This window comes from Mauremys reevesii, linkage group 7, assembly GCF_016161935.1.
Source record: "Mauremys reevesii isolate NIE-2019 linkage group 7, ASM1616193v1, whole genome shotgun sequence".
NCBI lineage: Eukaryota > Metazoa > Chordata > Testudines > Geoemydidae > Mauremys > Mauremys reevesii.
In genome coordinates, this window is record NC_052629.1 from 110938203 (window position 1) to 110996174 (window position 57972).

At 43.1% G+C, this 57972-nt stretch overlaps 1 protein-coding gene across 1 annotated transcript; it reads right to left on the reverse strand.

Moving 5' to 3' along the window:
• Nucleotides 1–10462: 10462 nt before the first annotated feature.
• ARL8B (ADP ribosylation factor like GTPase 8B) lies at nt 10463–47825 on the reverse strand. Its single transcript, XM_039482073.1, has 7 exons — nt 47569–47825; nt 27228–27308; nt 24157–24230; nt 23587–23680; nt 15185–15252; nt 14834–14904; nt 10463–12462 (listed from the first exon to the last, which is right to left on the reverse strand). Exons 1-7 carry the CDS (start codon nt 47689–47691, stop codon nt 12413–12415), a joined length of 561 nt encoding a protein of 186 aa, XP_039338007.1. The 5' UTR covers nt 47692–47825; the 3' UTR covers nt 10463–12412.
• Nucleotides 47826–57972: the final 10147 nt, after the last annotated feature.

Genomic DNA, 57972 nt, shown 5'->3' on the forward strand with positions numbered 1-57972 from the left:
GCTAGCGGGGCCGGGGGATGCGCCGGGAGGGGAACCGGGCTCCCCCCGCGCGTGCTGGCCCCGCGCGCTGGAGAATTGCAGCCACTTTGCAAACTGTTCCCAAGCCTCGCTTCATCCTTCCTGCACGTGCAGCCAGCTCTGGGGGGCAGCCTGGCAGCAGCCCCACCGTGCAGAGCAGCGCAGCGCAGCCACCTCACTGCTCTACTGGGGCTCCTCGCTCTAGCTGGGGGCCGGGCTGCTGCCCACGGCGGGGGTAGATCGGGGGAGTTAGATTCTTGGTTTGTCTCCAGTAAGCAGCAGCGTCCAGGCTGGTTGTGAAGGTGCATCATGGCAAGTAGCTGTGAGCGCTGGGGTCGCTGGCCGGCTCGTGGTGGGCTCCTGACTACACGGCTGGGCCTCTTGCCAAGTTTGTTTCAAGGATGGAAGCTGTCTCCGGGTAAAAACCGCATCGATTTTGCAGGTGCAGTTAAGCCACAGTGCTGCAAGTTGCTATCATGCGACCGACTCCTGCTAGGTTCCTTAACTCCCAGAAAGGAGCGCGTCACAGTTTTTTAAGGAAGCCGCTAACCTGCCCACCTATCAAGGGGCTAAAGCAGGATAGATGATGCTCCCAGTGTGGAGGGTGGGATACTGAGTCTGGGGATTGGGAAGCCTTGTGGGGTAGAAGTTGCAGAGCAAGCCTGCCCCACACTCACCCTTGCAGCCACAACTCCTGCAGATGACATTGCCACATGACCCCACTGCATGGGGTCGCAGTCCCCCTCATTCGAATTTGGCCTGAGCACCTAAATTTGAGTGATCAGAGCTGCAACCTCAGGCAACAGCGGCAAGGGCACTATGCCTTCAATTAAGGAGCTGAGCTCCACCAGCCCCATAGGACAGGGCATTCTTCAATGTGGATGGGATTTTATAGGTGAAAGTGGGACAGTCATGCAAAACCAAGGGCTTTTGGGAGGTCTGTAGGCCACATCAAAAATCAGGCCTGAAGTCCAATAATACACATCATATAAAAGTTAGAGATAAGAAAGATGTTAGTTTATAGAGTCCAACATTTCTCTACAAATGCAGGATGTTTTTTTCCGGAGAGACAGCACTGTCAAATATTTAGACTATATTGCACTTGTCCTTGGACAAAAGGCTCACTAGAGAAGCAAAACAAAAACATAAAATATAATACACAGAGCCTGTTTTTAAATCCAGGTATGGAAAAATACTCCTGATTCTAATTATGTAACTTGTATTTAAATCTGCTATCCATTTACTCATTTTTAAGATAACCACTTTTTGTAGGAGCAATAAAAACATGACCTCATCAAGAGGTAACTAACAAATTGTCAGGTTTTTGGGATGGAATATCTTGAAATTAGATAAAAATGAGTCATATAAAACATGGCAAATGTGGGGAGAAATCAGTGTTGATCCAAAAAGAAAGGGAGAGGGGGAGAAACCAGAAAGGAAAACATTGCTCAGAAGACTCCAATTTTTAAAAATATAAACTATCTTCAAAATACCATCAAGTATGGTTCTGTCTGAAATTAATAAAATCAAGAATTTCAGATTTAAGCCTAAAATTCCATCCCTCACCAAGTTGGATGTGCCTAGGCTTCAAAACAATGGGTGCATTGGCATACAATTTATGTTGAAATGTACTACATAGGCACAAAAGAATAGGGTAAAGTTCTGCATTTTCTGCCATTTGGGTGTCTAATTTCAGGGTTTACATTTAAGTTTGAGCAGCAAACTCAGTTCCTTTAGTTAAAGCACAGATTACTACATAGCTTATTAATAGTGGCAGAATAGAACGGAAATTCACTTTTTTTTAAATTAGCGATAGCATCACTGTCAAGCACTCTTTTTGGGGCAACATTTGAACATCACTCTAGTTAGCTAGTGCTGAATGTGGTGGTCCATTTACTGAGTGATACCTCTCTCTTAGTGCACATCACATTTGCATTAAAAACTATACAAGGTTCCAGTTCATTTCTGGGTGAAATCAAAGGATGGGGATTTTGATCCACAGAACTCTATTGGTTTTTCAGTCCTGGATAGATTAAGGACTGTTTCACTTCCTCCAGCTCTCCCTCCCTCTCCCTCACCCCTTCCCCCTGCCTTACCTCAGCTGCTGAGGTCAGTTGGAATACTTCAGCTGACAGTTCACTGTCTCCTGCCCATCTAGTCAGATCTACAGCCATGGATCCTATTGCAGATTTATATAGTTTGAGGCTAGAAGTAGGGTGTTCCATTCTTGACTCCATTCTCTCTTTTGGTATAACAGAGAAGTATACTTGCTTCCAGAGCAAACTATTTACACGGGCACCACTGAGGAGGTCCTGGGGTTCTTTGCTTTAGTTAATATGGAATAGCTGCTATATGGTCTCATTTTTAATTTTTATGTTGTAAAGATCTCTAGAGGCTTGTGATAGGCACATCTAATAAATGAAGTAAGAAAATGAAATCCTGTTCAAGTCAAATAATAAAAGGGTAGTATATATTCTATTTTATATTAAGTTGCTTATGTTGGTTGGTTATTTGTGGGGGAGGGAGTACCCTTTTAAATGAGCTCATCTTTCACCCGCACTTATATATAAATGTTCAGTTTCCTTATCGCCTGGACTTCCTCATGGGTTGTTTTGATATCACTGCTATGTATATAAAAGGATGTGATCTGACCTGTACAAAATCATTCATTAGAAAACCCCAAATCATATTAAGCACACATGGTCTGAGGTTCTATTGCAAACTCCAAATTCAAGCAAAGTCCTTTGAAAGAATTCATAAGGTCCACAAACTTGGGCTAGTTTATTATTGTGCGACAATAATGTGCAATGTTCCTAGTGTTGAATGGCTCCTGCCTGAAACTACGTGAGAACTAATACTGTTGCCTGAGTTTCGCTTCGACTCTTCAAACCCCAAACTTTAGAGGGAGGGGAACTAACCCACATAGAAAATAAAGAACAGATTCAGCTGAACTTCTGGAATCTGAAACCACTCAGTTTCACACAGTGCTACAACGACCCTACACTTCATTTACATTATCTCTACGAAAAACACTCAGTTTGAATCAAAGCGCTCTCTCTCTCTGTAAGACAGTGACATCCCCATGTTGACTATGAATTATAGTCGTGATCCGGAACTGGTTCCACTGCCCCTTAAGGACTCCTGTATCTAGAGCTGGTGTGGGAGTTAGCCCTCACTGTGGATTGTGGGGTTATTTAAAAAAATTACAAATAACTTCAGTTTTACTTAAGAAACTGTGCAGATTATTTGGAATTTCCAGCTTTTGGACACAATAGCTTGGCTACATTTTCAAGATCAGGGTTCCATATTTAGGCTTTTGTAGGCTGAGAAGCATATGAAGGACATTGTGTACTGAAGGGAGGAAGCTAGGGAGTGCTGGGACTCATGGTAGGGTTTGCTATAGGTCTCGGCCTCGGGTAGTGACCCCTATTTAATGCTGCATAATTGTACAATGCTGTACTTTGGAGAAATACTTCTTTTCTGACCTTTGTAAACCATCTGTTTAGTCTCTGCAGCATGACATTTTATTACCTTGATTTTAGCATACATACTAACAACACTCCAATTGACTCCCCACAATTTCACTTGAACAAATGTAGAGGTTTTAAGGGATATTCTTTGATTTTTAAAGAATCACTGCAAGGTGTTACCAATAGGAAAATACGCTGGTTGAGTCCATCCCATCTGAATTTTATCAAAGGTGTTAAAAGCATATTATGTTCAGAATGTGAGTGGTGGTGGTTTGTGTATTTCTGACCATTTCCCCATGAAAATACACCTCTACCTCGATATAACACTGTCTTTGGGAGCCAAAAAAAATCTTACCGCGTTATAGGTGAAACTGTGTTATATTGAACTTGCTTTAATCCACGTGAGTGCACAGCCCCCCCCCCCCAGCACTGCTTTACCGCATTATATCCAAATTCATGTTTAGCAGATGGCATTATATCGAGGTAGCAGTATAGCTGCCTTGGAACACTCAGTTTTTTCAATTTAGAATGCAATTAATAATGCCTCAAAGAATTTCTATCACTTTTTTAATCTCAGAAGCACAGATCTTTGCAAAATATGTGCTTTTATACTGTGAGCTGTCACAGACTGTAACAATCATTTGACCCCATTTCCCGACCACTTCCAGCACAACTCCAACCATGCTCTGCATAATATCTCCAGCATGAAACTTGCAATTCTCTAATTAAAAATAAATTAGGTGAATTGATTCAGAAAGATAATGTGGTGTAAGGGGACAGTCAGGAACTCACCATTCTAATTCCATTTTTGCTACTCAATTCACTGTGCGTAACTGTGGGGATGGTTTATGTGAGGTGAATACTGGCCCATCAGGAACTGGAGTGAAAGTATCCTGTATGAAAACCTAGAGATTTCACTTTGGCCACATACATAGAATATGGAACATGCTGAACCTAGATCCCAGCTGTGATGTTTGGGAACATTCAGAATCAGATAACCTGTATAGATTGGGTCTTGAGAAGAGAAACATGTATAGTTTTAGGATTTTGTACACACATCTATCACCACAGTATCACACTTACCGTATAAAACATCTTCTACTGCACTTTTAATCACACGGTCTCAAAAAAAGAACAACAAACAGTATGCCTCAGGACCTGTGTAGATAATATCCAATTATGAAAAACTGAAAGCATCCCTTCCCTTTCTCACGTTACATGGTTAAGTGCGTGTATATTTTGTACTAATTTGCTTCAATCCTCTCCCCTTTATTGCCTTAAACACTCAAGTTTGGCTTTGAATACACACTAATTAAAATAGCTTACTGTTTTCCTGGTAATTTACTTGCTAAGTAAAGTGATCTATGAAATTCTCCCAGACAGAGATTTGAAAATGCATCAGGAGATAAAAAATGAGCAAGAAAGCTTATGATTCAAGGCTTAAGCTAACTGAAGAAACTTTGCCCTTCCAGATACCTATTTGCATCAAACACGGGGGTTTGTGGGGGGAGGGGGAGAGAAGAAGAGGAAGCAGCTCCTCTGGCCCTGAGGTCAGCGTGGAGGCACAAACCATTTCCCTCCAAAAGCAGTGAAATTTAAATTCCCACACACATCCCTGATCAAACACTAACCAAGAAATTGCTCTATTTTGACCCCGAGTTTACAGTCACTCTGATAGCTTGAGAGCTGAATTTTAAAAGCTACAGGGATGTTGCTACTATTGATTTCAGTGGTAATCACACCTATGAAACTGAGCTTGTAATAACCACGGCTTTGCTTCTGGGCCAATTTCCTTTTGTAAAGAATGCCACCAAACTTCAAAGTGATGAAATAAGAAGAGCTTATTCAGTGTAGCAAGCAGCAAGGTACTTCTCAATGACTAGCACACACTGTTCACCATATTGTACAAGGTATTTAAATATGTTTTGAAATCCAGTATATACAGAGGTCTAGTCTACAGTTTCTGCAATTTTCAATGGGATTTCCACCTACCCAACTACGGGCCAATAGACCAAAAGAAAAAGATGGATAGAGACAACTTGGAAATTAGTCATAGCCTCATTTGTCAATTTAATACTCATAACTATGATTTTTAACATTTAAAAACCAAGGCTTAATTACATCAGTATCTAGAAGGAGCTAGTTTTTTTATGCACATACACAAGACTTTATATATGAAAATGTATATGTCTATAACACACAAGTGATAGAAAAACACTAATACATTATTGAGCATTACCTGGTTTTCTCCATTTTACACATAGGGAGATTGAGCCGCAAGAATGAATAAGAAGGTTAAGTGACTTGCATAAGGTCACACAGCAAGTCAGTTTTAGAGCTGGAAACAGAAGCCATATCTCAACTTCCAGATCAGTGCTTTATATACTAGCTATAGCACCTGTTGCTTGCTACTGCACGAGGCATCCATAAAAGTATAGGGAGGAACTGGGAAGAACCCTAATATTTAGCTTACCTAGCACTTCCCATTATAGAAGATTCATGTGACCTTTTTTGCGAAGCACTAACACTTGCACTTGGAAATTCAACAGGGACAAAGCCCTCAGGCTGAGCTGCCTTTTCCTTGTCCCATGAAAATCCAAACAGGTTTATCTGAATTTCTTAATTAAAAGTCACCATTTTCCTTCTCACTTGAGGTGTTCTGGAACATTTTGGCTCCATAACATATGAACATTCGAAAGGGTCAGCCCCATGCTGCTGGCAAAGCAGCAGCAATAGCAGCATTGGGAACCCTGGGAACTGCTGGATCAGCTGTTAGTAGGGATACAAGAGAATGAAAGATGTGATAGAGGAAGGGAGGCAAGTCAAGCTGGGCTCTCCTGCCCATCCAACTACACCCCTCAGACCAGACACATGGTCCCACTATCCCATTCCTCCTCTTTGAGACAGCACATGGGGCAGAACCCCTCTGACTACCTTTTTCTGTTAAAATACTTAGAAAATTACATTTTAAAACCCTATGTTAACCTAACTATCTTTCTCTTGCAAAGTTAACCCTTCATAAAAGATAGAGGAAAATGTAAATTGGGCATTTCCTAACACCTAAATTCTGCCCACTTGCAATACACGTCATCCAGTGAATGGACTGGGGATAGGGAGCAGATTTTGAAATTTCAAATAGTGCATGAAAACATCTATTCTAAGAGCAGCCACACTACCACGTAGACTACTATGCACGAGTATTTTGTCCCTTTAAAAATAAGTATGCATATATCCACCCTTGCTGAGTGAATGTGTGCGTTTCCCACTTTTTAAGTGGCACATAAAAATCAAAAATGTATTACTAGGGCATATACTTATTACCCCTTGTCATCCTTAAGCTTAGGGCAGCATATAGTAACAAGTTACTATGCTTTAGCGAGGCCAATCAGTCTTCAACAAGCTAGCGTTTCAGGGACAAAAAGAAGTCAAATAGATGGATTTTTTCTGTTCAGTTTCTCACGTGATACACAGTTTTAAGTCAGCCAGTTAGTTAAAATTGCTTGCTTAAGAACTGGAACTTATATTCCTTACCACCTACATTTATATTTCTACTATTATCTTTTTAGGAGTTTGGGCTGAGTGCAAAGTAAAACAGAGCCAGTAGGGAGCAGAGTTGAGGCATGCCACATGGGAAGAAATGGTATTCTTATGCTAATTAGACAGTTTAAAAAAAATTGGCTAGAAATCAAATTGTACAACGCAATATGGGACAGCCACAGCAAATGGCCAAAATATTATAAGTTAGTGATCTAACAACCCAAAGATAGCAGTATTATCAACTTTGTTAAGGAAAAGAAGTCGTTTCAAATGTTGTAGTTTTTAGTATGATACAACATTCTGCTTCAGCCAGACAGAGTATTAAAGTGTGTATGTATAATCATTAAATCTGTAGGGAGAATTGCTGTGTGTATCTATTAGGATATATTCATTAAGGTTGACTGTGGGAACTATAAAGCACTTTTAATTTCATTCAGATGATCTACCAGCCCAGACAAGAGTTTTTCAAGCCAACAAATGTGGGAGATTCACACCTCTCAACCAGGAAATAATGAAAGCATGATTGATGCCCAACATTAATTAAATGCATAGTTATATCAGGAGTTTACTTCTGACTATTTTTTACCTCTAAGAGACCCAATTTTCTTAAAGGAATACTCAAATAGTAAGACCCAACACGTACATTTTGTTTAGAAAGGTTTCAGACCCTATGGCCTTAAAAAAAGCATTCAAAATATGGTATTACTTGTTTAAGTCACTGATAACTCAGTATAAAATTATCTTGAATGCTTCTGGATCAACATCCTAGCAGATAAAAGCAAAAAAGGGGCATTAGTTAGCATCTGCTCTAGACCATCAAATCACACTAGGGAACAGGATGACCATCTCCCATCACACCTATTTATAGCAAGTGGGAGAAAAAAACCTGTGCAACTATAGGGAACTTCAACTTGAGTGATGTACACTGGAGGTCGTATGCTGCCAGTACTAAAACATCCTTGGAATTTTCTAAATATTATAGTTGACAACTTCCTAACTCAAAAAAAAAATGTTGCATCCAACATCAGGGAATTCTGTATTAGACCTTGTCTTGACATATAAAGAGAAATTGGATCACAGAACTAAAAAATAGTAATGGTAGATAGAAATGATCACATTTGCAAACAGAATAAAGTCCAGACCAGTGCTCATATACTTGGTGATTTATAAGGGCTAATTTCACAAATCTAACAGCAATTATGAGACAATTCACATGGGAGGAAGAATATTATCAGAAACATGTGAATGGTAATTGGGAATTGTTTAAAGAACACTTTACTAGATGCCCAAAAAACCACAATCAAGAAGGCCGTACTGGATACAAAACCCGACCTGGGTTAGACATGAGACAGACAGAGACAGTATAAACAAATGGAAGAAAGGTGAAGTTCAAAGCCAGGAACTGAGGAAAATGTTTAAGGAAAGCAAAAGGGATACAAGGAGAAATCTATGGTCAGAACCCTGCAAATCCACAGATATCTGCTTTATGCCGTATAGGCGGACTATTTTTGCATCTTGAAGATTGGATGCAGATATAAAATTTGTATCCGCCCAGGGCTCTATCTATGGCCAGCAAAGTTAAAGGACAATAAAGAGTTTTTAAAGTATATAGGGAACAAAAATAATCCTAATTTTGTAATATAATACAAAAAAGGCAGAAGTGTTTAATAAATATTTGTTTTGTAACTGCAATAAGACCGAGGTAGCCATGTAACACTTGTTCCATTCCACTAGGACCTCAGGATGATGTTAAATAGCAGCTATTGAAGATAAACATTTTTAAAATCAGCAGGTTCAGATAACTTGCATCCAAGAGTTTTAAAAGGGCTGAGGAGCCCACTGGACCTTTAATGTTGATCATCAATAAATCTTGGCACACCAGGGAAGTTACAGAAGAAAGTTAATGTTGTGCAAATATTTAGAAGGGGTGAACGGGATGACCTGGGTAGTTATAGACCTGTCAATCCGACATCACTTCTGAACAAGATAATATAGCGCAGTAGTTCTCAAACTTTTGTACTGGTGACCCCTTTCGCATAGCAAACCTCTGAGTGTGCCCCCCCTTATAAACACTTTTATATATTTAACACCATTATGAATGCTGGAAGTAAAGTGGGGTTTAGGGTGGAGGCTAACAGCTCGCAACCCCCCCCGTGTAATAACCTTGCAACCTCCTGAGGGGTCCCACCCTAACCCTGATTATTAATTAAAGAGGGTAAACAATGCCAGTCAACATCAGTTTATGGAAAAATAGATCAAACTAATCTGATACTTTTTGATGAGATTACAAGTTTAGCTGATACAGATAATAGAATTGATGTAATATACTTAGAGTTCCATCCGGTATTTGACTTGGTACTGCATGACATTTTGATGAAAAAGACTAGAAAGACAAAATTAACATGGTACACAAACTGATTAAAAGCTGGCTAACTGATAGGTCTCAATATGTAAAGGGTGTGTTTCTAGTGGGGGGGGGGGGGGTTGCACAGGGATCAGTTCTTAGCCCTACACTATTTATTAATGACCTGGAAGAACAACAAAACAAAGTCAAAGTTTTTGCAGATGAGAAAAATTGGGGGAGTGGTAAATAATGAAGAGGACAGGTCACCAATACTGTGGCCAAAAGGGCTAATGCAATCCTTGGACGTCTACACCAGGGAATCTTGAATAGGAATAAAAAGGTTATTTTACCTTTGTATTTGGCACTAGTGCGTCTGCTGCTGGAAAACTATGTCCAGTTCTAGTGTACAATTCAAGGATGTTGATAAACTGAAGAGAGTTCAGAGAAGAGCCAGGAAAATGATTAAAGGACTGAAAACAAAACAGTCCTTACAGCGATAGTCAAGGAGCTCAATCTATTCAGCTTAACAAAGAGACTGTAAGGGCAACTGGATGACAGTTTAAGTATCTACATGAGGAACAAATGTTTAATAATGGGCTCTTCAGTCTAGCAGAGAAAGGTATAACACCATCCAATGGTTGGAAGTTGAAACTAGACAAAAATTTACACCTTATTTCCAGTCTGAATTTAACTGTGAGGGCAATTAACCACTGGAACAATTTACCCAAGGTCATGGTGGATTCTTCATCAGACAGTTTTTAAATCAACATTGGACATTATTCTCAGAGATATGCTCTAGGAATTATTTTGAGGAAGTTCTATGGCCTGCCCTGTGTTAGGTGGGTCAGACCAGATGATCACAACAGTCCATTCTGTTTTCTTCCAGAATCTAAGCATCCAGTTATGAGTTCTACGTGCAAAGAAGAGGCAAGTAGGGCAAGTTTCAGACTGAGCAGCCATTCCGTCCATGAAACACTGCATGTTGTCCAATCTCTCTTATAATTTGACTTCCTGTTTCACTTTAGAAGTCAGAATACAGTTAGTATTCGCCCATGGCCCATAGAAAGACATTAAGCCAGGAGGAGTCAGTAAGGTAAGTGTCAATACAACCCTCAAAATGTAAGTTTATTGAATAAAGCTGAAGAGCAGTAAACCAACAATATGCATCCATCTAAATAAAAAAATCACTTATTTACAAAGTTCAGTAATTATACAAGTTGTTCACATGCAGAGATTAATGCACAGGTTAACAGTTGGTAGTAGTGTTTGGATGCCATAAATTCTAAAAGCAGTCAAGTAGATACACACCAAACACATCAAGTTCAGCTATAGGCCAGTTAACTAAACAGTGACCTGGTCCCCACACAGAAAGATTCACACATTCTAGTTCTGTTTCCTTATTTTTAGGCACAAGCAAAGTTGCTAAATAAAGTAACTGTAGCAGTTCACGGTGAACTAGTGACTACAGCAGCAAGTTAATATACCCCTCTCTACAGCACCAACACTAGTCTGAGATTAATTGAAACCATGCTTCAGAGAATGAAAGGACAAACTAAAATACAAGCAGAGTTTATGAATGAAGACAACATGTAGTGTGTGCACAGTGCAGTAGTTGGTACAGAACAGTAAGGCCATAGCAATCTAAATTAAAACTCGTTTGTCTTAATTATGTGATGGACGAAAGTGTTCACAACTGAAGGTTCTGAAAGTGCACCATCTGAATCTATGTTTAGGTGCTGCTTAAAAGAATCACACACAGTGTGAGGCAACACAAGCAGGTGTATCATAGTTGTGTACATTACAGTGGGCTACATTAACATTACTATATGAACAAACCAGTCTTGACAAGTCTGTCCGTTTAAATATACTGAAGTCACTGAGAAAGTATAGCTACAAAGACATGTTACAATCTTTAGTTTATACATATTTCTCTATACTGTAGAAGCTAATCAAGAAACAGGATCAATTCATTGGCTCTCTTGTGCTTTGAGACAATAAAATATTTCAACTTACAACCTGTAGACTTTGCACATGATTACATTGAGAAAGCAGGCATGTCTAGAGTTGTCACAATAGCTAGATATTCCATAGCACCAAGTGAAACTGTGCCCAGCTATTCCATGAATAAAAGACACCGACTTGACAGTTACACAGGTGCAGTGCTGAAAGTCAATAGTATCACTGATTACCAAAATAAAGTTATTTGAGTATCATGCAGCAACTCAGATTTGTTCTGGTGTTTCAGACAAAGATCATTTAAAGCATCTGGAGATAGAAAAATGTATTTGTGAGCAAAGCAATGCTCTTAGCAATTTGTTTAGTCTTCTACAATACTCCAACTGTTGAAAGCTGTTAGTAAAATATTCCATTTCCATCCCCATAAAATGTTAAACAAAAAGGAAGATACAAGTAATGATCTGGACAAATACAAGGTTTGGCTTTTCTAATTCATCAGAAAAATGGTGTCTAAAAGTGACTACATAAAGTCCCATCTGTAGAATTAATGATGCTGACCTAGTGCTCCCATATGCAGACAGTTTCCATTTCTAAATCTTACAATATGCACCTCACATGCATTGAGAGATTAAAAATAAGTTAGCATCCCACATCACACTTAAAGGTTTTCTAAATGCCTTATATGGCACTAGAATCTTAATGCTGTGCAGTGTCAGCATCTTCAAGCCACTAAACGCTAGAAATAAAATATTTTAACATTCTGAAAAATCAAATATAAAAATCTGGCCCAGAAAGACCAGAACAGAAGTGTACTCTGATTTAATATGGTACAGATAATTTTTAAAAAGCCTCCAGCCACCCACACACTCTTTAGACGGCTGTAAAATAAACCTTTGTGCTGACTTTATCATGACAACTCTAGTTGATTTTGTGATAGGAACAGGAATATAGGTCTTCAGCAGTGCACATGAGAAATGAACTGAAAAAGGCCATTTCTTGGATACAAGAGGACTATTGAGTAGTAATTCATCATGGAGGGAGTGGACAATTCTGAGATTATGGCCAGCTGGGAGATTCCAGGAAGATTTCAGCTTCTTCTAGATTTTGAATGCTGAATAAGCCACTGAAGCGTGATATCTAACGGAAAACAAAAGATGCACTGGTGTAAGATTTTTCACATATAGCTAAAGTTACACTGGAAAGCTCATTTTTTGTGTGTTCTAGAAGTTCTTCCAAGATACTGTTCTCAGTACACAGCTGAGAGAAACCTTCACAGGCTGGAGAAATTTCCCCTCCCCCCATACCTCCAAAGGAGTCTGTATGGGAAGTTAAAACATATGCAGTTTTTCCTTGAAGGAAGATGGCACTCTTAGCATTCCAATTTGGAAGAACTGCCAATTTTCACCATGATCTCATGCTTCTGGCCAGTTGGTCAACTATAAAAAGACTATGAAATCTCAAGGAAAAAGCATGAGACATCATGGAGAGCGAATTAAGTCACGTGCCTAACACACTGTAGTAATCAGAGCAAGCTGGATACATTAAGAAGGTTAGAAAACATGAAATACCCAAACAGACTACAGAGTTTGCTTATTTAACACAAAATCCCCCATCAATCCCTTTTTCCTCTCTGGACCTTAACCTCCTGATGAGGTAACCAGAAGCATTTAGCCTAGAGATGTGAGTAAAGGTTGGTGGAAGACATGAAACCTGTACATTTGAGGCAGGTGCTCGTCGTCTTGTTCCTAAAATATAAGGCACAGAAAGCCAAAAGGGAGCAGTTTATGTAACGCAGTGTACTATGGGGGAAAACTGCTGCTAGGTAAGAAAACGTAACTCATTGGTTTTCATCTTGTGACCAGAAGAGAGGCGATAGCAGCTTGCTCATATTCACTACCAAGAGATTTCTGTTGTAGGAGACTCACTGGTACCTGGTCCTACTGCCCCCTCTATACCCTCAGAAGTGCCACATAAATGAGCAAATTTCAACAGCACCTAATATGAAGCCAGTGGAAGGAATACCTGGGTACATCTGAGGACCATAGCATTAGGCAATCCCCAAAACAATGTAAATTTAAAAAAATAAAATAAGAACTGAAGCCATAGTCTTCTCTTATTCCACACACATATTGGATCTTACTAGCTGTATAATACCGTGTTCAGGGGAAGCTACCTTTAGTCAGCTACATAAACCTCAAGCACACTAGCCTGGGAATATCCTACTCCTAGTTCAGATGCCAATTAACTGTGACTGAGCTAGTATTCTCAGTTTACTCATCTGTACTCTGATGTTTACCCTTCTATCTTTGATTATTTAGACAGGTGATGTTATCGGCACATGTGTTGTCGCTGTTCTAATGTTGTAAGCAGAGAGTAACGAAAATCCAAAGGGATTCTTACCCATGTCAATTCCCTGAGCAATCACAAGACTGTTGAAGCACAGGAAGATTCATGGACATTAACAGCCAGAAGTACAAACCAGGACACCAAGTGGTGTCCTAGTTTGATGCCCTGCAGATAATGTACAACATCCTTACGTCTGAAACTTGGTTTGGAAGGACTGATACCAGAAAATGTGGTTTGAAGATAAAGGTTAGCTACATCCACTCAAAGTGGTAACTTAAATTTCATATTATAAAAAGGCAATGACAAAGAAGTTGTTCCCTAAGGGGGAACATCTTTTTATATACTGGTCATCTGTTACCCAGAATGGTTAATGAGATAATAGATATTGTCAAGTCACCATATGAGAATCTAGTCCCCCCCCGCCCCAGCCCGATCTTGGCAATGCAACAGCCTTGTACGTGTTGCAGCATTAGTCATTTAAGGTCATGCAACAGCCTCAACAAGCTGGCCTTCTTATACCGGTAGAGTAGGTGGAACACCTAACATTGTTACCTAGCAAAGCAGATTGCACACTTCTCCCTCCATATTTGCCTCAGGATCCCTCTGATGCATCTAGCCCATAAGTAAAAGAAACAGAACACCCACTACTGCACCAAACAAATGAGGTTTGTTATGCAATAAGGAATTTGAGCCTCTATGCATTCACATGCTTCATTTCCTCTGATAAAATCATGGATAAGCATTTATGAAACCAGTTTGAGCACTAGAACCTAGCTACAGCTCTTTTCATAAGCTTCAAATCTAAAAGATTAGTTTAAGATATGAACTGCTGTCTTTTATACAGCACTATTTTAGCTACATTTGCTATTTCTAGCTTGCAGCTCATAACTAGAGACTAGCTGAAGTAATGCAATAAACTTCATTTCACTGACTGGATACAAGAATTGTAAAGGCTTCAAGTTCAGTGCTTCTTAACTCCTCCAAAACGGCCTAACATTATTTGTACTAAAAGGACACTGAGGAAGTTATTATAATGAATTTATACTGTATGGCACTTTGAAAATGGCTCAGACTCATTGCCTATGTCTAACACAGATAAGAGGTTAGAGTGAGTACTTCCAGTTTATCTTTCTCAAATTGGCATTTCTGGGTTAAGTGTTACCTATATTATCCTTTTCTTTGCAAGAAATTGAATAGCAGCAAATTTCTCTGTCCTGAATAGCAGCCAGATTCCTGAAAGAGAGGAGACATATAGTAATATTTGGTGATAACTTAAAGTAAGATCTCATTTTTACATTAGTCACTTAACATTTTCAAGACACTATCACTTAATCTACTGTATGCAAGCTTGTTTCTCTATAGCATTTCAAGCCATCAACTGTAAATAAGACACCAGCACAATAAGCTGAAATTTGTTAATTATTTTCTATAGCTTAAGACAGATATTTGTAAGAATTTAGTAAATTTAAATTACAGTAGACTCTCCCTTAACCACATCTTCCTTAAGACTTACATCTTTTCAATTAGCTGCTTCTCATCCAGAGCATTAGTAAGGTCTCTCTTGTTTCCAAGTACTAGAACCTAAAACAAACAGCGATAAGCATTACAACATTGCTCACAACCATAGGCAGTCATCAAGTAAGGTGTATATTTTACTTTGAACACAGGGAGACAAAACATTGGTCTGTGTCACTTTCAAGGCATTGTAGCGAGATTAATACATTGTATTTGAGTGTTTGCACCTCCTCTCGGTCTATTTTATCAACAACACCTCAGCTGTTAAAATACTAAGGTCAAAACAGAATCCTCAAAACCCGATTATGAAAGCCCCTTCCAGAGGTCTGCTCAAGTTCTTAATGGCTGTCTTTAGGACAATCAGCAGGTCTTATTTCAGTTTCCTGTGCTTTAGGGCTCCTCTTTCATGGAGGTCTGCTATTCCTCCACCCATTGCCCCCATTTTTGGACTGAAGAGTGGATTCTTCTCATGGCTTACCTCTATGGTTTCTGGGTTTACCTTTGTACCAAAGTTTCCCAGATCTCTGCTTGTGTTTCTAAATTAAAAATTGTGGATTACGCTTTGCACCACATTGGTAATTTATTGACTATTATTGTGTTATGGTAACATCTAGGAGGCCTGAGCCAGATCAAGGCCCCATTGTGTTAGGCACTATATAATGTTTTCACCTCTCTTTGTACACAGTAAACCTGTCCCTGCCCTAAATGATTTACTTGTAGTAGGTGCTGAAAAAACAATTCAAACAGCATTGAGGAAGATGTGCCTAAAGCATGGGATAGCTGCATTATAAAAATGCAAAGTAAAATAGAACAGGCATGGTAGGTGATAAGTGTTAGCTTGTGCAAACTTTACCATGAAGAACCAACCTCATCTGCTTAATCTCTAAGATTTAATCTACAGATTTGCATAACTTACATTTCGTTTGAAGTTACTAAATGTGCATACAAATCTGCGTGAGACTGAGTAGGTTTGCAGTGTTGTAACTGTGTTGGTCCCAGGATGAGAGACACACAAGGTAGGTGACGTAGTACTTTTTATTGGACCAATTTCTGTTAGTGGAAGGTACAAACTTTCGACCTAAACAGAGCTCTTCTCCAAGTCTGGGGAAGGAAGCAGAGTGTCTGAGGGTATGGCTACACTGGCGATTTGCAGCGCTAGAAAGCCTCCACCAGCGCTGCAATTAGTAAGTGGCCACACCTGCAAGGCACTTCCAGCGCTGCAACTCCCTGGCTGCAGTGCTGGCTGAACACCTCACTCAGCATGGGGAATAAGGATTCCAGCGCTGGTGCTGCAGCGCTGGTCATCAAGTGTGGCCACACACCAGCGCTGTGATTGGCCTCCAGGGTATAAGGATGTATCCCAGAATGCCTGTTCAGCCACTCTGCTCATCAGGTCAGACTCTACTTCCCTGGCCTCAGGTGACCCGCCCTTTAAATGCCCCGGGAATTTTAAAAATCCCCTTCCTGTTTGCTCAGCCAGGTATGGAATGCAATCAGTGAATCTTTACAGGTGACCATGCCTCCACGTGGCAAACGAGCCCCAGCATGGAGCAATGGCGAGCTGATGGACCTCATCAGTGTTTGGGGGGAGGAATCTGTGCAGGCACAGCTGCGCTCTAGCCGTAAGAATTATGATACCTTTGCCCAGGTATCGAGAGCCATGATGGAAAGGGGCCATGAGCGTGACGCGGTGCAGTGCAGGGTAAAAGTAAAGGAGCTGCGGAGTGCCTATTGCAAAGCACGCGAGGGAAACCGCAGATCCGGCAGTGCCCCCACGACCTGCCGGTTTTACAAGGAGCTGGATGCGATTTATGGGGGTGACCCCTCTGTAAATCCAAGGACCACGATGGACAGTTCAGAGCCGGTAGCGGAGGGGGAGGGGAAGGCAGACAGTGAGGCTACTGTGGTGGGGGAAGACACCCCGGAGTCCCAGGAGGCATGCAGTCAGGAGCTCTTCTCAAGCCAGGAGGAAGCTAGCCAGTCGCAGCCCCTGGAACTTGGTGCAGAAGAATCACAGGAGCAGGTCCCAGGTAAGCAGCTTTTATTGCAATGCAAAGGTTTTGGGAGAGGAGGGGGGATGGTATGGCTGCATGCCTAGACATGGAATTTCCCATTGATGTGGTCTATCACGTCGCAGTAATCTGCCTCTGTAATCTCTTCAAAAGTTTCTGCAAGAGCATAGGCAATTCGCGTGACCAAGTTTAAAGGGAGAGCCATTGTGGTCCCTGTCCCATTCAGGCTAACGCGTCCGCGCCACTGTTCCAGGAGGGGTGGGGGAACCATGCTTGCACAGAGGCACGCTGCATAAGGACCCGGGCGGAATCCGCATTGTTGTAGGAGACCCTCCCTTGCTTCTTTGGTAACCCGCAGAAGGGAGATATCTTCCAGTATTAACTCCTGTGGGAAATGGAGGGAGTGTTTCAGTGCTGGTTTCCCCAACTGCATAGCGCGGCAGGCAGGAACCCCAGGAACCCCAGGGTTAACAAAGCCCCGAAACAGGCAGCCTAGCCATGAAGCAAGAAGCACCCTGCTCGAGCACACCGCGGAAGGAAACCCCGGGGTTAATTCCTGAGGGAGATGGAGGTGCTGCGTTTAACAAAGCAGCAGCACCCTGCTCTAGCACACCGCGGAAGGAAACCCCAGGGTTAATTACCATTACCATTTCTGGGAGGCTGTGAATTCTCTAGCAGTTGCTGAAATGTGTGAGGAATGCTTGTGAGACTTTAAAATAACTTCAGATTATACACAATGGAAGCTCTCTTAAAATGTATCATTTGCTGCATTTTTACAGTGACCTTGAGTAGTCCTGGGCCAGTCTTATCAGTGACTGAAAGAAAGCTGCAAAACCTGAGGAGGAAACCGAACAAGAGCAAAGAAGAACTGGTGAAGGCAGTTATGAACCAGTGTGCAACAGAGAATAAAAATGCGCAGGAATGGAGAGAAAAGATGCATCACTGGAGGCAAACAGAAAGCAGGAGAAAGGCGTTGACGCTGAAGAAAACCACGAGGCAGCTTATAAACCTCATTGCGCGCCAAACAGACTGTATGCAGTCAATGGTAGCAATGCAGGCAGAGCACTACCGTGCCAAACCCCCACCCTCCCAAACCTCTTTCCCCTATGCACCAATGTCAGCTCCAAGTCCCGTTCCCCAGCATCCAGGTTCTTACCTACACCATCACCAGCTGCCCCCGACACCTGTACGGTCACCTATGAGCCCAGAGAACTACGACCCTTACCCTCTGCACTCAACCCCCATCACCATGCAACAGTACAATCCTGAGGTGCACAGCACTCCTGGCAGTACATATGAAAAACTATGAATGTACAGTTCAACAACCAACCCCCCTGCCCGTGTACTTCCTTTTTTTTAAATAAATGATTTCTTTGATTATGAATCAGTTTTTATTATTGCATAAAGTGAAAGATAACAAACCCCAATGAAAACACAGGTAACAAACATCAAGGAAAACACAGTCACTTAAAAGCACTGTAACCAGTGCACGTCACTCCTGGTCAAGGCAAAAAAACATTACTGTTGGCTTTCAGCCTCAAATTTCTCCCTCAAGGCATCCCTAATCCTTGTTGCCCTGTGGTGGGCGTCTCTAGTAGCCCTGCTGTCTGGCTGTGCAAATTCAGCCTCCAGGACTTGGACCTCGTTGGTCCATGCCTGGCTGAATGCTTCACCCTTCCCTTCACAAATATTATGGAGGGTACAGCACGCGGATATAACCGCAGGGATGCTGCTTTCCCCCAAGTCTAGCTTCCCATATAGACATCTCCAGCGAGCTTTTAAACGGCCAAAAGCACACTCCACAGTCATTCGGCATCGGCTCAGCCTGTAGTTGAAACGGTCCTGGCTCCTGTTCAGCTTCCCTGTATATGGTTTCATGAGCCAAGGCATTAATGGGTAAGCGGGGTCCCCAAGGATCACAATGGGCATTTCAACGTCCCTTACTGTGATCTTTTGGTCTGGGAAAAATGTACCTTCCTGCATCTTCCTGAACAGGCCACTGTTCCGAAAGATGCATGCATCATGCACTTTTCCAGGCCAGCCTGTGTAAATATCAATGAAACGCCCACGGTGATCCACAAGCGCCTGGAGAACCATAGAGAAATACCCCTTGCGATTAATGTACTCGTAGGCTAGGTGGGGTGGTGCCAGAATAGGAATATGCGTCCCATCTATTGCCCCTCCACAGTTAGGGAAACCCATTTCTGAAAAGCCATCCACAATGTCCTGCACGTTCCCCACAGTCACGGTTCTCCTCAGCAGGATGCGATTCATGGCCCTGCAAACTTGCATCAACACGATTCCAACGGTCCACTTTCCCACCCCAAACTGGTTCCCGACCGACCGGTAGCTGTCTGGAGTTGCCAGCTTCCACATTGCAATAGCCACCCGCTTTTCCACCGTCAGGGCAGCTCTCAATCTTGTGTCCTTGCGCCGCAGAGTGGGGGCGAGCTCAGCACACAGTCCCATGAAAGTGGCTTTTCTCATACGAAAGTTCTGCAGCCACTGCTCGTCATCCCAGACTTCCATGACAATGTGATCCCACCACTCACTGCTTGTCTCACGAGCCCAAAAGCGGCGTTCCACGGTGCTGAGCATTTCTGTTACCGCCACAAGCAATTTCATGTCACCCGCTTTAGGCAAATCCATATCATCATCGGAATCCTCACTGTCACTTTGGAGCTGAAGGAATAGCTCAACTGCCAAACGTGATGTGCTGGCGACAGTCAGCAGCAAATTCCTCAGCAGCTCAGGCTCCATTTCACAGCGTGCTCCACTCACAAATGGCAAGAAACGTGGACGGCGAAAGTGTGACTGCTGGGAAGTGAAGCGATGCACCACGGGGCGTTGGAACAGGAAGCGGAATGACCCACACACTTCCTTCCCCTTCCCACAATACTCAGCGCCAAAACGGCGCCAAAACGGGATGAGGTGCTCTGTGGGATAGCTGCCCACAATGCACCTCTCAGTACAGCGCTGGAAATGCTGCCAATGTGGCCACACTGCAGCGCTGGTAGCTGTCAGTGTGGCCACACTGCAGCGCTGGCCCTGCACAGCTGGATGACCAGCGCTGCAAACTACCAGCGCTGCAAACCGTAAGTGTAGCCATAGCCTGAGGTAAATACAAGTTGGGACAGAGACTGTTAAGCAGAAGGTTTAACACAAATTGTAGGCCCACTTGAAATGAAGAGGGCAATTAAGGACAGCAGGCAGTGTGGTGTGTTACAAATTGTTGTAATGAGCCATAAAACCAGTGTCCCTCTTAAGTCCATTTTTTTGTTTTTGTCTAGCAGACTTACAAAGTTAAGTTCCCAACCTCACCTTTTGAGTATGTTGTACAGGTTCTCTTTGAGGACAATTATTGAAAGATCAGATCTGGAGTGAGTGAGTGTGTGTGTGGGTGGAATGTTCAACCCTGGGTGATACAGTGTTTTGGTCTTTTATCATTTTTCTATAAAAGATCATTTGAGAACATAGTGATTGTCTGGTTTCACCTAATAGTTGTGATTGGGGCATTTAATGCACTGGATGAGGCACACCACATGTTGTGATAGGCACATGTCAGATCCATGAATCTTGAAAAGGTACTGATCATTGTAGCACTGGAGATATGTCTGAAGGTTTTGCACAGTCCCTGAATCCCAACCAGCAGATAGCGACCAAACTTGCAGACGGAGCAGATGCTATTGTACATTTAATCATAACTATGTCAACGAGGCCAACAGACAACTGACACCACTTTTTAAGAACACACCACAATTCACACAGGAACTTGAAAGATACCATCAAATCCTTCCCCCAAAAAGCTCCAAGAAAAACTCCACAACCTCATCCCCCACAAACCCAGCCTACAATTGTTCTACATGCTTCCCAAGGTACACAAAGAGAGGAAACCCAGGCAGACCCATCATATCTGGCCACGGCACTCTTACTGAAAGAATATCAGGACTCATAGAAACCATCCTTGGGTCACTCACCACACAAAGGTTCTCCTTCCTCCACAGCACTACCAGCTTCCTCCAGAAACTCCATACCATGAACAATCTCACCCAAACCTCCATGGTGGCAAGGATGGTGTTCACCTCGCTATATACCAACATCCCTCACTACGATGGCATCATTGTCTGCCTCATGCATACAAGATAATGTACAATACTCAAATCCACCCAAAACACATCACCAAGCACATCCATTTAATTTTCACCCACATTTAACAAACACTTTGTCCAAACCCTGGGAACAGCCACATGTACTACGATGGCTCCCCGATATGGAAGCCTCTTTATGGACCACCTTGAGGAAGAATTTCTGGAAAAATGCACCATGAAGTCAATGATATACCTGAGATTTCATCAATTATATTTTCATCCTCTAGACAGAAAACCTAAACTTCCTCAGATTTCCACCACAACTTCAACCACCACCACGCATCCATCAAACTCTCTCCAGAATACTCCCACAGCAAGATCACTTCCTGGACACCATAATTTGCTCAAACAATGGAACCCTAAAAACAGCTGTAAACCCAAGCAGCCCACCGATCACTACACTTGCCTTCCTAGATCCAGCAACCACTCCAAACACCCCAAGAAGTTTTCTCTACAGCCAGGTACTCAGATACCACAAAATATGCTCCGAGGAGAAAGTCTGGGATATACACCTCACCACACTTAAAACCACCTTCACCAAAACAAGGACACTTCAGAGAAGTGGATCACATCATTGTAAGGGCCACCTAAATACCCCAGGGGAAATCTGCGTCAGTACAGAAAAAACCCTTCAGACAACACACTCCTAGTTGTCAGCCAACATCCCACATGGGAACCCATATTGAATATCTGTCAAGCTGTCCAGAATGGCTCATGACTGAGTGCCAGTCTCAAGGCAGACTTAAGAAACAGGGCAAAAATCCCAAACTGGTTGTGTTGTCTATACCTAGATTTCACAAACCAAGTATTGAGTGTGAACACCTCAAGCACTACAACAGCCTTAACATGGAGTCACAGACAGCCCCCCTCGGGTACTCCGGTTTATCTTGCTACCTAGGCAAGCTTGCCTTTGTGATGGATGGTCCCTTATACCAAAGGTCACAATATTCAGGTTACTCCCGGTCCCAAAGGATGAGTCACTTACCCCAGTCAACTCTACCTTAGATCTCTCAAAGACAATGCTTGTGGCCAATTCTATAAACCAACTAAAGATCTGTTAACCAAGAAAAAGGAATTAGAGTTATATAGAAGGTTACAGCAGGTAAAACACACACAAATGAGTTACAGTCTTAGGTTTCAAAAGGTAATAGAAGCTGCCATAAGATGCATAGTCTATATGTCCTTAGGGCTAACACAAGCTATGCTAAACTTACAGATATTGCCCTCTCCAAATTCCAAGCAGCATAGTGATGCAATTCCATCTGGTCAGGAATTTTTATTCCCTTCCCCCAGAGTTCAAACTGTTGGAACAAGTGGCAGCACCTACCTCCTCTTCATGGGTGTGTGGGAAGAGACCCTCAAACCAACGAAGTCGTCGTCCTTTGATGTTTCACAGTGGCTCATTTGATTTCAGTAGGCCTTCTTGTGTGAAGGACCAGCACTTTCCATTAATTAATGCTTCTTTCCCAAGTTACACAATTACAGAGGTTTACAATGCACTCACTACAACCTTCACCATGGGTCACAGATGTCATAACCAAGATCAATACACGCAGCATCCTACAAGCATTTCATCACATGTAAATACTAAAACACATTCTTGTCAACTTATCTGTTTTAATAATGCTAACACACAGGTGGGACCAGATTGGTTTCCAGCTATGCATGCATCAATTTTCAGTGAGGCCTAGTGCCCTTGGCATTAGCTGGCACCTGGTCTGCCAACATCACATTATCAAACAATTACAGCCAATATTTGATGGGAACCACATCCGGAAAGAAATCTTTCCTAAACCCCCCCTTTTCTGGTCTTCAAACAATGCCCCAACCTTGCCACGTTCATCATCAGAAGCAAGCTCCCCACAGACCAGGACACCAACTCAAAGCAACACCAGACCATGGCAGAATAGATGCAAAACCTGCAGACATATTTCCCCTGCAACCATCAATACCCGCCTTTCAAAATTCCTGGGTCTACACATGACTCTCACATGTGGTGTACCTCATCCTGTGCATTAAATACCCCAAAAACAACTATGTTAACCCTTCTGCTTAACCATCTGTCCCAACTTGTATTTACCTCAGATTCTTTGCTTTCTTCCCCAGAACTGAAGAGCAGTTGGGCAGCTCAGAAGCTTGTACCTTCCACCAACAGAAGTTGATCCAATAAAAGATATTACCTCACCTACCTTGTCACTGATACCAACCATGCAATGTTAGAGCCAGAATATACTACTTACAGGGATTCCTTGTAACTGTGGTTTGTCTAGAAGGTTATGCAGTTCATTTCGAGAGGCTTCTATCTTTTCACGATCGGCAGCATCTACCATATATCTTTAAAAAGATGATGTAAATTTAGTTATTCAACAACTTAAGCAGGTTTATAAGCTTCAGAAACTAAGATATTGGCACCAGTATTGAGTTTCAGGACAAATTTAGAAGTCTTGCAGAGGGGGCAATTGTCCCAAATACTGGTCAGCCAAGTAGAGCTTGATAACCTCTCCCATTTAAAATGTACTAGAGTTGGGGCAGTCAAACTACATACTGCCAGAAAGTCATGCAGATGATTTCTTATGTCAAGAGGTTAATATATTAGAACAGAAGTTACATAAATAGCTAAAAAGCAAACAGGCCTTAGTTCTTCCCAACATCATTCAAAAGCTAGTTTAGAGGGGCAACAACAGAATTTTAAGATAAAACAGAACACTAGTTTGCAAATTGAAGTGCAAACCAAAGGCTTATTTCTCAGCTGCAAAGAAGAAGAAAAAATCTACAGCTGATGAGAGCAGCCTCATACTGTCTATACTTACACAATAGCATTAACGCCTCTGCAATAACGCTCCCACATGCTTCGAAATCGTGGCTGCCCTCCTATATCCCAGATCTTAAAGGAAAAAGCAAGTTTAGCTAGGCACTAGGTTAAGTCAAAATTTAAACACATCACAAAGCACAGTATAAATAGAGTGACCAGACAGCGAATGTGAAAAGTCGGGACACCGTGGGGGCGGGGGGAGGGGAAAAATAGTACCCTATATAAAAAAACCCAAATCGGGACTGTCCCCATAAAATTGAGACATCTTATACTTAGGGTGACCAAAGAACTATTAAAAACAGGTGAAGTGTTTGAAAGTATTTGATCCTTATGTCTTCTCAGTAGCTTTCATACAAAGGCTATTTCCACTATAATGGTATGGAAAGTCCTATACCTAGTCAGCAGGGTTACCTATCCACACTCTCCCTTACTTTAAAACACTCAGTAAAAATATACATGCTTGTATCTGAAAGCTTGACACCTCAGAAAATTCACAGAAGTTGCAGAACTTCTTGTTTCGCTGTGTGAGGGAGAATGCAGACAATGCACTGTCTTTGTTTTAGAACCACGTGCAAGAGTATGCAACTTTGCACTCAGCATACATGCTGAAGTCAGCTATTTGCATGAGCGTCTCAATGAGGATTGACAAAAGGAACTCCGGCATATCAAGGGGAAAGGTTGTCTCTGGAGCACAACTTAGAAGTAAAGTCTCTTTACAACAGACTACATAGGAGAAAGCCCTACACTTGAACTTAAACTCAGGTGATTGAACTTTACAAATCTACAGACCAGTTTACAAGAGTTTCATGACATGATCCAGTTTAAAAAGTTCACTATTTACTAGATCCTTGAACAATGCAGACTGACAAAAGTGAGGTAACAGTAATTTTGTTGTGTTATTTCACTGTGGGTTTCCATAGTTGAGAGTTTCTGATTAAGCAGAATGCAGCAATATTTATGTGCTAGCCTATTAGGGCAAGTGCCTGTAAATGTAACAATTTTAGAAGTTTAAGATCAATATAAGAAGTTGAAGAACCTCAAGTCATTCATATTTCAAATCAGTGTTGTGTTCTATACCATGTATACCAGTGGTCGGCAACCTGCAGCCTGTCAGGGTAATCTGCTGGTGGGCCACCAGACAGTTGGTTTACATTTGCATGGCTGCCCGCAGCTCCCAGTGGCCGTGGTTCGCTGTTCCCAGCCAATGGGAGCTGGAGAAAGCAATGGCCAGGTCCACGCCGCTTCCCGCAGCTCCCATTGGCTGGGAATGGGAAACTGCGGCCACTGGTTGCTGTGGGCAGCCATGCAAATGTAAACAAGCTATCTGGCAGCCCACCAGCAGATTACCCTGACGGGCCGCATGCAGCCTATGGGCCGTAGGTTGCCCACCCCGATGTATACCTTCAAACAGGGGCCACTTCATCCATGAATCTGTACAATGATGTTCGCATAAATTTGAGGGCAAAATTGGGCTTTGCAATACAGTGTTCTGATTTAAGGTTAACTCCTGCATTTCCTGAATGAGTTTTAAGGTGTCGTGGTAGTGTATCAATGCCATAAAACAGACCTGTTAAGTTCACTTCTTGCAGTTTAAACAGCCAGCATAACTTGTGGTATAAGGTTGTGGATCATTTGAAGAATTAGCTGCAACTGAAAAAACCTGCTTTGAAGCAGGTTTCTTAAGAAACAAGGGCACAGGGAGGAGTCAGAGCACCAGGAAGGAGAGTGGAAGCCAGGTCAGGATTGTAAGTCAGAAAGTATTAAGTGCCATTAGTCAGTTGTCAGCATTGGGTAAAAAAAGATACTAGCTAGAATACCTTTGTGGGTACCTTTGTATGTTTCTGCAATAAGCTATGTGTACATGTGAAGGATCATAAGCCACACACTTATGGACAAAAAAATATTTCAGCCTTATGCTATATACTTGATGTTACTGGAGGTGAGGGAATATGATCAGGACATGATATCAAGAGGCTGGTAGAAGCCCTAACCCTCTGAAAGCTGGGAGCCATGTTAGTCCAAGTGAGTCTAGTATCCTTGGATTTCTGCCCCATCGACAGAGTTGACATAACGTTTACTAGAAGGTAATTTCAGAGCTTCTCCTTAGTTGACAGTGTGTTTGCTTTACAGTGCTGTAGATGGACAGGAGACACTACAATTTGTTAATTATATAAAAGCAACACATCCTTGCCCAAAACTAGAAGTCATTTTAATTTTGAAAGTTACAGCTTTACTCTAGGTACCTTAGCAGTGGCATGGGTAAGGGAAGTGGAAAAGGTTGTAGACAAATATTCATTTATTAAGTTTGGGAAGTCTCATTGGACATTAGTCATGAGCAGAGAGCTTTAATACATAAACGTGTTGTATGGCCCATACATTCTCTGGCGTGTACAGCTTTTGGTATAACCATGGCCTTTCATAATAAGCATCTTGATGCTGTTATCTATAAATGGAAGGTGAGCCACATATGCTAGATGCAAGAAAACAAACATAACAGTAACATAATGGGGCGCTCATCATGCAACTTCGGCATATTTCTCATTTAATGCAGAGTTGAATGCTGCATGGAGAGAAGCCAGCATTTAAACTTTTATCTATGCAAGCACATTAAGTAAGAGTTATTCCTACTGATCCACTGGAAAAGAGTTGAATATAGTCATAACAGAACATGCCAGTTGAAAATTCCATTTTCACATAGAGGTGCTCTTAAGCATGAAGAAGTTTAACAGAAGGTTCTGGTTTGATTATTGCATGCATTTTTAAATGCTTCAGGAAGAAAAACTGTAATTCCCCTGCAGTGTTTGCAACTCAGACAAGCAGCATTATACTAGTGACTAAGAACCAGCAGGCAAAAACAGGCTTGTCTGGTAGGGGGTGGGGTTTTTTTTGGGGGGTGGGGGGGAAGGGAGGTTGCCTGCTAGTATGACAAAACAAAGCTGGACTTATGAAAGGTCAATTTATTTTTCTCAAGTCTGTCTGAAATGAACTCGGACTGTGACCTAATCTGAGAGCATCCCTTTAAAAACTAATGCTTTTGTCCCCACAAAGAGCAAAATGTTCTTGACGTACCTTTATCGTCACATTACCCTTAGTAACTTTCCTCATGTTGAAGCCCACTGTAGGAATCATGTCTTCACTGAATTGACCTGACTGAATAGAAGAGAGTTTGTATTAGATCTTGTCACAATAAGGAGAGAATGTTTAAGCACAGAATCATGTATATGCACGATTGGCATTGTTTACAGTACACGGCTATTTAAAAAACAAAAAAACAAAACAACTTACTCTTGTCCTCAGATAAGGAGAGAATTTTATAGTTGAAGTGCCAAAAATATAGGTGATGGAACTAATTTTTGTACGAAGGCCTATTAATGCTCATTTCCAACCATGATTTCACACTCATTCCCTCAGGCCTATTCAGAAATGTTTCAGTCAAAAGAATGAATGTCTAGTGAGCAAGTATCGTGCGTGAAGCTAAACCAGAGAGGAAAAATGCTTTGCTTACGTTAAGCCACATGAACACGTGAAGTAACTCAATGTCTTGGTTATACAGAGCTCTAAAAGAAAAACTATGCAAGCACTTCTTGTGATGGAGCTTAGTATTCCAGCTGTGTGCTGTGTGAACCTCACTGCATCACTCTGGAATAGGTATTTTTCCTAAGCTATTGGAAACATGTACAGAGGGTGTCAACTCCAGTGGGATTGGCTTTCAACGCACACAGAAAAGCTATGCTTCAGCTCCCTAGATCAATAAGATGGCAGCTGGAAGAACTTGCCAGTTTTGTTTCTCAGGAGGCTCAGAGGCTGTGCATCTCATATTGCACAATTTCAACAGTACTCAGAAAAGTGGGAGTGGCATGTGTCCAGACCTGTACACAGCACATGAGGATTTCAGTGTGACTGAAGGTTTGAAAGAATCTTCATGCTATTGTGCATTAATATTTAGTATTAAAGATTAGTTACGAATCATGGTCTTACAAGAAGTCTGGTGTGCATGTATAAACTGGTACTTCCTTTTGTAGTAATGATATAGTTCCTACTTCTATCTGTAGTGTTAGCTTACATTGGCCAAAGGAGCTCTTTTACATGGCACTGGAAACTAGAGGCCTTTTTTTTTTTTTTTGGGGGGGGGGGGGGGAGATAAACAGGTACAGGTTGCAATAGTGCAGATTTTTCCCAGGCTATTCTGCCTCAACTTTAAGTTTACCTCTGCAAAAGTAAATGCCTTCTTCCAGACTCAGGTCTCTGCTGAAATAGTATTGGCTGTAGTAGGTTTGTGAAATGGGTCAGTGTCCACTATAATCAGACCAAATCAGGTGACTTTTGCGACATGTCTCAGATGTGAAAGCTCTCTCATTACTCTAAGCTATCCAATCTCTCCAATAGCATATTGCCACAAGACAAGATCTTGCCTGCATCTTTCCATAACCTGACTCATTAAGTAGCTAAACTGTCGTGTAATATTACTTACGACAGCTAAAGAAAGCAGCCAAGTTAAAACTGCTTTAAAACATGGTTCACGAAGTAATAGCCAAAGATAATGATCAACTTGTAACACCAGGCTTGTGTCATTCTATCTCCTGGTTACAGAGTTAGGCGCCTTCTACGGTTCAGTTGCCCTTTACCTCTGCACTGCATTTACCCATTATTGAACCAATGAATAAAGGCAACTGGATGCCTAAAATACAGATTCACACACGGGTCCAGCAACTCTGATAAAGAGATTGTTACATAAGTTGATTTTTAAACAGAGACTTTTGCAAACTCACCTTTGCTCATCTGACTGATCATATAGAAAGACCTCTGCAGTTACAAAAGTGTGTTGTATGTTGACTTTACTACTGAACTCTGAAATGCAGAGGAAGAGACCAACCTCAGTCTAAAGAAAGATACAGTTTAAATGACAGATGAATGAGTGGGCAACTTGGGTAAATTTACAGATTCTATTTATACTGCAAGAGGTCTTTCAGGAGTTAAGACATGTCCAGAGAAGCCAATGGCTTTTTTACAGCATAATTCTGAAGCTATTTTGACTTTATAATTTGTAGATTGTTGCAACTAGCAATTAAAAGTGACTAAGAAAATTTTGTCTTTAAGACACCCTGCCAGTGGAGGTTTAAGTTGCTGATTTTTCAAGCCATTGCTAGTTCAGATTTGCATTTTCACTGAAACTGCTTTTGTCTTGTAAGTGGCTTAGAAAAAAGGTCCCGAGTGAGACTTCTCTCATAATTCTGAGGTACTGTGCGAGTAGGTCAGTGAAGTTCCATTTCATTATTCCAGATGCTTCTCAACTGACAGGTTATTTGGCACTTATTTTGTAACACAAAAATCTTACTAGCCATTCTGTATATCGTCGATACCTAGTTTTCAGAGCATGCTCAGCATTTTGCAAATGTCAGATTCCAAAGGCCTCAGTTGAGCACCCAGAGAACACGACCCATTCTTTGAAGGTGATGGCCAGGGCTTCAAAAGTTTACTCAAGCCATTCACCCAAAGCCCCATTGTGCCCAAACCACACTCCACAGTTCCTTCAAGAATGAAAACAGCTCTCTACTGTAACATCAACTTGATACTTTTAGAGACGTTACTTGCTTTGCTAGACTGTACCCTTCCCTTTTAGGTTTCACACCTACTCCCCACGCTTTCCTATACAGGATTGTGGATGGCTCTTTGTGTGCAGTCATCTTCTGGTTAAGTTTTTCCTCTTCCTTCCAGCCCTTATGACTCTTTCCACCCCTACACCGTGCACTGTGTTTCACTTCTCTCCAGCAAGCCCTTTACCCTATTTGCTACTATCTAAAGCAGTGGTCCCCAAACTTTTCAGGGTCATGAAAACCCATGACCGTGCCCCCCTCTACCTCCACCTCCCCAGGAGTAGAGGCCAGGAACAGGGCTACATCTCCGGGGAGGGGAGGGGCATGGACAGGGATAAGGAGGGGCCAAGGCTGGGGGCAGGACTGGGACGGGGGCCGCAGCCGGGGCAGAGACGCAGGGCAGGAGCGGAAGCCACAGCCAGGCTGCAATCTGGGGCCAAGGCTAGGGGCATGGAGCTGCAGCTAGGACTGGAACAGAGCTGGATGGTGCTCCTGCCCCACCCCCCATGGGGGCTGGCCGGGTCCCTGCCATGTCCTCCCCTAAAACTTTCCTCTGTGCTCCCCTAGGGGGGGCGTGCCCCACAGTTTTGGGACCTCTGATCTAAAGAGTCTCTAATAGCATTATCCACACAGGAAGGAATCAGGCCTAATCTTCAGATTAAAGGTGTACTCTACTAGCTTAGACAGCAAGAAGCCAATCACCTAAAAACTATGAAATACAACTCAGACCTCATTTATTAAGTATATTCAGAATGTGGTGGGATGCTTTAAGCAAGGCAAGCTTAAACAGCCTCAATATATTTGTTAAATTGTTCTTTGACAGCACATCAGGTACAGCAAATTTATAAGCAGTAATATTCTGTTTGCCAGACAAAAGCTGCCTGAAACTGCAATGTCTATGTCTTTTCTGAAGGTCACAAGACCATACTGCTTTCTACAATGCACAAGGTTCCTACTTTTATTTTGATCACTTGGCTCTTTCAGTTTTGCTCAACTCAGCTCTTTTTTCACTGCTCTCTTTAGGTCGTCTGTGCCTTCTTCAATGCTGCCCCTTACATCTGAAACGCCCTCCTTCAGAACACAGGTGACCATTCCTCCTTAATATGGCTCACTTCCGTGGAACCTAGCCAAGTTAATCAAATGATCAAGTTTTGAAGTCATACAGTGCAATGTGTTCAGGGCCCTGTATTTTGGAGGATTATGTGTCCAGATAAATTGGTGCACAATTGCCCTTTTGGTAGCACAAACTAAAGTTTCATTTTAAAGAAGCCAAAAAAGACATTACATTTCAAAAGAAGGCTTCAGAATGTGAAACCAATCCAAAGTTGAAGATGTTTACCCAAGTCTACAGGTAGTTAAGCCAACAGCTCATAAAAAGGTGATAAGTTACATCTGACTATTGAATGATGTTTACAGTTTCACTGCTAACCATTTTAGCACAATCAAGTTCAGGTGATACTCTGATGGCTATAGTGACGGATAGTAGGACGGGCAACCAGTACCTATGAAGATTTGCTGAGGTGAGAAATGACAGATTCCAAACCCTAAAAATCAAGTTGATGCCAAATCTGCCCTTATACTAAGAGAAAGGAGATCGATCCCCTCCAATAATCAAGAGCTTCAGCAAATCCCTATTCAGCTGAAAGCTTTTCATTCTTGCATTCAAGGCTCTGCACAACTCCACCCCATTCCAATACCTCAATTCCTAGACTCCTTATCCTCCACCCAGCGCCCTCATGACTGCTCTCTTAGTCTCTTGCACTCTCTGCTATTTCAATATGCCTTTTATGCTTGGAAAGTTATCGTTAGTCTCCCTCCCCTCATCCAAGATGCTTCTAAATACACTCCTATTCCATCAAGCATTTCAGCCATTAGACTACATTATATCTTCCACTTGTGCCTTTAGGTTGTAGGCTCTTTTAGGTTGTGACTATTTGTACAGCACTGTATAGTTAAGTGTACATCAGCACAGACTCTTGCCTCAGATGAAGTTTCCAAAGGAACTATTCTACACTACATGACACTACTCTGAGTCTCTAAAGCAGGGGTAGGCAACCTATGGCACGTGTGCCGAAGGCGGCACAGAAGCTGATTTTCAGTGGCACACACGCTGCCTGGGTCCCGGCCACTGGTCCAGGGGGCTCTGCGTTTTAATTTAATTTTAAATGAAGCTTCTTAAACATTTTAAAAACCTTATTTACTTTACATACAACAATAGTTTAGTTATATATTATAGACTTATAGAAAGAGACCTTCTAAAAACATTAAAATGTATTACTGGCACGCAAAACCTTATATTAGAGTGAATAAGTGAAGACTCGGCACAGCACTCCTGAAAGGTTGCCGGCCCCTGCTCTAAAGCAAAACTAGGGTACAAATTTGTTTGACAGGATAGGACTTGTTTAGGCAAGTCACAAGCATCAGTGCAGGTGATTCATTTCTAACTTGAGTTTCAGCATTTTATAGTTTGCCTTGTGGGCTACGCAAGATTGTTCAGAATTAAAGTGAAACAATCTTGTTTCCTAGCTTTTCCACTACCACCCTTCCCACAAATTTCACTATCATCCAGTTACCATCCTAACCATTAGCCAGTATGTAAGGATTCTTCTTCAGTCTGCTTAAATCAATTCTACTATGCAGGACAGAGTAAGATTGGTTTAAACCAAAAATGTTTTCAGCAGAATAACTAAAGAGAAAGTCATTGTTTTAAACCCTTGTGACCACAATATACAACATCCCTGGCAACAGTTTCTTCCTACAAAGCAAACCATTAAAGTATTTTTCACTATAGCTGCACCCTCCCCAAGGAACTGCAGAGACTAAGTACTTCTAGCAGGGAGAAACGGCTGCTTTGAATTTATTGCTAAAGACGACAGTTGCAAAATCCAACATGTAAGACAGATGTTAAATGAAGTACCATTGTGTCAAGACAGTACTTAGGCAACTGTACTGAAAGTAAGAACTATCTGAAGATTTAATCTCATTGCTACTTTACTATGGCCATCCAACATCTTCACAGATAAAAAGAAGCACCACGAAGTCAGTCAATGGCGTGGGAGAAAAACCCATACACAAGTGGCAATGTTCAGGGCTAGCGGCTTGTTGTTCCAAACATGTGAAGTAACTTTGCTAAAAGTGACAAAGGCTTTGCATCAAGTCGCTTTGCATCAAGTTCTTTATCAAGGCTAAGTGAGCTGGTTAAAGTTGAGCCAAGATAGCAGACGTAATCTACGTTGTCCAGAGCTTCATTACAGATGCAGATTTTAGGTGGGATATTGGTGCCCAATGACATGACAACTGTTTTCTTGATTCTGATTACTTTGCTGAACTTGATACATGCAGAGAACTTATTCATTAGGATCTGCAATTCATCAGGTGAGTTAGAGATGAATGCAGCATCATCTGCTAAGAGCAGATCCCAATTAGTGAGCTGGGTGACATGCCTTTTGCTCTAAACTCATCCAATGTTGAACATGCTGCCATCAGTCTTCGATGCAATTAATATGGCTTCTTCCCGGCAGGCACAGAGAAGTTGCTTGCAAGCTTTCTCCCTTGTGCCTTTAGGAGCTCCGGAGGTATCTGATTGTTGCTTGCTGCTTTCTCAGGCACAATCTCTTTAATAGCTTTCTCTACTTCAAGAGTTGGTGTTTGGTACAGCTCCTGCATTGTTGGAAGCTGGGGGATGGCCGCTAAGGCAGTAATCAGAGATAATATATAATTAATACTCAGTCCATCGGTCAAGTTGTTCTTGCCTGTCAGGATGGTACCATCTTTCGCTTTCAGGTTGGCAGTCTTTACACAAATTGGACTCAAAGAGGCACTTGGTCCATCATAGGTACCATGAAGGTCCCCTCTGTCAAAGTAGGTCTGAATCTTTTTGTACAGGACTTGCCAATACTTTTGGGAACATTCTCTAGTGGCTTTCTGGACTATAGTCTTAGCCTTTTTGAGCTTAAAAGTTCTGGACTTGGTTGGTTGTTGAAGTAAAGTTAGGCAAGCTTGCTTTTTCTTTTCTATGAGTGGGAGTAGCAGACATTCAAACTAGTCAGGTTGTTTTTTCTTTGTTGTCCCAAAGAGATCCTTGGCAGTAGCAAGCGTCTTGTTCTTAAAATTTTCCCACAAGGTATCAGAATTAGGGGAATCAAGTTGTTCATTTTCAGATACACTCAAGGGCACATTGAAACTCTGCACAAGTGTCAGAGTCCTTCGTGTTAGTAATATTGAGGCAAAGTTTGACTTTTGGCTTCACATGACGGATCTTTTTAAGATGTACCGGTAATTAGAGCATGGCCCCAACAGTGTCGCAATCAGCGCTATGCATTGATTGAGCATGCAGTTTATCACCAATGTTTCTATGATGGATCAGGAAGAGGTCAAGCTGATACCAGTGTCCTGAGCTGGGATGCCTCCATGTGACCTTGCTGTCAACGAAACACGTACTCAAGACCATCAGCTCACAAGAGGCACAAAGCTCAAGGACATGCTGGCCATTTTCATTGGCCAACATGGCACAGATAGCCTCAATGATGTGACCCCAATGTTCCCAGTCCTTACCCTAACGGGCATTGAAATCAACAACCAGTGAGTCTGCTCCTTATGGGGACATTCTTGATGATTTGCTCCAGTTGAGAATAGAACTCAGCTTTATGCTGTTTGGAGTAGTCAGGTGTTGGTCTGTAGATGGACAGAAGATTCAAGCTCCAGAGCCCTATATTCAACATCCAGCTGCATGTTCCTCTCACTGATAAATACCGGAGGGGTACATGCACATGCACTGAGGACAGACTTCTTGACAGCAAATCCCACACCGTAGATCATTGGTTCATTTTCAGCAGAAGTGGTAGTTTACTTCTATTTAGTGATCCAGTTTCCAAAAGTCTTGTCTCATCGAGGATTGCAATATCAACACCCAATTGATGCAGTTCTCTATCAGTTATGGCTGTTTTCCAAAGTTCGTGGTCTTTCAGTTCAAGTATGGTTAATATAGTGTGCACGTTCCAACAAGCAATGATCAATTTAGAGCCAGGAAAGAAGCAGCTGGATGGGAGCTTTCTTAGCCCATCTTTTCTAGGGCCTTCCCCAAATTGGGGCAAGCAGGCCACCCCTAAATAGGGCTGCTTGAACATCACCTGGGTCCTTCCCACCAGGACAAGCGACCATCAAGATGATTGGTATAGACTTGCTGCAACTTCTAGACAGAACACCACTCCAAGTTGAAGGAAGTACCTGCCTTACTGTGTCTGCAACTGTACCTTTTCTAAATGGGAGTGGTCTCAAGAGTGTGGATACTGTTGGCCAACAGGATTTTGTCTCATCTGCTTTTCTGGGGGCATTTTCTTCACCCAAGGAGTTCCACTACCACCCCTAGGTACCATTGGGGTTTCCCAAGGGGAGACAGGTTTATTGACCGGTGCCTGTCACTCGCCGTTGCATTGCAGGCTGCACAGTCTATATATCTAATGGCAAACCCTGGAGAAACCGGCCAGACAGTATTGCTACTTTACAGCAAGGTAAAAATAAACTAGCTTTAGTATTTCCATAAACCAAGATTTCATGTCAAGCAATGGTCAGCAACTTGATTTAGCATTAGAACTACTTTGAGGGCAAGTCGCCCACTCTACTAGGTACAGTACAATGCATCCCATTAACAAGCATTCCTGTAGCTACTACAGCCATCCATTAGTATAATATCTGCCTGCTGAACAGATGGCGCACATATATTTAATGCTATAAGCTTATAACATAGAATTGTATAATAAAATCAGCACAGTCATGTTAAGTAAAATTCTATATCCTTGGAGCACAGAAGAGGTTAATTCATCTCTAGACAGAAGATTCCATTTGTTTCTATTGTCCTTTCCCCCTTCCCCAAGTCCCTCAAAAGGAAAGTTTAACAGCTCTTGTACAGATTCCATTTTTTCGTTAAAGCTTATATGAGAGAATGTCATAAAAATAGTCTATTAATTTCTGGCTTCTTCAGAAGCCATCTGCAAGAATTACAGCTTCCTTGATGAACAAAGACAAAAAAAAACTGTTCACAAATCTTTCGCTAGAGTATCCTTTCTATTGGAAGAACAGTAAGTCGTTCAGTTCATAGGTCAGGCATTCAGAAGTACAACTCTCACAGGCTGTCCATCAATGACCACAACCATTTTTTTTTTTTAGGATCCAGTCCAACAGAATTCTACTTGACTGGCTTTAAACGTACTTCCGGGAATCTATGTAGGCTGAGAAACATGTATCTTGCAGGCAGATGTGGAGTAAGAGTTAGCACAAAACATGTTGCATTGAAAGTAGGCACAGAACCCTCCATACAAGCTTCATACATTTGGCTGAGGCAACTTTTAAGCCTTCATGAAGAAGTGGAAGGGAAGGCCAGTACCAGCTGCTACAGGAAGAAGGTGCAGAAAGCCCTGCAAGAAAGCATTATGAACAGCCTGCCCAGGAATTTCTTCGTTACGCCTCCTTAGTTAGAGGCTAGGTTATGCCCCAAAGCTTGCAGGTTTATACGTCGCCGAGTGAAAGCGAGCTGCAGCCCCTCAACTTTTATCTTTTACCCCCATCTGTGGCACTGGGATAAAGCCAGACAGGTGTGCTGCTTCCTTCCAACACTCTAAGTACTTTAGAAGCACTAAAGGTTATTCAGCCTGCTCAGTGTCATTCCAACTCCTGCACTGGGCAGACTCTCATCAACAAAATATGGCATCTGTAACTCAATGCCTTTACTTCATATTGAAGTCGAGTGAATTTTGTTTAGTGTAGAATAGAGAAGTAGTTTTAATCGGCAAGTTCACTTCCTTAACCCATAATGCATTGCAGGTGCCATTTTCTGCAATGTCTGACCTAGGGTTTCAGTCTCGAGGCAGGCGTTTGGCTGCTGCATAATGTGTCAACTATATAGTCTGATGAATGCTGTGTCACTTTGAGGACAGCAAGCACAGTATGCTGACTTGAGTCAAACGGTAGTGTTTGTTTTCAGTGCTCATTAATACCACACTCATTAGACATCTAGTACTTCAGTAAGGTCTCCTGAAAGATCACTCTTGTTTACTATAAGTGCGTATCCAGTTAGCCAACAAGCTTCTCCAAAACAAACTACAACATTCCAGTACAGGTTTTTACTAAACCAGAACTGAAAGAGAAAATAAATCTACAGAGAGCACGGGAATTAGCTCGCAATTTCAATTTCTGGCCCAATCTCACTGTCTGTGCAGCTGCACAATGAACTAGAGAAAAAACAACAGTTTTCTTTGCTTGTCATTTCCCGATCAGAAAAGGCATCAAAAATTTGGAAATTCACAGTTTTACAAGTATCAGAGGGGTAGCCGGGTTAGTCTGTATCCACAAAAACAATGAGGAGGCCGGTGGCACCTTAAAGACTAACAGATTTATTTGGGCATAACCTTTTGTGGGTTAAAAAAAAAAATGCTGCTTCTCAGCCACCCAGCTCTGAAGGCAGTACAGAAGTCAGGGTCGCAACACTATGATCCCCACTAAAATAACCCTGTGACCCCCTGCAACTTCCTTTTGGGTCAGGACCCCCCAATTTGAGAAACTCTGGTCTCCCCCATGAAATCAGGGGTATAGGGTAAAAAGCACAAAAGATCAGTAGTTACTGCTGTACTGCTGCTGGCTTAAGATTAGGAATACCATACTATACCATCCATACTTCTACACTGCTGCCTTCAGAGCTGGGCAGCTAGAGCATGGTGGTTGCTGACTGAAAGCTCACCTCTGCAGGCAGCAGTGCAGAAGTAAGGGTGACAATACCATACCATGCCATCTTTACTTCTGTGCTGCTGCTGGCAGCAGCTCTGCCTAATCAGTGGCTGCTGGCCAAGATCCCAGCTCCGAAGGCAATGCCGCCGCCTGCAACAGCACAGAAGTAAGGTTAGCAGTACCACAACCCTATAACCACTATAACCTTGCAGACACCCCTCTGCCCAACTCCTACAATTACAATACTGTGAAATTTCAGATTTAAAAAGCTGAAATCATGAAAATTACTTTTTATATCTTATGACCGTGAAATTGACCAAAATGGACCATGAATTTGGTAGGGCCCTAGTTATTTGTAATACCACGATAGTATGTTATACTTGAGAGTTCCACAGGTAGTAAAGTTTAATCTTACCTACTTTGTTTAAAGTGGGATAGTTATCAGTCACCGTTGAAATGAATGAATTTAAGCCAACTAACATGTCTCACTTTAACACGAAGGGACAGTTATCCAAAAACTTGTATGCAAGCAGTTTGGGATCCGTTCTCTTCAACTCTTTCTTACAATGTCCTTGGGCCATAGGATATTCTTTATCAAGAATGTTATACCTGAAGTATCTGAGCATAAACTATTTAGATATTTGCCTAATATAAGTCTTGCTGGCTATACTAGGTACTTGTGCAACATTTACTATACAGGTCTTAGGCCAAAACAAATGCTTCATGTTCAGTTGTATTTGAGACACTGCATGTGTAAAGCAAGCTGCTTGCTGAACACTTCCATCTTAACCTGACGTGTTGCAAGCCTCCACAATATGCAGAGCGCTGTAGCTATAGTCTACTCTACGGCCTATCATTCTGTAGTTAGAACACTGGCTTCCTGTTAGCTGTGCTGGCATTTTGTCTGAAGACCAGTTTGGGATGTAAAGTGAGACTCCAGCATATGATCTTAATATGATTAGTATATAGCTCTAGAGCTGCTACTCCTTGCATCTGCGTCAACAATTCATTTCAATTTTCAGCATGGGATTTGAAGTATTAGAGGCAATCTACAAAATAAAGTTGATCTACAATACTTGAGTTCAAGTTTGAAGCAATGTTTCTTTGCTACCGCCAATCTTCAGAAAATTACTGCATGTTATGAACTATTGAAACTTAACTCATCAACAGAACTCTAATGGCAATGCCATTACGCAGGCTTTATCGTAGCCTTTTTAAAGTAACATACAAATATAAGTTTAAGTACTAATTGGAATAAATTTAAAGAAGTCCTAAATGCCTGACAAGTATCAGCTAACAGACTTAGTGACAGTATGCACAAGACCTCCATTTCAGATATTTGGATATGTTACTGTAACTGCCACATGCTTAAGTGTGGACGTTTGCTTCAAGTCGGGGGAACAGCTAGTTCTGAAGTGACAAACTACTGCACTGTTCAGACCCTGAAGGAAGGTTAACATTAGGCCAGTGCATAGACTTTTTTCCTGCTTTGGTCATTTTCTGATATTTAGGCCTCAGCCTACAAGTTTCTGCCTCTATTCAAAACAGAGAAGTACACCCCCTCCCCTGCAAATACTTGGCAGGTGAGCTTTACACCGAGCTCTAGAAATCACACTTGGCAGTGAGGATGGACTGGCTTTTATTCACTGACTTTTACCACTGAGAGAAGGGAGTACAGTGCAGAGATTAGATCTGTGGCTTAATATTTGAGCTTTGCTGCAGAGCAGCTCCTTAAGATGAAGCACATGCAAAAACCTCCACCTTTAGTATCCTAAGGGATTCAGAAAATGATACATCACCAAAGCTTTGCCATTGCACAAGACAGATTCTTATCTACTAGTCAGCCCAACTTGCTCATGACTTGTCTTCTTGACAAATATAAAGGTAGCATGACTCAAAGAAATGACATAATGAAGCTTGGGTATTGATTTTATCTAAGATACACCCCTGTCCACCCAAACTGGAACTCTCTCATGGTTGCTTGTATTAGCTGTAGAGTATTCATGCTAATGTCTCCTCCCAATCATTCTAATGAAGAAGACTGAAGTTAGTGTTTTCCTGGGTACCTTGACTTCTGGCACTTTACACAAATTTTTAGAGTCCTTCACTACAGGGAAGCAGGTCTTTGACCCATATTTATAGAGTTTTAAATAGCAAAGCCATCAAGCCATACTGTAAACTCACTCAAGGCCACTGCATCATACATTTTGAACTAACGAAGTAGAGGCAAACAAAAGAACAGTTTAAGATTCGTTTAGATGTTAGTTTAATATCAGTAAATTAAAACCAGTGAGACTAAATTAGAGACCGTGTTTCAATTGTTTCCTGTTGTGATGCCTTAGGAAGATTCAGAAACTCCCTATTGATTTAGGGACTCACTTGGTATCCATTGAGATCCAACAATGAATATTCCCCCAACAACTATAAACTGGGCTGCGGTGAAACCATACAGTTGGAAAGTTTAAGTAGATTAGCTTGAAATGCAAGTAACTGAAGCATTTATAGTACTTGTTTCATAGCCCTACCTTGATGTTTCCTTTAAGCATTCTAGATAGCTCTCTACTGAACTGACCACTAAATGAAGCACAGTAATTCAATGGAGAACAAGAGCTGAATACCACCCCTTTCCACCTCTAGAGGTTAAGGTATATACAATCTGAAGAGAAACCTCAAAGCCTTTATTCTGCTCTCCACAAATGCAACAATGAAACTAATGAACTTCTATTGCAAGACAAGATACATCACAACCTGGCGAGGTAAATCACCTCATGTATACCTGAGTGAGGATATATTCATCTCATCACCAGTGGTAAATAAGGTATGTCTATGCTGACCTGGAAGCAAGCCTCCTACCGTTGGTCCACAGATTCTGAAGCCTGGTGGGACGGTGGGCTTCAGAGCCCCTGTTCCAGCCCAAGCAGCAATGTGAAAGCATAGTTTACTCTGATATTTTTAGTGCCCTAGCCCAAGCCCTGCTACCACAAATCTGTGGACCCAGGCTAGGAGACTCACTCCCCAGTGCAGTGCAGACATCCTCAGAACCCTGTGAGAATATATAACTTTACAGCTCAATTACCTTTACGATGCCATTCATATGCAGATCCAATATGGATCATCCTGAGATGACCTATCTGTCCCTCTCAGCACAACTGGGCTTGAGCATTCTTCCTTTGGGGAAAAAAATTCTACCAGTATTTGTATTACAGCAGCATCTTGAAGTTCCGAATAAGGATCAGGGCGCACTGTGCTAGGTACTGCACAAACCCAGAAGAGAAAAATAATCCCTGCCCTAAGGAGTTGACAATCTGTTAGTTCATCCATTTTAGAAAATGAGTTCAATGTACTGTAAAATGCACTTTCGGGTTGCAGACACTGTAAGGGAATGTATATATTGCAAAAGAAATCAGTCATTTATAGAACGTTTGCATGATATAAATGGAAGAAGTTTATGAGTGCGACTGTATGATGGGGTTGCTTATAACGGTAGTGGGCAGGGCTCAGCTGTTATGAGGCTCACTTCTGGTTTATATCTTACGTCTCTAAAAGTTTATGCTTCAGTGTTTCAGCTGGCCACCTGCAGGGTTCAGGAAGGAATTCTCCCCATACGAATGTATTCTGGTTGTTTTGTTTCATCTCCTCTCTGACACATTGGGGATGGCCATGGTTGGAGATGGGACACCAGATGAGGCAGGCCAGGGCTCTCAGGTACTTGGCTAGCTGGTTCTTGCTCACATGCTCAAGCTCTAGTTTATTCACTATATGTGGGGTAAGGAAGACATTTTCCCTTGGTCAGATTGGCAGTGTTCATAGGGGATTTTCACCTCCTGCGCAGCATATGGATGTGGGTCAATTGCCAGGATTATCTGTGTGTCTTTCACTTAATCATAGCCCTGCCATTGTGGGGGCCTGAGGCACTAGAGCAGGGGTTCTCAGGACAATTTTTGGTGGCCTCAGAATGCGGCCACCAGATCTTGCTGGTGGCTGCTCTCACACTTTTTCCTAAAATACTTAATTAGCTTTAGGAAAATAGTAAATATGTACAGATACCCCTTCAAATCATTGTAATTTATTTATTGATAGCTAGTAAGTCTGTTGTGAGAAGTGATATTAACAAACAGACTTACTCAGCCCCAGCAAGCCTGGGGACAAATTAAGCCCTGGATGGAGGGTCGAGGGAGGCAGTGTGGACCAGGGGAGATGAGGCTCAAGTGCTGGAGTAGGCTGAAGCCTGAAGCCCTGCTACCAGAGCCCTGCAGCTGGAGGATAGGGCCCACGGACAGAGCCTGAAGCCGTGTGGCCGGAACCTGGGGCCTGCCATTGCACAGCCAGAGCCCGGGGCTGGAGCCCAAAGGCCCATGTCCAGAGCCTGCTGCCCCGCCACCCCTGGGCTGAAGCCCAAAGCCTGAGCCCCACTGCACCAAGAAGGCAGGGAACTCACTGGCTGCCTGCTCCTACAGCATTGTGTCCTAGGTGACTCCAGAGGGGAGGAGAGCCCAATCCCTGCTGGTAGCTCCAGCAACCAACACCAAAGCAGTGCATCCAGGGGCAACAGCGAGGGGGAGGGTCACTATTTTGCCCTCCTCCCCACACACACATCACAGACCAGGAGGCTGTGGCCGCAAGAAAAGCCCCTGATGGCCTCATGCGGCCATGGTGGCCATATCTGAGAAACACTGCACTGCTGCACCTTGCTCCCTCCTTTTCTCTGCCTGTGGCAGAAAGTCTGGTCTCCTGTGAGCTGTAATGCTTTGATCTAATTTCAGTTTGGGGGCTTAGTGTGCAAGTGCTGGGTGGTGGTGTTGGCCTGTGATGTTCAGGAGTTCAGACTAGTTAACGTGGTGGCCTCTTCTGGCTTTAAACTTTATGACTAACTCGCAGGGTGAGATTGATACTGGGGACTGAGACCCCTTTCATAGCCAGAGGCTGAGAATGATCACTTTGGGTTTTGTTCACAGGGAGTCCAATAAGTTTAAGTGTCCAGAAACTGAAGCCTCAAAATGCTCTTATTAAAGGAACACTGTCTGATAATTGAACACCAACACGTATGTTCGTAAGAAGAGGGGTTTAATCTCTTATTACAGGTTTAGACTTTTTTTTTTTTTAAGTTCAGTTTAAAACTTCTCCATAATGCTGCTGTATTTTGGATGCCACACACAAGAGGAACAATGGGCCAGTCTGTTTAATAATCTTCATTCCACTTTGACACAGTTGAAACAGCAGGAGTGAAAGATTTTTTTTAATGTCTTGTTAACAGTGCAGTTTAAAGGTATATTAAGAGGACAGTAAGTGTTAGATTTTAGAAGAGTACATGCTTTCATTAACAGTTGGTTACCATTAAGCGGGGGGGACCAGAACATTTGGCAAGCATGTTTGGTATTAACAAGCAGGATCATATATCAGGCAGCCAGGCGTCAGACAGGAGTTTTACAATAAAATCAGCCACATATAATGCATGAAGTAGCTTTTGGAAGCTGAAGTTCAAATGTAGAATCAATGTTTACCAAAACTAGTTCAAGACTTTTAGGTTTTACGCAACAAGAATCTATCAGCTCACTTGAAATATTTGTGTTTCAATTGTGTCACATGATTAAGGAGATTGGTTGCCCACTCGGTTGCAGCTTTCTGACAGTAAGCCTGAAGAAAGACTGTTGACAAACACTTGCTGCAGAGATGCAGTCAGCAAGAGTTACTTAGACAGTGCAAAAGAGGCTTCAGAGTCTAGTGAACAGAGAATACTATTAGTCCTCAATTAAAATCCAGGGGAAAATTCAGTTAGATTGCATCTGGTTACACTGCAGCAAAAAACTGTTAAATCTAAAAGCCATAGGCCTCTTCACATTCTGGAAAGTATGGCCCATGATGGAATGATGCCGTCCCTTGTGACCAGGTTTACTCATACACAGGGAAAACTATATTCATTATGGGGGTATCTAATTAAAGGGACAGTGACTAAAGTGGAACCTTCAAAGGTGTCTGCTTCGCTACATTTTCTGCCTCACATGGTAGCTAAGTGGAATCTGAAAAAAAAAAAAAGCCACTTATCTACAAGAATTTATAACTAGACTTCACTATAAACAGGTCCAATCCCAATTTACATATCTAATGAGGAAGATCTAACAAGCCATGGTAGTTAAAGACTAAGTAGTACAGAAGGAAGCTGTTAACTATAGAAAAAGGTGCACTTTTTCTTTTATTTGGTGCACTTTCCAGGTTAAGTCTGATCAGCAGTCAGCTCTTAAGCTGATGAGTAATTGGCACTAAACATTTCACCTGATGAAATCAGATACAAGTCATTACAGGAACCTGCTTGGTACGAGAAATCTTCATGCTGTGTCTACATTACAAAGAGTTGCAAAGGACCTGGTTATGATATGATCACTTTTATAAAGAACATGGCAGATGTGTCCCTCCATCCCACCCACACCATACAAAATCATTGGACATGTAATCAGTGCTAAGATATTGTATCTACTCTACAAAACTGAAATGACAGACTACAATATTCTGCTTGTATTTTAAACCATGGTTTTACCTTAGCATTCCAAAGTAGTCAAGAAAGCTGTCCAAATGTTTCAAACCTATCTACTGCTGCACTACACAACCAGATAAATGCTGCAGTTCTGGCATGGGCCAACAGTTACTGACTCTCACAGTACCCAGAAACAGTTTTGCAAGTATATGTATTTAATAATAGTGTTCACCCATATAAGCTTCAGTGCTTTAAAGCCAAAGACTAAGCAATTGTTAGTTAGATTTACCATCTTTTGATCTTCAAATAGTAGACACAGGGTACACCCTTCTGTGCCGGAGGATGGAAAAAAGTGTCTACTTAACATCTCTTATCCCAATAAGTGGTACTTCTACCACTTCAGCCAGTTACACACTATATGTTCATCTTTCATGAACTTCTAGTACAGTATATTTAGAGTACTAGATGTTCATGGGGTTGTTCTTTTTCAAAAGGATGTGGGAGGGAAAGAATATTACAAATGTGACTGACCAGCTTGGTAGCCAGAATAGGTGCAAACAAAACTACCACTAAGTAGAGAGTCTATTCCCTCTCCTATCCAGTTGATATGTACAGGACATTTTGATTCCAGTCTTCTTGTTGCTGGCATCCCAACATTTCCCCGCTTCTTCACCACTAAAGTGAGTCTTGGCTGTAAAAGACTAGAAAGACAGCCCCAGATTACTAGTACTGGCTAAAAACAGACAGAGCTGAGGGCTCTATCTGGTAGGCCAGACCGCTCCCAAAGTCAACAAGCTATCAGGGTTGTGAGGTTAATCCTGTTGATCAAAGTTTAGTTGTTCTGGCCAGCTACAGATAGGATCCTGAAGCACAGGAAAGACTAGCATTGCAGGGCCTGCCTTAAGTCTGTTCAATCATTTTAAAATCTCTGCTTTCAGAAGGCTGATCCAGAGAGCTTCACTTTGAGGACCATCGCACTACCTTCCCTACCAAAAAAAAAGTGCCTCTCTCCCAAACACTAACAGCTTAGTCCTGCAGATGTGCTTAGCCAACAAAACAGAGGCTAAATTTATGGAGGAAGTGTTACTCAATGATTAGAGTGTCCTTGTTACACAGTATTAGCATGACACCAAGTTAGAGTGACATTCTTGATTAGGCAATATAACTGTCAGAACACGAGAAAGTCAGTTACATTTACTGAGCAAGACCTAAATTCTTCAACATCTGCATGCAGAAAACTTGGTAAATAGTGTTTCCTTTCCAACAGGTTAGTCAAATAAAACTTTGATCGGGGTGGCATGCACACAAAGAGTAAAATAGAAACACTGATCAGAACAGAGCTTATCCTTCACAACCAGTAAACTGCAAACAAGCTCTGAACAAGACTGTCAAAGTGCCCAACAGTTGTATTAAGCCTTGCACACATTCAGGGACAGTCTTGTCTACAGGACCTGGCGACTATGCTATCTGAGACAAAGACAGAGACAGTGTGTGTGTGTAAAAAGTTTGGATAGATTCAGTACTGTCATTCATATATATTTATATTTTATAGGACAGTACTGAATCTATCCAAGCTTAACAGAACACACAAAACATAAAATCTGTGTGGCTGTACAAGAATCATACTGTTCCCACTCTTATGCAGCCAAAAAGTTGGCTTGTCTCTCTACCAAGATAAGCTTCTTATCCAACTTACACCCAAGAATTCAGTGAGTCAAGTGACTGTCATATCCACTCCAGACCAAAACTGGTGTAATGCCTCGGTTTAATGCCTCAGTTTCCCTGTAAGTGCCTTGGACTATCAGTTATGACCTTTATTGCATGTGAATGAAAACACCAAGTCATATGCATCCTTCCCCAACTGCAGTATTGGATACCAGTAGCAGAGCCAGAGGAAACACATGCAATTCAATGGTCCAGGCAAGTCATTCAATTTGTCTCCTGTTCAGTGACAGTCATAAGAAACTTCACACAGGAGGCCTCAGACTTATAATTGGTTCAGTGAATCCATCAGAGCACACCAATGAACCATGAAGTGATTTTCTTCAGCTATTCAGAAAGTGTATGCCCTAAAACATTCTATTAACAGGAGAAGGTATAGATTGTTGGAATCAGAATATTTTTAGTAGCTAGGAATTAGCAGCAGAGTGTAGAAATAGGAGAGGAGTGCAATGTCAGGAGCAGACCTTCATGACAGGACAAGAAAGCAGCTTTAAGCAGTTTATTGGGAGATTATCAGAAATAAAATGGAAGAAAGTGGTTGAAGGCACTCTTCACGTTATGGGGTTGTTAGTATAGTTTGCCTAGACAACATGACATGGGAAGCTGTTCTAAAACCATGTCATCAAGCTATGCTGTAAGCAGTATCATGGCTGTCAGTAGAGAGTCTGTGTACACATCAAGCAAACTACGCTTTTTTTTTTTGTTAGTACAGAAAGCACCATATTGTTGCTATAGTTCTAGTGAGGCCATCTCAAGCCAGCAGTCTTAGTTTCAAGGAAAGTGCATGATGGATCATCAGCTAGAGAGAGAGAGTTATTACAGCCAGTATTTTAATCCCACAAACCCCAATACACAGAACGTCGGTTTTATTCTAGTCAGCTGTACTTCTTTGTTCCAGTTGCATGGATGCTATATAGGATACTGTGTCAGGAACTGTAAAATGCAACAAGATCTGTAGGTTATGGCTAATTGCAAACCAAATTAAAGATCAGACAAGTGGATACCTAATCCTGCTCAAAAGTAGCTACCAACCCCTTATTACTAAATAATGGAATTGCAGTGAGGCCTGTAGGAGCAGCTGGTAGGAAGCAGTGGTCTCCCTACCAAACAGAGGAGATGTCCATTGGCCTCTGTGCAGTGTCAGGACTGCTAGCCTGCTGCAACCTCCTGTTTGGAGGGTTGGGTCTTCAGACCTGCACTAAGGTTGCTCAAAGAGATGGCTCTGTGTATGGGAATGGTGGCTTTTGGGGGGAGGAGCCAAGAATCATCCCCTAACCACAGCCAGAAACCTCCTCCAGCCATACTCCACCCCGCCTAAAGGCTGGGAGAGGAGCCTGTCCCAACCCTTCACCCCAACAGCCACCCACAGAGACAGGCCTGCTTACACCCCACCCAACCCAATGGGGGACAGACCAAGGGACTTGAACTCCCTCCTACACTCTCTCTCCCCTTTACCCCCAGGGCCCAATGGGAGATAGGCTAAGGGACTCAGATCACTCCTACCCCCTTCCCCAGTACCCACCCCCAAGACACAGAGCTTCCCCCCCAGACTAATGGGAGATGGGCCAAGGGACCTGGATCACTCCTACCCCCTCTCCCCAGTACTCCCCCCTCAAGGCAGAGCTCCCCCGCCCCAGGATAATGGGAGATGGACCAAGGGACCGGGGTCACTCCTACCCCCTCTCCCCAGTACCCCCCCATGGGAGATGGACCAAGGGACCGGGGTCACTCCTACCCCCTCTCCCCAGTACCCCCCCATGGGAGATGGACCAAGGGACCTGGGTCACTCCTACCCCCTCTCCCCAGTACCCACCCCAGGATAATGGGAGATGGACCAAGGGACCGGGGTCACTCCTACCCCCTCTCCCCAGTACCCCCCCCCCGAGGGCAGCGGGCACGAGCTCACCGCGATGACGTTGACGAAGGTGGTCTTGCCCGAGTACTGCAGCCCCACCAGGGTGAGCTCCATCTCCTCCTTCCAGAAGAGCGAGCGGAACCAGTCCAGCAGCCGGGACAGCAGCGCCAGCATGGCGGCGGCGGCGGCGAAGCGGGCCGGGACCCTCCGGCACGAGCGCTAGCTCCGGCCCCTCGGGGACTCGCGGCGGCGGCGGCGACTCGCGGGCGGCGGCTCCGGCCAAGGCCAACGCTGCCCTGCTCGCCGCGCCGCGGTCATATGACGGCTCGGCTCCACACGCCGGCCTGGGGAGCAAGAGCGGCCCGGCCGGCAGCAGCCGCTAACCCAGCCTACGGCGCCCCCTGCCGGCGAGGTGTCCGCCCTGCGCCCGGGGAGGACTCATTCTCGCGTAGCTGCCCTGCCAGGGCCGCCCAGCGGCCACCTGAAGGGCTGGGGTTGGGGCAGGGATAGGGGCTGGAGCAGGAATAGGGGGGGTAGGGATGGGGGCAAGCATAGGGGGTTAGGGACTGAGGCAGAGGCAGGGGCAGGGGCTGGAGCAGGGATAAGCGGATAGGAACTGGGGCTGGTGCACAAATAGGGGTTGGGACATGTGCACCCCGCTGCCACCCCCTTCCCCTTCTACTCTCACCCTATCCCCCAAAAGCACCCCCAGACCTCCTCCTCCCATAGCTCTACTGCCCCCATCCCACTCCCTAATACCCCATATTGAGGATTGGAAGGATTCGATTTTTATTGGTCAATGTCAATTTCACTGTATATACAACAAATATTTCCATGGATAATAGTGGAAATTTACAGATAGGCAAGGTAAGAAAAATGCTGCTTGAGAACTTATGAGAGTTTGGTTTAAGGATATTTACTTTGGGTTTTTGACTATTAGTGTCCTGATGGCTATAAAGCTTTAACTTTTTGAATCTCGCTGTCTCTTGTCTAATTATTGTTGGAAACTCCCCATTATCTGACACCTGGCCCATAATTTCCCACAACTGTGAAAATTTAAATCAATAAAAAAATTTAAATGCTTAAAAATAAACATTGATATTATCTGCTGAAATTCTAAGAATATAAACATTGAATTCCACCTAGCCTTTTCCAGATGTTCAGAAACTTTGTCAACCCCCCAATCAAAAAAAATGATGCAACTGTCTTAAAAATCATGAGATTTTGAAAAATAAAATATTAATAGTAGGTTATTTTTATTTGCCTTCTGCCTTCTGTGCCTGTGGGGTGCACTTGGGTCACATTTTCCAGCTTTTTTCCAGAATCATTAGGGTTAGAAACTTTTTTTTTTCCAAAACGAAAGCTAAGATTTTTGCACGGTCACTTGCCTCCGGGAGCCAGTGCTTTAAACATAAAATATTGATTTATGATAAATTATGAAAATTGGCAACACTGGCCACCACTTGCTATGCCACACAGCTACCCACCCAATACCCCATACTGCTTCCCCCCATACTGTCTTGAACACCCCAAATACTTCCACTGATAGCCCATCACCTTCTGATATCCTGCACTGCCCCTGTCTACTGTCCACTGCTACCCTGACAACTTCACTGCTAACCCACCACCCTGTGATACCCCCCTCTTAAACCTACTGCACCATTAGCCCTGTACTGCCCCTGGATCCCCCACTGCCCCAATACCTCTACTGCTCTCAGCCGCACTGCCCTCTGCTCTCCCACATTGCTCCCTATATCTCCACTTTCCCTTCTCCCATCCCACCGCCCTGTATTGCACCCCCACTCACACAGAGAACCCTCTGATGCTATCTCTTATATCTGCTGACTCCCTTCTTCTACCAGCCCCCTGCCTGCTGCAACACCCCTTCCATGCACCCCTTGGAAACAGGTTGCTTATTACATTGAACCTTACTTACCCTTGGAGCCCTGTGCTAGTGCTTGAGAATGAAAAAGAGAAATTGATCAGCCTGGTTTCGCTGTCCAAAATGAGTGAAGTTCATAAAGGAAGCAAATAGTGTCAATGGGGAAAAGTAGATTAACTGTTTAAAGTTAGGTTGGCTTCAGTATACGGGTCTGGACAAAGATCAACAGCTTGACTCATAGAATTTTGATAAATATGAAAAGAACAGGAGCTGGAGGCAAAGTGTTTTCAAGGAGGAACCTTCGGCTTTGGAACCTGCTCCCCACACCTCTCATTGATCCAAAATAGCCCATCTGTTGAACTTTGCAGTACAAAGGCATAGCTATTTATTTACTTGGGCTTTGGGGGAGGCAGGGGCTTGAAATAGGCTGAGGTTTCTAGTTCTCTGATGGGTCAAGTTTTGTTGGGAGCTGTTAGCTGCTAGTTCCAGCTGGTTTGCTTTTTGTAATTTATGTCAGTTATCTAGAGTGCTAGGTAGGTACCTTTTGTGTGCCTCCATGAATAGCCATATATTTTGCATGATTTCAATACAAAACCATGAACGGACCCCAGATTCAGCAACAAGGTTTGATGAATCAACTTTCTAATTCAAGACTGTGACAAAATCTCAAATGAAGGGAGTCCTTCCTGGCATTAGGATTCATTGTATTTCACGGGGTAGTTGTAACATGGCTTCCTTTTAAAATATTTGATTTTTCACAAGTTAAGCCCCATCCTGCAACTACCTCCACACAAGTGCATCCCAGGGGTCTGCCTCCGTAAATGTAATTGCAGGACTGGGGTTTAAGTAATAGTAATCATCATATGTTCATGTGGTATATACTGTGTGCTATACTGCAATATAATATTACATAAAACACACCTCTAATATACTATTAATTTTGGAGATTTCACACAAAGTATGTCCTAAAGCCATTTAAAAAGAAGAATAAAAAGGTTTCTTGAGTACAGTTAGCAGTCTCCATAATGTTGTTCTGATAATCCAAGCAGGGGCAGCTCCAGGCTCTAGCACGCCAAGCGCGTGCTTGGGGTGGCATGCCACAGGGGGCGCTCTGCCGGTCGCCGGGAGGGCGGCAGGCGGCTCCGGTGGACCTCCCGCAGGCGTCCCTGTGGAGGGTCCGCTGGTCCCGCGGCTTTGGTGGAGCATCCGCAGGCACGCCTGCGGGAGGTCCACCGGAGCCACGGGACCAGCAACCGGCAGAGCGCCCACCCGCAGCATGCCGCCGTGCTTGGGGCGGCGAAATGGCTAGAGCCACCCCTGAATCCAAGTGTATTGAACCTCAAAGAGAGTTTAGACTAGACCTTCCTGTTGTTGTGCCAGTCTTGTAACAGATTGGGCCTGGTTCCGCTCTCGTTGGTACCACTCTACCTCCATTGCCTTCACAGGAATTAGTCCTAATTAATGTGAGTTAGAACTCCTATTCCTAAAAGATGTACAGTATTTTATTGATTTAGCTGTTAGTACAATGTGATGAATAGGAGACAGTTGCATATTACAATCTGCTCTTTCCCCATGTTCAAGGGAAATGGGCCCAATTTCATCCTTGATATCACTCCATTGATCTCAGTGGAGTTACAGCAGGGATGTGTGTGGCCCATAGTTTTAAAGTTCCCACAAGCAAAGACATTGATGAAGCAGATAGGGTCAGGGTAGGCCCCTACCTTAAAAGAATAGCAGAAAAAGAAGCAGTCCATAATATTTTATTAAAAGCCAGAAATGACATGAGTGATTGCCAGAGATTTCCAAACTCCAGTCACAGTGCCAATTACACAATAAGTTACACACTTTCTTTTAAACAATTCATCTTTACCCCGGGGAGACATCTTTGAGGAGCCCAATGTATTTTTCATTCCTAAAAGCATCTAGAACTAGCCCTCCTTGTGCTTAAACTGTGACATTTGCTGTGCCAGACCTAGAGAGGAGGCCCATTAGCTGAACAACTGAGGATGTAAAAAAAAAAAGTGTATAGACTAACAGATTAACTGTTAGTTATATGCACTGTGGTGGTTTGAAAATAATTAATATTTTGTACCTATCCTTGTTTGCAAGGGTCTCACAACACTTTATATTTTATAAATATTTGGAGCCTGAGCCACTGTAGTATGAGGAGTGGAACTGAAAAAAGAAAAAAAAAAAGGGTCAGATTTCCAGAGGGAACCAGTCCCAATGGGGATGAAAGACTATGAATAAGCCTCACAGCACCGGAAGCCCCCTGACTCAGCCAGAATTCCTCAGGGCAGCCCATACAAAGAAGAGCTCTGGCATCTTTTGAAAGAGTGAAGCGTGCATTCCCCATTGCACTGGGTCAGCTCTGTGTGGAACGTAACAGGCTAATAGCCCTGTGCTCACTCCATGCCTTCCCACCCTATCGGGAGGCTACCAGCTTTGTTAGCCTAGTGCCTGACCCCGCTCCCATCAAAATCAATCAGTAGGAGCAGGATCAACACTAGTGGTCTTGCCTGTACACCTGACTAGACTGGGCAGATCCCTATGCAGGGGCTTCCACAGTAGAGACAGGAAGGTTTATTTATCCTTTTTCTGTTGTATCTTAAGCCAGCCATATGCAGGCCCTTAATTCATTAACACTGCCGTCATCTAGGCTGTATACCCATTGCACAGATGAAGTCACAAAGGCAAAGAGAGGGTCTCTGATTGCTGTTAGGTACAAGCCAGTGTACAGAACCCACATCCTGAGTTTCCCATGTGGCAGGCCAGCTCCCCACACTCCTACCAGTGACTAAATGACACATGTTGACCATGAACATACAATGGGAATACTGTGTCACATATTTCAGCCCCACACACTTCCTTTATAGATGCATTCATTCTCTGGGCTCCAATTTTTGTAAATCTTCCTCCAAGGTTTGCAAGCTCTCAATCTTTTGTTTGGGCTTCTGTCACTGCTGCATTGCTAACTAAATACCATAGCAGTACTTGATAGAGCATTTTCATACCTGTGAATCACAAGACACTTTACAGATCTAATAGAGATACATTATTTTGTTTATTTCTATAATGTTTAGCATATTCCTGATAAGATAATAATTATCATCATAATTAATAGGTCTGATCTTAAGAAGCACTAACCACCTGCAGCTCCCACTGCAGTCAATGAGAATTGGGAATGCTCAGCACCTCTCAGGATCAGGCAAATGAGGCTTCATGTTCTAATATTGTACTCTTCATCCAAGGCTCTTGAAGCAAATAACATAGCAACTTCATTATTTATTGGTTGGCATTCTGTCCTGGAGCTCAGAAGAATATATACAGCAATACCCTTCTGCTTTGTGATTTGTGTATGAACACTGAACAAGATTTCGCAAGAGCCAAAAGCAACAGTACAGCCTGTGCACGCAGAAACTCACATTTTATGACATGGGGGAGCTGATCTCAGTGGTCATTTCCCTCTGTTGCTATAGATCATTACTAGATTAATAAACATTTCCTAAGATATATGTCTTTGTACAAGCTGAAAACAGACAAGTATACACACCACTGCACATATTTCCCCCCAAAATCACTAATGGACATTTTGTTTCTGGGAGCAAGTAAAATTTGCTAACTTAACCACTCAAGCAAAAAAAGAGTCAAAGGTACAGGGCATTTTGTACTGGAAAACAACCACATTAATACTTGGAAGAACACAAAATTCCCCTCATCTGTCTTGGAATTGTAAAAGCTTCACAAAGGCTTTCCATGTGGATAAGAAATGCCCTGTTCCATGATTTCCAGGCACTAAGCTTGGGGACTGACTACAAGATGCTGCCAGTATATGGAGTGGGGATGATACAACTTCTCTCTTAAGCTTAGTACCGCAAAAGAGTACCAGACTTCAACAGCTTCTCCAATGTCCACGTTTGAACATTGTCAATATTTGATATATTTGAAATATTGTGAATATTTCTCTTAACAAAACTGCTGTAGAGCTTTATCTGATAGCCAACATAGCAGGATTGATCACAGTGATTTAACTCGACTATTACCTTTAATTCATCATATCACCTTACTAGTACATGCTAGGTATTGCTCTCAGCTTATAGTGTATCCAAAAGTCCTGTGACTGCAGTAGGAAAGGCAGACCTGGACAATAACCTGGATAAACAATTTAATTGACTTTTCAAGAGACTTAGGCCTGGTCTACACTAAGGGCGGGGGTCGAACTAGGGTACGCAAGTTCAGCTACGGGAATAGCGTAGCTGAACTCGAAGTACCCTAGTTCGAACTACTTACCCGTCCAGACGCCGCGGGATCGAAGTCCGCAGCTCCAAGGTCGACTCCGCCACCGCCGTTTGCAGTGGTGGAGTTCCGGAGTCGACCGGAGCGCGCGGGGAGTTCGAACTATCGCGTCTAGATTAGATGCGATAGTTCGAACTCCGAGAAGTCGAACTCACCACGTCGACCCACGCGGTAAGTGTAGACCTACCCTAAGAGTGGTTCTTAGCTTCTTGGACCTTGAGCCCAACTTCAGACCTTTGCAATCTCAGCCCTCTACAGAAACACCCTGAAATCCCACACATTGATTACCATGGCATGGCAGAGGTGGCAATGGTTTGCAGGATGCTTCAGGCAGCTGAGAAGGACCTGTTTCCAGGTGGTTAACTACAGCTGCTTTAAAAGGAGACAGGTAATGAAGAACAGGAATAGAATCACTGCCCTTCATCCCCCGACATTTACTGCAAATTCCTTGGGAGGTCACAAAATGCAAGATGAGAACCATTAGACCAGTGTTTCCCAAACTTGGGATGCCACTTGTGTAGGGAAAGCCCCTGGTGGGCTGGGCCGGTTTGTTTACCTGCTGCGTCCACAGGTCCGGCTGATCTGCGGATTGCTGCTCCGGGCCAATGGGGGCTCCTGGAAGTGGCGCGGGCTGAGGAATGTAGTGGCCGCCGCTTCCAGCAGCTCCCATTGGCCTGGAGGAGCAAACTGCGGCCAATGGGAGCCGCGATCGGCTGGACCTGCAGACAGGCAGGTAAACATACCAGCCCAGCCTGCCAGGGGCTTTCCCTACAGAAGCGGCGTCCCAAGTTTGGGGAACTCTGCAATAGACTAACACAATAATACTAACTAGGTCCAGAACAGCAGTTCTCAACTATTTCTTTTTATGCCCCCGCAACATGCTATAAAAACACCACAGCCCAGCTGAGCCACAACAACTGCTTTTCTTCATATAAAACCCAGGGCTAGCATTAAGGGGTAGCAAGTAGGGCAATTGGCTGGGGCCCCACACCACAGGGGCCACTGTGAAGTGAAGTTCCTCAGGTTTCAGCTTCAGCCCTGGGTGGTGGGGCTCGGGGCCCTGGGCTGCAGTCCTGTGCTGTGGGGCTCTGGCTTTCTGCCCTGGGCCCTAGCGAATCTAACGCTGGCCATGCTTCGAGGACTCCCTGAAACCTGCTTGTGGCTCCCCAGGGGGCCTTGGGTCCCTGGTTGAGAACCACTGGTCTAGAACACTTAGATTTGGTTTAAGTCTATTAAACCCATTGTATTGCTAAATCCCAGTAATAATATGGCACAGGGTATTACTGTAATATTCTCAGCTTGAACATACAAGTCCATACAGCATTTGGAGACAGTAGAAAGTCCTTATTAAGGGCCAATGCCTGAGGTCTTTATGCTGTGCTTACTCCAGGGAATACCCATTGACATCAGTAGATCAGGTAACAAAGACGTATTATAAGGCCCTAGATTATTATAATCATCAGCAAATGACCAGTCCATATAAAAGTGTGGGAGTGGGTGGCATTTAGGCCACCAGGTAAACAAATGGTTGCAGTATTGTATTTGAATGTGTGATTTGTTCCTTGATGAGGGAGGTTACTTCTCATGGCCAGCAGGTGGCGTCCATATCCAAATTTGCAATTTCAATCCAGAGCACAAAGAGCTGTCTTTTTCCTTTTGATAACAGTGGCTTACAGTAGATAATGCCTTTACTACATTTTCTAATAAAGTGTTATAACTTCCACAGGACACTGAAATGGTGACGAGAAGGTCTGATGTTCATGATCACCTACCCCCTAGGTCACAGCTCAAAACAGAGTGCAGCACCAATCTGAGCTCAACAGATGGATGATTCCTGATCAGGCAAATCACTCCACCATCTACAACTCCCAGCAAGCCATGCTGACTTAAGCTACTATCAGGCCCCAAATTTAGGTTTCCAAATCTTTTTCCTCCTGCGATTTCATGATACTCAGATTGCCACTGATGGCACAAGGCAAAAGAAAGCCAACCACATACTTTCCCTTCCTCTCTCTGCACGCATTTACTAGAAGTAGGTATTGTTCTCCTGCCTTTAGCTGGGAAGAGCCAAGAGTTTGTTTTTCTTCCCACACCACCTCCCATCACCAAAGATGATATCTAAGCATTTCGATACTTGGAGTGGTGGATAGGGAGGAAGCAGTGGTAGGATGGCACTTGAAACAACAGTAACACCCTGATTTTCCTAGGCACAGCTCAGGGCAGGGACCATGTCTTCCTATGAGTTTGTACAGAGCCTAGTGCAACAGGGCTACTAGCATCAGTACAGTAATGATATCTAGCCACTACCACAATATAAACACACTCTACCAGGGTTCTTCCTTAAATTCCTGTGTTTGGCAGAGGTTTCTCTACTGCCAAGATGTATTCCTTTGACCTTGAAACACAGGCTTTGAAAACTAGAACTCTGTAGTTCTCCTCTCAGAGATGATTGCACACAGCTAGGTACTCTTCTAAAATGGAGATGGGACTCCTGGGATTTGGGAGATTAAGCCACTGTTTGTATACATATCAAGATGAGGGGCTGGTGAAGTAGGCAGGTGCATAGTGCACTGTGGGTTTTCCAATCCTGGAAAGAGACTATAGCTCTCTGACAGAGAAACCCACTTGGGAATCACCAAGTTATGACACTGAAGTAGGTGCCACACAAAACCTTCTCTAGGTGAAATTACTTCTCCTAGAATATAGGGCATGGCCTTCACCTCCTAGTCAGCTAAGAGGTTTTATAATTGGCAAGGTTAGCTACCACTTGACAGTGAGAATACAAATCAGTAAAAACCCTTGAGCATTTGGTTCAGGAGACCTTCAGCAGGCACTTTTCAATGTGACTCGATGCATATGAGTGTCCCACAGGCCACCAGCAACACTGCTGCTTTCTTCCTAAGGCAAGGTAGTAGGAACATGAATCAGCAGAGCAGACAAAAAAACTGATGTAAAGAAAAGGTGCTCTTATTAGCATAAATAACAAGAACTTCATCCCAAATGTGAGCTGGATTCACTAGCACAGACCTCTGTACTTGGGTAGGGCTCAACAGAGGGAAAGGCCCTGCTTTCAGATTCATTACAGGATCAGGGCCTTTGCCAGTTCATTTCCTTCACTGGTTCTTGTAGCAGGGACACACCCAGTCCAGCTTCTAGCCCATCTAATGCCTCACTCTCCCATCAGATGGGAAACCACCCTCTTCCCCTGCTCATCCTCCAGCCCACAAAATAATTAAGACGGGGTACTTGAGTCCTACAGCTGAGTCTCAAAATCCCACCCCTTCCAGAGTTTAATTAGAGTCCAAAAGAAAACAAACCTATTCTTCTACCCCAGACTTTCACCAGGCACAAACCCTTCTCTCAGGGTTTGTTCTCTTCCTCAACAGAGTTTAACCCTTTGCTTTGGTTCAGCTTCTAACTTGTTTGTGCTCTGACCAGTTCAGTGGTTCTCAACCTATTTACCATTAGGGGCTATGTATGAGTCTATGTATTATATCGGCCACAGCCACACAATATATATGCTACCTGTATGGCCTTGAGGATGTCACATGGGCTGCAGCTGTGTACTGATTGGGCCTAAAGCAGCCCATGGATTGAGAACCACTGGATCAGTTCCTTCTTCCCCTACATAGATAGGGATGTTTGGACAACCTCCCAGGCAACAGCAGAGAGGAAAAACCTCACCCTTACTTTTTACTGGAAGTTCCCTACCCTAGAACCATAAACAGTCAGGCTATCTATCCCATACCAAACTGCCCTAACTTATTAGTTATTTATCTCACCATAGCATCCAGGAGCCCCATTGTGCTGGGCACTTACAAACAGAGACAATAAAAAAAACCCTTGTTCTACATGGCTTCCAATCTAAATCATCCCAGGACATCTTCTTATATACCATGCCTAGGAACCCCCAGCTCCTCACCCTAAAGCCTCCACTCTAAGGGTACATCCAGACCTCAGCAGGCCTGGTTCTTAGTCAGCTGGCTCGTGTCATCACCATTGTATTCATTCCCTCTCTACCTGGGCAGGAGAACTAAGCCTGGCACAGGTGAGACTGAGTCCCAGCTCCCTTAAAGGGCCAGCTCACCCCTTGACAGTGTTTAAGATTGAGTTCACTAATTAACCACTATTGGGGAATGAGACGATATAATATATAAACTGCACATTGAATAAAGATTATTTTCATGAGGCTGATGTTTTCAGGGATTTCTCCAGTATTAATATTTTCCTATAGACAATAGGGAAATGGTTTTGATTTGTTTTCTTTACATCTTTAC

Excerpts from the sequence above, each read along its gene's own strand:
- ARL8B (XM_039482073.1), bottom strand. The coding sequence starts at position 47,691 with ATGCTGGCGCTGCTGTCCCGGCTGCTGGACTGGTTCCGCTCGCTCTTC. Across the intron at positions 15,253-23,586 it reads CACAGTTACAAGGAATCCCT|GTTCTAGTACTTGGAAACAA; the intron begins GTAAGTAGTATA and ends TGTTTGTTTTAG. Across the intron at positions 14,905-15,184 it reads AAGCAGCTAATTGAAAAGAT|GAATCTGGCTGCTATTCAGG; the intron begins GTAAGTCTTAAG and ends CCTCTCTTTCAG.